Raw genomic sequence first — 72,089 nt, 5'->3', positions numbered from 1 at the left:
TAGATCCTTACCTGTACCTCACCTGTCATATATAGATCCTTACCTGTACCTCACCTATCATATATAGATCCTTACCTGTACCTCACCTGTCATATATAGTTCCTTACCTGTACCTCACCTGTCATATATAGATCCTTACCTGTACCTGTCACCTACCTGTCTCATATATATAGATCCTTACCTGTACCTCACCTATCATATATAGATCCTTACCTGTACCTCACCTGTCATATATAGATCCTTACCTGTACCTCACCTGTCATATATAGATCCTTACCTGTACCTCACCTGTCATATATAGATCCTTACTGTACTCACCTGTCATATATAGATCCTTACCTGTACCTCACCTGTCATATATAGATCCTTACCTGTACCTCACCTATCATATATAGATCCTTACCTGTACCTCACCTGTCATATATAGTTCCTTACCTGTACCTCACCTGTCATATATAGATCCTTACCTGTACCTCACCTGTCATATATAGTTCCTTACCTGTACCTCACCTGTCATATATAGATCCTTACCTGTACCTCACCTGTCATATATAGATCCTTACCTGTACCTCACCTGTCATATATAGATCCTTACCTGTACCTCACCTGTCATATATAGATCCTTACCTGTACCTCACCTGTCATATATAGATCCTTACCTGTACCTCACCTGTCATATATAGATCCTTACCTGTACCTCACCTATCATATATAGATCCTTACCTGTACCTCACCTGTCATATATAGATCCTTACCTGTACCTCACCTATCATATATAGATCCTTACCTGTACCTCACCTGTCATATATAGATCCTTACCTGTACCTCACCTGTCATATATAGATCCTTACCTGTACCTCACCTGTCATATATAGATCCTTACCTGTACCTCACCTATCATATATAGATCCTTACCTGTACCTCACCTATCATATATAGATCCTTACCTGTACCTCACCTGTCATATATAGATCCTTACCTGTACCTCACCTATCATATATAGATCCTTACCTGTACCTCACCTATCATATATAGATCCTTACCTGTACCTCACCTATCATATATAGATCCTTACCTGTACCTCACCTATCATATATAGATCCTTACCTGTACCTCACCTGTCATATATAGATCCTTACCTGTACCTCACCTGTCATATATAGATCCTTACCTGTACCTCACCTATCATATATAGTTCCTTACCTGTACCTCACCTGTCATATATAGATCCTTACCTGTACCTCACCTGTCATATATAGATCCTTACCTGTACCTCACCTGTCATATATAGATCCTTACCTGTACCTCACCTATCATATATAGATCCTTACCTGTACCTCACCTGTTCATATATAGATCCTTACCTGTACCTCACCTATCATATATAAGATCCTTACCTGTACCTCACCTGTCATATATAGATCCTTACCTGTACCTCACCTGTCATATATAGATCCTTACCTGTACCTCACCTGTCATATATAGTTCCTTACCTGTACCTCACCTGTCATATATAGATCCTTACCTGTACCTCACCTATCATATATAGATCCTTACCTGTACCTCACCTGTCATATATAGATCCTTACCTGTACCTCACCTGTCATATATAGATCCTTACCTGTACCTCACCTGTCATATATAGATCCTTACCTGTACCTCACCTATCATATATAGATCCTTACCTGTACCTCACCTGTCATATATAGATCCTTACCTGTACCTCACCTGTCATATATAGATCCTTACCTGTACCTCACCTGTCATATATAGTCCTCCTGTACCTCACCTATCATATATAGATCCTTACCTGTACCTCACCTATCATATATAGATCCTTACCTGTACCTCACCTGTCATATATAGTTCCTTACCTGTACCTCACCTATCATATATAGATCCTTACCTGTACCTCACCTGTCATATATAGATCCTTACCTGTACCTCACCTACCTCATATATAGATCCTTACCTGTACCTCACCTGTCATATATAGATCCTTACCTGTACCTCACCTATCATATATAGATCCTTACCTGTACCTCACCTATCATATATATAGATCCTTACCTGTACCTCACCTGTCATATATAGATCCTTACCTGTACCTCACCTGTCATATATAGATCCTTACCTGTACCTCACCTGTCATATATAGATCCTTACCTGTACCTCACCTATCATATATAGATCCTTACCTGTACCTCACCTATCATATATAGATCCTTACCTGTACCTCACCTATCATATATAGATCCTTACCTGTACCTCACCTTCACCTTACTACTCATATATATAGATCCTTACCTGTACCTCACCTATCATATATAGATCCTTACCTGTACCTCACCTGTCATATATAGATCCTTACCTGTACCTCACCTGTCATATATAGATCCTTACCTGTACCTCACCTGTCATATATAGATCCTTACCTGTACCTCACCTGTCATATATAGATCCTTACCTGTACCTCACCTGTCATATATAGTTCCTTACCTGTACCTCACCTGTCATATATAGATCCTTACCTGTACCTCACCTGTCATATATAGATCCTTACCTGTACCTCACCTGTCATATATAGATCCTTACCTGTACCTCACCTATCATATATAGATCCTTACCTGTACCTCACCTGTCATATATATAGATCCTTACCTGTACCTCACCTGTCATATATAGATCCTTACCTGTACCTCACCTGTCATATATAGATCCTTACCTGTACCTCACCTGTCATATATAGATCCTTACCTGTACCTCACCTGTCATATATAGATCCTTACCTGTACCTCACATAATAGTCATATACCCTATAATGATCCTTACCTGTACCTCACCTGTCATATATAGATCCTTACCTGTACCTCACCTATCATATATAGATCCTTACCTGTACCTCACCTGTCATATATAGATCCTTACCTGTACCTCACCTGTCATATATAGATCCTTACCTGTACCTCACCTGTCATATATAGATCCTTACCTGTACCTCACCTGTCATATATAGATCCTTACCTGTACCTCACCTGTCATATATAGATCCTTACCTGTACCTCACCTGTCATATATATAGTCCTTACCTGTACCTCACCTATCATATATAGATTCCTTACCTGTACCTCACCTGTCATATATAGATCCTTACCTGTACTTCACGTATCATATATAGATCCTTACCTGTACCTCACCTATCATATATATATCCTTACTGTACCTCACCTGTCATATATAGATCCTTACCTGTACCTCACCTGTCATATATAGATCCTTACCTGTACCTCACCTATCATATATAGATCCTTACCTGTACCTCACCTGTCATATATAGATCCTTACCTGTACCTCACCTATCATATATAGATCCTTACCTGTACCTCACCTGTCATATATAAAGTTCCTTACCTGTACCTCACCTGTCATATATAGATCCTTACCTGTACCTCACCTGTCATATATAGATCCTTACCTGTACCTCACCTGTCATATATAGATCCTTACCTGTACCTCACCTATCATATATATAGATCCTTACCTGTACGTCACCTGTCATATATGGATCCTTACCTGTACCTCACCTGTCATATATAGATCCTTACCTGTACCTCACCTGTCATATATAGTTCCTTACCTGTACCTCACCTGTCATATATAGATCCTTACCTGTACCTCACCTGTCATATATAGATCCTTACCTGTACCTCACCTGTCATATATAGTTCCTTACCTGTACCTCACCTGTCATATATAGTTCCTTACCTGTACCTCACCTGTCATATATAGTCCTTACCTGTACCTCACCTATCATATATAGATTCCTTACCTGTACCTCACCTGTCATATATAGTTCCTTACCTGTACCTCACCTGTCATATATAGATCCTTACCTGTACCTCACCTGTCATATATAGTTCCTTACCTGTACCTCACCTGTCATATATAGATCCTTACCTGTACCTCACCTGTCATATATAGATCCTTACCTGTACCTCACCTACATATATAGATCCTTACCTGTACCTCACCTGTCATATATAGTTCCTTACCTGTACCTTCACCTGTCATATATAGATCCTTAAATGTACCTCACCTGTCATATATAGATCCTTACATGTACCTCACCTGTCATATATAGATCCTTACCTGTACCTCACCTGTCATATATAGATCCTTACCTGTACCTCACCTGTCATATATAGATCCTTACCTGTACCTCACCTGTCATATATAGATCCTTACCTGTACCTCACCTGTCATATATAGATCCTTACCTGTACCTCACCTATCATATATAGATCCTTACCTGTACCTCACCTGTCATATATAGATCCTTACCTGTACCTCACCTATCATATATAGATCCTTACCTGTACCTCACCTGTCATATATAGTTCCTTACCTGTACCTCACCTGTCATATATAGATCCTCCTTACCTGTACCTCACCATATATAGATCCTTACCTGTACCTCACCTATCATATATAAATCCTTACCTGTACCTCACCTGTCATCATATATAGATCCTTACCTGTACCTCACCTGTCATATATAGTTCCTTACCTGTACCTCACCTGTCATATATAGATCCTTACCTGTACCTCACCTGTCATATATAGATCCTTACCTGTACCTCACCTGTCATATATAGATCCTTACCTGTACCTCACCTATCATATATAGATCCTTACCTGTACCTCACCTATATAATCTCATATATATAGATCCTTACCTGTACACTCACCTATCATATATAGTCCTTACCTGTACCTCACCTATCATATATAGATCCTTACCTGTACCTCACCTATCATATATAGATCCTTACCTGTACCTCACCTATCATATATAGATCCTTACCTGTACCTCACCTGTCATATATTAGATCCTTACCTGTACCTCACCCTATCATATATAGATCCTTACCTGTACCTCACCTGTCATATATAGATCCTTACCTGTACCTCACCTATCATATATAGATCCTTACCTGTACCTCACCTATCATATATATAGTTCCTTACCTGTACCTCACCTGTCATATATAGATCCTTACCTGTACCTCATCCTTACCTATTACCTCATATCCTCACTGTTATATTATCCTTACCTGTACCTCACCTGTCATATATAGATCCTTACCTGTACCTCACCTATCAATATCTACCTAGTTATATTCCTTACCTGTACCTCACCTGTCATATATAGATCCTTACCTGTACCTCACCTATTATATATAGATCCTTACCTGTACCTCACCTGTCATATATAGATCCTTACCTGTACCTCACCTGTATATAGATAGATCCTTACCTGTACCTCACCTATCATATATAGATCCTTACCTGTACCTCACCTGTCATATATAGATCCTTACCTGTACCTCACCTATCATATATAGATCCTTACCTGTACCTCACCTATCATATATAGATCCTTACCTGTACCTTCACCTATCATATATAGATCCTTACCTGTACCTCACTGTCATATATAGATTCCTTTACCTGTACCTCACCTATCATATATAGATCCTTACCTGTACCTCACCTGTCATATATAGATCCTTACCTGTACCTCACCGTATCATATATAGCTTCCTTACCTGTACCTCACCTGTCATATATAGATCCTTACCTGTACCTCACCTGTCATATATAGATCCTTACCTGTACCTCACCTGTCATATATAGATCCTTACCTGTACCTCACCTGTCATATATAGATCCTTACCTGTACCTCACCTGTCATATATAGTTCCTTACCTGTACCTCACCTGTCATATATAGATCCTTACCTGTACCTCACCTATTCATATATAGATCCTTACCTGTACCTCACCTCATATATAGATCCTTACCTGTACCTCACCTATCAATATAGATCCTTACCTGTACCTCACCTTTCATATTTAGATCCTTACCTGTACTCACCTATCATATATAGATCCTTACCTGTACCTCACCTGTCATATATAGATATCTCAATCCTTACCTGTACCTCACCTATCATATATAGATCCTTACCTGTACCTCACCTGTCATATTATAGATCCTTACCTGTACCTCACCTGTCATATATAGATCCTTAAATGTACCTCACCATGTCATATATAGATCCTTACCTGTAACCTCACCTGTCATATATAGATCCTTTACCTGTACCTCACCTGTCATATATAGTTCCTTACCTGTACCTCACCTTGTCATATATAGATCCTTACCTGTACCTCACCTGTCATATATAGATTCCTTACCTGTACCTCACCTGTCATATATAGATCCTTACCTGTACCTCACCTGTCATATATAGATTCCTTACCTGTACCTCACCTGTCATATATAGATCCTTACCTGTACCTCACCTGTCATATATAGTTCCTTACCTGTACCTCACCTGTCATATATAGATCCTTACCTGTACCTCACCTGTCATATATAATCCTTACCTGTACCTCACCTGTCATATATTAGGATCCTTACCTGTACCTCACCTGTCATATATAGATCCTTACCTGTACCTCCTACCATTTTAGATCCTTACCTGTACCTCCCGGAATATATAGATCCTTACCTGTACCTCACCTGTCATATATAGATCCTTATCTGTACACTCACCTATCATATATAGATCCTTACCTGTACCTCACCTTGTCATATATAGATCCTTACCTGTACCTCACCTATCATATATAGATCCTTACCTGTACCTCACCTGTCATATATAGATCCTTACCTGTACCTCACCTATCATATATATAGATCCTTACCTGTTACCTCATCATTACTGTACTCATATATATTGATCCTTACCTGTACCTCACCTGTCATATATAGATCCTTACCTGTACCTCACCTATATCATATATAGCTTCCTTACCTGTACCTCACCTGTCATATATAGATCCTTACCTGTACCTCACCTGGTCATATATAGATTCCTTACCTGTACCTCACCTGTCATATATAGTTCCTTACCTGTACCTCACCTGTCATATATAGATCCTTACCTGTACCTCACCTGGCTCATATATATAGATACTGTCCTGTATACCTGTTCATATTTAGATCCTTACCTGTACTCACCTATCATATATAGTTCCTTACCTGTACCTCACCTGTCATATATAGATCCTTACCTGTACCTCCGCCTGTCATATAGATCCTTACCTGTACCTCACCTGTCATATATAGATCCTTACCTATGTACCTCACCTGTCATATATAGATTCCTTACCTGTACCTCACCTGTCATATATAGATCCTTAACCTGTACCTCACCTGTCATATAATAGATCTCCTAACCTGTACCTCACCAATCATATATAGATCCTTACATGTACCTCACCCGGGTTGTCATATATAGATCCTTACCTGTACCTCACCTTTCCTGTACCTCACCTGTCATATATAGTTCCTTACCTGTACCTCACCTGTCCATATATAGATCCTTAAAATGTACTCATCCTATCATATTTTATAAGATCCTTACCTGTACCTCACCTGTATATATAGATCCTTAATGGTACCTCACTCTGTCTTATATAGATCCTTACCTGTACCTCACCTGTCATATATAGTTCCTTACCTGTACACTCACCTGTCATATATAGATCCTTAACCTGTACCTTACCTGCGCCTATATATAGTTCCTTACCTGTACCTCATCCTGTCATATATAGATCCTTACCTGTACTCACACCTGTCATATATAGATCCTTACCTTTACCTCACCTGTCCATATAAAGATCCTTACCTGTACCTCACCTGTTCATATATAAATCCTTACCTGTACCTCGCCTATCATTTATAGTTCCTTACCTGTACCTCGCCTGGTCATATATAGATCCTTACCTGTACCTCACCCTGTCATATATAGATCCTTACCGTGTAACCTCACCTGTCATATATAGATCCTTACCTGTTACCTCACCTGTCATATATAGTATCCTTACCTGTACCTCACCTATCATATATAGATCCTTACCTGTAGCCTACCTGTATATATTGATCCTTATCTGTACCTCACTTAATCATATATAGATCCTTACCTGTACCTCACCTATCATATATATAGATCCTTTACTGTACCTCTACATTGACACATATATGGAATGCTTCCTTACCTGTACCCTACACCTGTCATTATATAGATTCCACCTTGTACTGTCACTCTATCAATATTATAGACTCCTTACCATGTTACTCACCTGTTTATATATAGATCTTTACCTGTTACCTAACCTGTTATATATAGAATCCTTACCCTGTACTCACCTATCATTATATAGTTCCTTACCCTGTACTTCACCTGTCATATTAGATTCACCTTAACCTGTACTCACCTGTCATATAATAGTTCTTAACTGTACCTCACCTGTCATATATAGATCCTTACCTGTACCTCACCTATCATATATAGATCATTACCTGTACCTCACCTATCATATATAGATCCTTACCTTGTACATCATATATAATAGTCCCTTACCTTACCTGCATGATTTTATACAGTTTTTTCCTGCTGTATATGTTTCCTTATGTTATTAATTTTTTTAAGAATCTCTATTTTTTTTGTTTCAGGAAAGGTAGTGGGGCCTTTAAAGTAAAATAAGACAAATAAATTCAAACTGACTTATACAGTGGACCTACAATAATCCAGACACCAATAGTCCCGAAATCTCACAATCCGGATAAAAATATCATGGGATTTAAGTTTTGATTACTGACTTGGTAAATCGTAAACAGACAATTCACAATCCAGATGGTTTGGACTGAGGAAGCAAGTGTTCAGATTATCGAGGTTCGACTATAGAGTTTAATTACCTCGGTTCGTAGGACCCTATAGGAATGGCAGCTAGGGAGAAGGGTCCGTACTTTTCTGGCCGATCTGTTTTAAATCCTTTTACAGTATCCAGTGTCTCCAGCGAAGAAAAAACTATGATTAGGTCCTTTTACAACCCAACTACCCCATAAAGACTGAAAGATAATCTTGATAGGACATAGGTACTACAATCATGTATATTTCTTCAATGGTAGTGTATATAGTGATATCCCAGCTATTAAGTGGCGTTACTTACCAGTAATTTTTATTTTGATTGCTTGCACTTATTAATGTCTTTTACTACACTTTTTATGTTTTATCGCTGATCCACCAGAGTTACTTCCCTTTGTTCCCCACAGTAAAACATAATATGATTCTGGTGTGTAACACTGATAAAGTAGAATGGTGATGCCCTATCTACATTATTGTATTTGACTTCATTATGTAAATCCTAGTTATTGTGTACCAGCTATGTGACTATACTAAATATGCTCCCCACTACATGTACATGTATTTGCTTGCAAAAGAAAGGACAATTACCGTAATTCGACCCAATAAGCGCCCAGGGCGTTTAAAAAAAAATTTAAAAAGTACTAAATAAGACTAAATTATTTGCAAATCTATACAGTTTTTTGTCTTTATTTATGCCTGGGGTCGATTGGAAATGAAGGCCTCAAAAAAATTGGGAGGGAGGCGGCTTATAGGGACATGGGCGCTTATTGGGTCAAATACGGTAAGCCAAAACAACATTAATCTTAAGAACACAGTTTATGGAGAATATAAACAATTTTCTGACCTACCTGGTAAACATTACTTACTGTTATTTTCATCATTCAATGACCTTCTCGACCAGTGTTGGGTTGGAGTAAAAGCCTAGAGTGATCTCCCCTCTGCCCCTGCTACCGACAACTTTCTCTTCTTCCCACCAACGATAAGTCCGTGACATTTTTTACATCCAACATTTATCATCCATTGCCTTCATTCCCCTGACGGTACACGAACCAATGAAAGACTTTGGACAAATACTTGTGGATTAACTGTTTCATCGACCGACCCAAGTCCAATGGTCGAATGGTTATGACTTATAAGCACAACATCTATATGAGGCAGTTCCTGAATTGTACAAGGGGGAGCCCGGTACCTTTTTGGACCCATATGTTGTGAAAATGAGCAGCGGTCACTAAAAATGGGGTCACATAAGACTGTAAGACCGTCTAGTTGTACCAGCACAGTGGCATGACCAATCCACACCAACTGACACAGGAGTGTCAGGTGTTTCTGTAGTTTGTCCTGGTCAATTTTATCAGAGGTAGAGTCACGTCCAGTTCCTTAAAAACGATTATAATTAATTTATGGTTTAAAGATTTTTAGGTCAATTTTCAGAGATCTGTGCCTGTGATACAGTGGAATATGACATATTTGTTGTGAGTAGACTGTTGCTATGCAACCATTAAGGATGTATTCTTCTGAGGTTTCAGTCCCGTTGAAGTCTCGTTTCAACATAGATCAAAGAAAGTTATGAGATTTTTCAAATATAATTTATCATGTATATGTAGCAAGTTGCCAGATGGAAATTTTGTCAAAAAATTACATTTCTATTTTTAATATATTTTTTTATATACGGGGATTATAAGAAAATGGCCCATTTGGCGGCCATTTTGAAATTGTGTCTTTTTTCCTCTCGCTTCAAGTAGAGCCACAGTTTTAACCTTTTTTTCCTGAAATGTGTTTTTACTTAAATCACTCACTACTGCGCCATCATTTTAAGCTGTATTTAGCTAATTTTTTGCTGCAAATCGTTACTTAGATGTTCGTAGTAATTAAAATATTTAGCATTAATATGTGAAAACGATACACTTTTGTGACTTTATTTTTACATTAAATGATAATTTTGGCACTTTTATTTTTTTCTCTAAAATACTGAAAAATAAACAAAAAATTCAAATGGGGCAAAAAAGTAAGCACACGGACCCCCTATTTTTCTTCCTGATTTTAGAAAGAACAAACCGTTTCCCTATTGATATGCAAAATAATAACAAAAGTTTAATACCAGAACTTTTTTCTGTAAAGGGTTGAATTTGGCAAAAATGGCTTCAAATAGTGCATTTTGTAGCTCAAAATTAAGGAGTAGGGGTAGCATATGTTGTTATTCTGAGAAAAAATATTAGTCTATTTTGATCAAAACTGGTATATTTTTAAAGAAGACTAATAGAAAATGAATTCTACAAACATTCATACATATCAAACACCTCATTAGGAAATTATGGCTTTAATCTCTATCTTATATGGTCAAAACGCAAATATTCCCCATAAAATCCAATATTTTGTCAACTAGGTGTCTTTAAGGGACAAAAGCCTCAAAAAACGAGCACACGGACATATGTTTTTTCTTCCATTTTCTTTCATGGTATGAACTCCTTTTTCTAAAAATCTATATGAGAAAAAAAGTTTAATACAAGAAAATTTGACTTCTCAGAGGTTGTACATCCTTAACATAAACACAATATCTATTCTAAACATCATTGAAAGCACCATGTTACTGCATAATGCATTAAAACTGTATTATGCACCATTCGTAAATTCTGGGTAACATGCATAAATTACATCTATTTCTACTCAAAAATAATAATAAGGCTTCGAAACTTAAAGTAATCATTAAATGTCCTCCTGTACTAGCACAGTACCTGTATCAGTAACTAGTGCAAATAAATGTTTTTCAGACATGTACAAATAACTGAAGAACGATCTCTACAGTTTTCACATTAAAAAAAAACATAAAAAAAAATGCAATCAAAATATACAGTACCTGAGACCACTTGCTGTATATTTGCTGCTGGTCAACATCTCGGATCTTGAACTTTAAACAAGTTCCACAACGAAGGTTTATGCCATGGCTTTGCCCAGGGATTTTCCAAACTTTCTCCATTTTTGTAGATAGGTTTAGTTTAGATTTCCATCAGTTAATCATAGTAGTTTGGAATAATTGACTTTGATAAATGTCACAAATTATTCTTTGATGATCCATTGTTACAATAATAGCACCATTGTATGTAGTTACTTATTTATATTAATTAACCTTTATCAACTGTTTACCTGATGGCAAGGGCAGGAACCAATTACCATTAATCAGTTGATCTTAAATATTATTGGTTGTTTACGCAAGCTATACACTTGCCAGAGCATAGGTGACACTGTACTTGGGTCTTGATTGGATCTCACTCGAATCCAGTCATTCCACTACATGCACATTTTCCAGCTTCCTACATAAACAAAAAGCAGTATGATTTGGTGGTATCTATGTCATCACAGGTTGTTAAAGTTGAATCTGAAATAAAAAATACATGTCTAAGATAATCTATGTAATCAATATTATAAAAAAAATGTCATAGTACTGTGTGACAAAAAAAGAAGTAATTTCAGTGCTTGAATCCAGACAAAAATTATAACAGATCAAGATATACAAAAAGTGAATATTTAAAACTGTGTGTCCTTTCATTAGTACTACCAGCATACCAGGTATACATTGGTAATAATTTTTATATCAACTACACGAGTACACACCCCTTACCGTACATTTTACGCACCAAGTGCGTAATTCCGTAATATTTCCACATTTTTTCCGCATTCGAAAAATACGCAGTTTTTACGTAAATGTGGAGTATTCAGAATAGTTTATTTACGCAAAATGCGTAAAAAGCATGGAAACCACAATTCTGACTATGCTTATTCTTTTTACGCAAATGTGTAAATATTGTGGAAAGATTTTCTGCAAGTGCGTAATATGCTTCTACGCAAGTGCGTTAAAATGTTCCACAAATTTTACGCATTACCATCAAAACTTACGCAATATCTACGGACAGAAAGATAAAAAAGAAAATACAAAAGATCATCTTTCATTTTCTGGTTTTATTCATTTAATGCATATGGCTTCTGGGTTTACTCATGCAGGATGGTTTCAGTATGTCGGCCAGTTTTCGATTGATGAGCGGCACTCCTATGTTATACTCTTCTTGAATAATATCTGAAAAATACATATATAACAAAAATGCAATGAGTAATCAATTTTAACAAAGTTTGAGACAAAATCTGGTTAATACCATAATTTATGACTTTTAATTCAATTAATTCCTTCCACATAGTACCATATTCAATCACATAATTTTCAAATTTCTTCCAGAATGGGTGCACAACTGTAGACCAAGGAAATTCTAGATTATATGAAATTTGATAAAGATTCCTTCAGTACTCTGTCTCTTGTCTGACAGTAAAACAAAGAAATTTTGAGTACGTCGTGAAGTATTTACTTACCACACAACACTTCTTTCCTTAATTTATCAATTCCAGGTTTGCTACCAAAACCCGGTCGCAGACTTGCCCTCGATCTCATCTGGGCGGAAACATGAATCGAACCAACAGTTTGGTAGCCTTCCCAAAGTTTGCGATACCCCTTATCTTGCATTTCAGTTGCTCCTGAAAATAAGTATTGCATTCAAAATTTTAAAAAGTTTAAAGATTTTAATTAGTTAGTATATATATAACCAATCAATGTTTCAAGTTACATATTATAACTTATATTATAACAACAGCTCCTACAAGGCATCCTCCATACTCCAGGGGTTCCGATCACTTACGAAAACTACACCCCTGGACTATCTCATAGTAAAACTGCAGGCAGCTCAGAGGAAAAATTTTGAACCAATCACAGGCCAGCAAAAATTTCCTTTGAAGACTACAGAGAGAGCTTAGCTCAACTTCAAAGTCGCAGTCAACCACAGTGTACCGTTATACAGCTCTTTTAATGTGCATTAAAGGACTAAATTATCTGTTCTGTTGCCTCCAGTTTCACTATGAAACTGAAGTCCAGGGGTGTAGAGATTGTATGTGATCTGAGAACCCCTGGAGTATCGAGGATGCTACAAGGAGACAAACTAATTGGGTGGTAACTGTACAGTCAAATACACTGTAAATACACCTTAACTGGTCAAAGGAAAATATAAAAAAAAGCAACAGATTTAACTTAACAGTATATCTTTATCTATATATACTGGTATAATGTACTTGTATTATTGATTTTAAATAGTTTATGATCAACTTACTTTGCTGTATCCATTATACAGGTCACAGCTCTCCATTTCAGTATTGGCACGTGTATTGCTTGGATCACTTTGAGTCTGAAGAGAGATAAAAAAAAAAGTACTTATTTAGTTGTGTCAACATTTACCTTTATTTTAATTGGCTTGCATTTGTTCTCTGGGATAGTAAAGGTAATAAACTCAAAGCCATCTGTTTGATAGATGAATTTAAAACAAATTTATGCCCATTGAGATAAAGAGAAACATTTAATTAATTGATAGTTATATGTAAATATAAATAAAAATATGGTTTTCACTACATCTGAGTGGTACTGTCACTATTTATTAGAAGGCAAATACAGTACATATAACATTGAATAGTATTTCTCAACTCAGGATTTAAAAATACTTCTAATTTATTAACACATGGAAATCAATCAATCTCAGTCTCATTTATGTAAATGATCCTTTATAATCCTAGGCAAAGTAAAACTGTTGTACCTGTTTCAGCATTTCCACATCATGTGTGAGTTGTGTAATTGTTGTCTTCATTTCTTGTATTGTGTTGTGAAGTTGTATGCAGTGTTGGCAGCAGTTGTTGAAAGGCCGGTGTGGTTTGCATGCACTGCCAGCTGGCATGTTGAATTCAGAGTCATATAATAAAGATAGGCTGGTTCCTACCACTGATGATGGTTGTTTCTGTGGTGTTAACTCATCATAATATGGAAATGGATTGTTAGCAGAGGGTGAAAAAAGAGATTGTGGATGTAGAGAACGGTTAAAATTGTTAGGTGAAAGGGAAGAATAGGGATCTTGGTAAGTGTAGTTAGACACAGAACGTGTAACAAAGGGTTCACAAACACTGGGGTTAGGAGGACAGAGGGAGGACTCAAACACACTAGGGTTAGGACGTACGTAGGGCTCACACACACTAGGGTTAGGACGCACAGAGGGCTCACAAACACTAGGGTTAGGACGGACAGAGGGCTCACAAACAATAGGGCTAGGACGGACAGAGGGCTCACAAACACTAGGGTTAGGACGGACAGAGGGCTCACAAACACTAGGGTTTGGACGGACAGAGGGCTCACACACACTAGGGTTAGGACCGACAGAGGGCTCACACACACTAGGGTTAGGACCAACAGAGGGCTCACAAACACTAGGGTTAGGATGGACAGAGGGCTCACACACACTAGGGTTAGGACGGACAGAGGACTCAAAAACACTAGGGTTTGGACGGACAGAGGACTCACAAACACTAGGGTTTGGACGGACAGAGGACTCACAAACACTAGGGTTTGGACGGACAGAGGGCTCACACACACTAGGGTTAGGACGGACAGAGGGCTCACAAACACTAGGGTTTGGACGGACAGAGGACTCACAAACACTAGGATTAGGACGGACGGAGGACTCACAAACACTAGGGTTAGGACGGACAGAGGGCTCACAAACACTAGGGTTAGGACGGACAGAGGACTCACAAACACTAGGGTTAGGACGGACAGAGGGCTCACAAACACTAGGGTTAGGACGGACAGAGGGCTCACAAACACTAGGGTTAGGACCGACAGAGGACTCACAAACACTAGAGTTAGGACGGACAGAGGACTCACAAACACTAGGGTTAGGACGGACAGAGGGCTCACAAACACTAGGGTTAGGACGGACAGAGGGCTCACAAACACTAGGGTTAGGACGGACAGAGGGCTCACAAACACTAGGGTTAGGGCGGACAGTGGGCTCACAAACACTAGGGTTAGGATGGACAGAGGACTGAACACAAACACTTTGGTAGAGAGTCAATTCCTTTTCCAATCTGGATGCCTCTAGATTTCTTGCTAATTGCTCCAACTGTGTAAAATACAAGTCATGTAAAATAAAAGTCAGCTTCGAATTCGGTCACAGATCTTTCTTGTATTATTTGTCACCAAGTTCAAAATGTGAAAAGTTAACACACGGCGGACGACATAGAACGAAATATGATTACTATAGGTCATCCTGGCCCTTTTCGGGTCAGATGACCTATAAATTTACTATTTTGTACGCGAGACACATTTGTAATGAAGTTAATTCTACAAATTTGAGTATACAGAATAGGATCTGGACCATTTAGAGAATTGAAGTCTCTTAATTTTTTTTAGCAAGATAGACACAAAGAGTATACATGGTTAGTATTTCACAATGCAAGCAATGTTTATTTTTATATTCAAGGTCACAGGGGCCAAAAAAAACACTAAAATATCCTCTTCGGGACTTAGTTCTGGAAGGCCTAATGACCTAAAATTAGGCTTGTAGCTTTGCAGACATAGAATGCCTACAATGTTTGTTAATATATAAGACTTGACCTTCATTCAGGATCACATAAATCCGAAAATCTTTAAACTATGTCTTGTCCAGGTTCTGAAAGGCCAAGAGACTTGTGATTTGACCTGTAGCATGTTGCGATAAAGGGCTACCAAGTTTGTTCATATGAATGACCTTGACTGTGATTGACCTTGTTGGTGAAAAGCCCAATGATTAATTTTTAGTTGTTCCTGATCCAACACTCCAATAGAAAGACAATATCAATAAGGACGGTAAACAATCTTTAAAAGCTTAAAGTTGTATTTTCTTTGTAATTTTTCGCCATCACAAACTCTCATAAAACATACAATGTGTGAATAGTGGATGCTTACATATGATGGTTCAGATCCATGAAAGCATCAAAATACTATTGACATAGCGGTAAATGTTGCATGAAATATCCCACGTTTTGAAAAGAACCGCCACAGTCAACGCCATGTTATCGGAAAACCGAGTTGCATCACGTGACCGACATCGACGATACCCGTATAGATTGGAACCTCCAGAGCCATATTTCGTGTTCAATATCGGCAATACCCGTACAGATATGAATAGATCGGAACAGTTCGGATATTTCCGAGGTATTTTAAACAAGTACACTTTAAAAAATAAATATTTCAATTTAAATTGTTTAGCACTTTGCGAATGCGAACTTTACAAAAGTTGGTAAATATCGAAAATTTCAAACTTAGAGAGGCGAAAAAAATATGTAGAACACTTTTTTCTAATGCCAAAAATACAACAAATATAGATCACAGACCATTCATCTTTAATAAGTATTTAGGAAGCTGTCAAAACCATCATTAATGTTCTTTGAAAGAATTTTAACCTCCTCATAGGAATAAGAGTCTCTGTCCAGATAGCAATCTCTCTGACATCCCTACACTGGATGTAGCGGTGTTCCTCCTTCTCCGTTTGGAATGGGGATGGCGGGAGGTGTGCGTAATTTGTCAACTGCACCACAATACGAATGTTGTGAAACTTTCAGGATCAATTAGAAATCAAAACTATTAATAGATTACCTTTTTTTTTCTTTCCACCAGCAGGGCTAGGAAGGCTTAGTCTGTTTATTCTGTAGAATAAGAAAGAATGTGATATCTGTACATGAAGAATTACTTTTAAAAACTTGTGTAAATAGCGAATGCCTTTGCAACAGCATTTCTTTTTTTTTATTACTATGGGTATAAAATCCAGTGCTCCAGTTTAGATGCGGATAATTGAGTAAAAATACCTATAGAAAAACCTGTCATATTACCTTAAAAAGTATATGAAAAATATTACTTCAGTGCTTGATAATACTTTCCCGGTAACAAATTCATTTGTTTCTGTTGTTCATAATAATTTAGTTGAAATACCTCTTTTGTGATCATATTGCAGTCCCCTTTTTTGTGTGTATCTGAAGCAATTTTCCTCTTCTCTCCTGCAGACTTTTTCTGAAAGTGTTGATAGATATCTTTAAAGATCAATATATAAATAAATATCATAATTAAGCATTCTGACTCAGCCAAACATTAACAATGCTACATTACCGTTTACGGGTATTTAAATTGACCATATATTCTCACATTGTAAAGTGTATTTCAGGTCAACATGACAAACCTAGTAGTAATTTAGAGAATGATATTAAAATTTAAAATGTTTTCAATTATAAATATTAAATTTACATCAACACATTTTCTGATCTGGAGGACTATTGTAAGTTCACTTACTGAAGTGGGTACCTTTTCTGAGTTTTCATGATCATCACAATAATGTTTGGGCCGACACTGTGTTGATGATGTCTAAAAATAAAATGATATTTATACATATACAGTACAATTCACAGAAATAATATGAAATTTAAAACTGTTTCCTTTATAGTTCAATAGGGCCTATGGACATTTAATGATAATATTCAGACCTGTCAATTCGACTGAACAAGCCTTCAGATTATGGGCCAGAGTTCAGACTTATATTATTAGGCCTTTGGACATAAATAGTATACAGGCCTTAGGATATTATAATTATAGGTGGCCTCCGACAAAATTAAATACAGTTTACAGTCTGCAAAAAAATATTGTTACCTGTTCCTTTTGAAGCTCTTTCAGAGCATGTTTAAGGCGCCCATCAGCTCCTCTTGATGTGGAAGCTGCATATGCCTCTAGTCTGCCATGGACTAGCATCTCCTCTAATGTCATTTTAGCCATATCCTTGCGAACGTTGTCACATTTTTTTTTCCCTTATGAATAAAAAAAAATCTGCCTCATAATTCAAATGAAATAAGATTCATTATCCAAACATTTAATTTAACTGTCCTACTGCAACTAATTAGTAATTAATATTAGACTAGATTACCATGTAGATCTACAATTCTTAAATTAATTTAATTTTTGTGAATTTATTTAGAGAAATTTATTTAGACCTCATCTAATATACAATAGCGTGTTTTTTTCAGTTTATCAGTTTTTTACACTCGCCGGGAATCGTTAATTTTTATTTCATTATTATGAATATTATAACAGAATCACTGAATGTATCTATGATATTGAACTCTTCTTGGGTTTGGTTTAAATATGTCTAACGTTAACACGGAAATTGTAAACTGTTATTGACGTTCTATATTATTGACAGAACGTCAAACTGACCTGTGGTTGTAGAAACGTTAAATGTTTGTCATAATATTGTGACATGTATATCCAATAAAACAGACCTGACACATTATCAATAAATTACATTAGGTCAAATTGGCGAAAATGAAAACCAATAACACATACCGTCAAAGATGAAAACAACAAATCCTCCATATTCACGGCTGCTTTTTATGAGAAATCCTTCCTCCGACATATCTTGGACTTCAAAACTTTTAAAAATTTTTGAACCAATACCTACATCGCCGGTACCGACATCTCCCAATTTCAGATCTTTCGCTCTCTCGACGAGGAGCGATCTGTCTTCCGTGTAGAATACCACGCAATGACTCATCACTAGGCTAATGTTTACAAACAAATCACTAGAGCGGAAGGAGTAACCTTGAAAGAGTTGAAAGTCGCGGGTATTCTGTTAATGTACATGTGCGCATGAGCAGCTTTTGGAATGCCTCTGGCGCGGCTCTTATTGCGAATGTAGCGTTAGATAGGTTCCGATAGTAAACTTCCGGTATTGGTTACCTACCGTAGTCTCGTTCAACCAGATTCTTGTTGGCTTGAATGCGTCATGCGTGGTATTAAGCGTCTGATTGAGCGAGATTACCGGAAAGGTGGTAAAATGAAAACGAACAGAGAACTTCATGGCGCTTCGATTAATAAGTATCTGGCAATCTGTACTCCATGTTTCGTGACACATTGCCGAACTTGCAGATAATGCCATTTACTGATCACCATGGCCTATCAACAGGTAAGTGTTGACGTTGCGGAGTTCAAATTTGATGCCTGTACGTGTACAGCTGTGTACAATGAGTACGTTAAGGTTCATGTAATGGCTTTAAACAGTGATATTTTGCAAGCCTAAAACGCATTACTGTGCTGCAATTGAACATAACTAATTTCATTAATTGTTGGTATATACCCTGGCTAACTGTCAGTCTTACTGTTGATATGTAATTTGTGGAGCTGCGTGTTAAATACAGTAAAATCACAGGGGGCCAACTCAATGAAAATGAATGTTGTCATTCATTTTTTGTATTTGGTGGATGGACTGATGAGTATATAATGACAGTCATGTGATTTTTTTTTTCCAAAAATACCAGATTTGAAAAATTATTAAAAAATCGGGATATTTACTATAAAACAGAGAAAGGGACGACAGTCGCCATATTGGATTTTTTACCCCCACCACGATTAAAGTTAATTTTTTCATAATAGTATACCTTTTTTCCTAGAGTCACAGTCACGCATCAGTCCTCCGATAATCCATAATCACACACATACCATGCAAAAGCATATAAACGATGTCTATATAGTCAAACGCAATATTTTAATCCAAAATTACCGGCGCTTTTTCTGACTTTGTGACATCGAAAGCAACGTCCCTAGTAAAGAGCGACTAGAGTGACTTCCCCTGCAGTGTAATTACAACGGGTTTAATCAGAGATATTCCGATACGTTTGTTTTCGCGGAAAATTTTGAACATTAAAATGTAATCGGAATACCTCTGACTAAACCCATTGAATGACATTGCAGGGGAAGTCACTCTAATCGCTCTTCACTAGAACGTTGCTTTCGATGTCACAATCCAGAAAGCGCCGGTAATTTTGGATTAAAATATTGCGTTTGACTATATAGACATCGTTTATATGCTTTTGCATGGTATGTGTGTAATTATGGATTATCGGAGGACTGATGCGTGACTATGACTCTAGGAAAAAAGGTATACTATTGTGAAAAAATTAACTTTAATCGAGGTGGGGGTGAAAAATCCAATATTGGCGACTGTCGTCCCTTTCTCTTTTTTATAGTAAATATCCAGATTTTTTAAACAATTTTTCAAATCTGGTATTTTTGGAAAAAAAATCACATGACTGTCAAAATCATGAGCCCCTCCACCAAATACATAAAAATGTATATTTCTGGAGAAGACATAGAACTCGTGTGAATTGCATTGATAGAACAAAATAATCATTTCCATGCCATCGTGTTCAGTTGCTTGCGAATATGCCAGGTACTCCAACAGTTTGTTTGGCAAAATCGGACCAGCAAATAGCGCAGGAAGGAAAGAGCCTAGTGTTGTAAGTAAATGCAAATGGCTGCTATAAATGGCGGGATCGAAAATATCGCATATAAGAAGCCATCTCAATTGATACAAATGTTTTTATAGACACCAAAAAAGGTACTCTGAACATAACAAGAAGACTCTTCACGAACAAAATAGTTCAAACAATCTGTTTGGGTGCGAAAAATGCAAAAAATTTCCGGAAAGAGCCTCAAAGTCCACATTTTAACTTATTTTTTTTTTTCGTATAATATTCTTCTTGTCATGTTCAGAGTATCCATCTATAGTGGTATATATAAGAGCACTTGTATCAATTAAAATGTCTATTTTATATGCTAATATTTTGTGATCCGCCATTTAACAGCCCAGCCATTCTGCAATTTACATACAATTAGGCTCCATGCGCTATTCGCTGGTCCGATTTTGCCAAACAAAATGTTGGATGTACCTGGCAATAGTCAATACTGAACACGATAGCTTGTTTATGTGGTTGCCTTCCATGCAATTCACACGAAGTTCTAGGTCTTCTCCAGAAATATACCATTTTTCTCTTATTTTACTCGAAATTTACAAGCTGCCTTCACAAAATATCTTATCAAAAGTAAGGACTGACAGTTTAGCCCAGGGTATATTACAAACAATTAATGAAATTAGTTCTGTTCAATTGCAGCACAGTAATGCGTTTTAGGCTTGCAAAATATCACTGGTTAAAGCCATTACATGAACCTTAATTGTTTGACAGGCGAACTAAACTTAATCAACAAACGGCTATTATCGTAGTAATGTCAACATCCTACTGATACTATATTTTTTTAGAATGGCTGTTTTATGCAGTTAATATCGTTGTACTGACTGTCTGATATGTAGAACGTTTAGAATTTCCTGTATAATAAATAGTTGAAACATACGTCGTATTTACATCGTACAATGCTCAGTATTTTTTTTTATCCAAATTAAGTTTAAAAGTTTGCAGAATTGTATGTTTAAACAACTCTTAGAAGATGAAAATGACAGTTTTAAAAATGTTTATTTTAGGTTTGTTATCAATTGATAGATTATTTTATCACGGGAGATTTTAATAATCCGTGAATCGTGGATTATAATTTATGTTTCTTTCAGAAGCAAGTTTAAAATTTCTTAGGTCAGAAGAATTTACTGGCTGTATAACAAGTATTTTTTTAACCTTGGCCTACTCTCTGCCTCAACTAGACAGAATTGAGGGTGCATTAAGTAATTGTTTTAAATTGTAATTAAAATGTCTACTTCGCTTAGAGTCAAGGGTACAAATGTATTAGTCTGATCCTCTCCCTGCATTACCCTTGCCAGAGAGGATCAAACTAATACCCTTGGCTAGCGAAGTCGTTATAATGTATGACAATACAGAATAATACCAATTTTAAGCTTTACATTGCTAGTGTAAAATTTCTGGTTCAATCTTTTCAGCCTACCATCTTGAACAGATTTATGATTTCTAACAAAATTGTATATCTACCAGGTAGATGATGTGTTGACAGAAGAAGAAATACAGGCTTGCAGAGTGAATGAATCAACATGGAAATGTCCCTCATGCCAAAAGACATTGTCAAGAAAACAGACTCTTAAGACACATTTGAGTGTCAAACATCAAATTAGAGGTAATGTATTACTTTTATTTTAGGTCTGTAAGTAAGGGCCCAAAAAAAGCACTTGTTCTCTTAAACTGTCATGCAGATTTTTACCTTGCTTGGACCTTTAAGTTCAACTACGATCTGTTACGAAAAGCAGAGAAAAGATGCTCTTTACATTGTCAGACGTAGATCATTCTTCGGTGGGTGCCAAGATCCCTCTGGGATCTCCTGTTTTTATAGGCCTCTAGGCCAGAGGTTATCTTGTTGCTATATTATACATTGTATGTATACATATGAAACTATATTCTGTTGTTGTTTTGAATTTGTATCTGTCATTATTACTGAAATCCCTTACCTAGGATATCATATGCATATACTAAGTAACTCTGTCTTTAATTTGATGTAAATTAAAATTCATTGTATGTATTTCATAATATTATATTTAATTTTTGGTATTTAATACTTGTAGGCGGTGTACTTCCAAAGCGCTACAAACAGTATGAGACTGATGAAAGTGTGCCTGTGCCAATATCTACTCGTTATATGTGGTATGTATGTGATCAACTTTTACCCTTTCCATTTCAAAATGTGTGGCATTATAATTTTGTAATAGCATTCCAAAACTAAGTACTGTGAGCTGTTATTTTGGCATTGTGTTGATGATTAATGGTCAGTATAGGAACTGGTGCAAAATTCAAAGGGTTTTTTGAACTTATTATTTCCCTTGCTAACAGTGTTTTAAATGCATAAGATAACAGATTTAGGTACATATGCATGCTTTGTCATTTGATTCTAGATTCATATTTTTTGGATTTTTTTAGTATGGTATTAGTAATAGTACAATGCAGCTAAAAGTCGCCAAAAGCGTGCATTTTGTAGATCATTTCCCATTAAACATTTTGTATTTAGTATGATGCATCAGCACAGAAAAGCGTCTTTGTTCAAACTTCTAAATGTGTTCAAAATTTGTAAATACATTTTTCAAAAATGTGTGAATCTTCGACCTTTCAGGCAGCTGAAAGAAAACCATCAAAATACTACTAAAGGAAGATACAACAGTGTCCCTACATATCAGCATGTCGCAAGCAATGTCGCAGAAACAGACCACTCTGATCTGAGTGAGGAAGAAACCTCTTCTATCCCAGGATGTTCACATAATTACATAAATAATGAAGCTGCAGACCCAGGATATGAAGAATATTCTGAAAGAATTGATGACAACCTGCTTCATGCACCAGTGGATATAGACATGGAGAGTAGTTCAAATATATCAACAATATATTCAGATAACAGTAGCGACCTTGAGGAACAAACGTCGGATGAAACTGATGAAGATGGAGAAGAAATTGTCCAGAGTATTGCAAGTCCTCCACTTTATATAACACCACCGTCAGAAACTGTGACAAATGCACCTTTAACATACTTGGAACACTTGCTGACAGTTTCTGGTTATGCAACTGCCTTCAATTTATCTGGTGTCGCATTTCAAAAACTTTTAGATCTCATCAGACTCCATGTGCCTGAGAAAAATTTGTGTGCTTTAAATCCAAATGAACTGAAAAAAAAGTTGGGATTTGGAGATGCTCAAGATCTTACCTACTTTGAATGTTGTTCTAAGTGTGGTTTGAATTTCAATGACACAGACCTGTGCCAAACACCTAACTGCAATACAAGACGTTACACAGGAAATGATGAGATAAAAAAAACATGTTTTGTTACTTGTGATTTAAAAAAGCAACTCTGTGACATCTTGGAAAGACCAGGAATTTCTCAAAAAATCCATATACAACTTGAAAAGCCAGCAGATCATCAGGATATATCAGACATCACCACAGGATCAGAGTACTTCAAGTTGAGAAGTGAGGGTAATTTTTTGGATCCTAAATTCTCAAATAATATAACAATGAGCTGGAATACAGATGGAATTCCACTATTTAAATCATCTAGTGTGTCCCTTTGGCCGGTGTACTTGACCATTAACGAGCTACCCCCAAAAGAAAGGCTATTGAAGAAAAACATAATCATATGGGGGGTTTGGCAGGGAGTATCCAAACCAAAGTCAATGAATGGCTTTCTATCTCCTTTCGTGAAAGACATAGCTTCATTATATCATGAAGGTGTTGAGGTAAAGGGAGAAGTTTGGAGGTCATTACTTGTCACAGGAACCATGGACCTTCAGGCTAGGGCTTATGTTCTAAATATGACACAACACAATGGCAAATCTGGGTGTCTTTACTGTTTGGAAGAAGGCATATCTGTTGTATCAGGAAAGGGACACTGTAGGAGTTATCCATTCAGAAATGAGCCCCCTAAACTCAGAAGTTCACAAGACATTCGTCAGGCTGTAGAGGATGCTGTTGCCACAGGAAAACCATGCCATGGCCTTTTTGGTAAATGTGTTCTGAGTTGTTTGCCAATGTATTCTGCAGAGAAGCATGTAGTAATAGATTACATGCATGGTGTTCTTCTTGGAATTGTTAAAAAACTACTTAGCCTTTGGTTTGATGGAAACAACTACAGAGAGGATTTTTTCATAGGCCACAAACTTGATGAGGTAGACAAGCTACTGAAGAAAATAAAACCACCTTATGTGATATCTCGTCTTCCCAGAAAGCTGAAAAACAACTTTCAGAAATGGAAAGCTTCAGAGCTCCGCTCTTGGCTTTTACATTACAGTCTTCCATGTTTATCAGGTATTTTACCAGCTGTGTTCTTGGAACATTTCTCATGCCTTGTAGAGGGTATATATATTCTACTTCAGGAAGTCATTTCAGTGCCGGAAACCAAAAGAGCAGAACAACTTCTTAATACCTTCTATGAACATGCTGCTGTTATCTATGGAGACCATTTCCTGGGGTTAAATGTTCACAATTTACGACATTACACCTCTTGTGTGAAGATGTGGGGACCTTTGTGGGCCTACTCCTGTTTTGGGTATGAATCATTGAATGGTGATATCTTGAAAAGTGTTCATGGAAAGGGCAACGTCTGTGCTCAAATATTTTGGGCCATGCAGTCTCAAAAGATGCTGGAGAAGCAAGCCAATATTTTACCCAAAGGAGAACTCCGTGCTTTTTTGCACAAGGTTACTGCAGGAGGTGCGAAACGTATGCCAGAAACAATCCACGGCTATATGTGTGACCTGGTTCCTCCAGTACAGGATTTAGACAACATTGAAAATTGTATTCTGCAACAACTAAATGCTCTGGACCAAACTGTCAATGTTAAAAATCTTGGCAAAGTGAAAAAAATTGTCAGGAGTGACAGGATTTTCTATTGCCAGCAAACGTCACGTGTAAAAAAGAGGAATTCCTTTATGGTGAGGCTAGACCAGCAAGTGGACAATTGTTCCAGTATTTTAAGTGTAGACTACTATATTGTTGACAAAGAAACATTCAAAGTTTTTGCTGTAGGATCACTATTCACTGAAGTAGGAACAGTCATCACTGGAAGGGCAACACATATACAAAAAGTTAGAAAACAAAGGTATGGTAATTAGGATTTGTTTAATGACGTTTACAGTACAGTACTTATATGTTCTTTCAGAACCAGAAATAATGAGCCAGATGTTCATATTTTACGTCAACATTATATATATGACTTTGTCTTTTGGTGTTAATTGTCAAATGTATTTAAACCAATGAGATCTAGAGCTGATAATGAACAAAATGCTTATTCTATGCAAGGAGGCAAAATATCATGAGATCAAATTAAACTTTCCATCTTTTATTAGAACTTTCGATATAGTATAGATATAGTCATAATATGTATCTGATCTTCAGTTAAACATAAATTTATCATACTATTTTAATTTTAACATTACAGAGACAATGTGGTTGTGCTGGCTCATTGGATAAAAGAACTTCTTGTGTTCATGAACTTGAAGGAAGATTCAAAATATGTCTCCAAATTTCCAAACCTTATTGAAAAAGACTGAATATGCTGATTTATGTTGATTTGTAAATGTGTGTACGTGTATATGTATAAGTGCAATGTATATCAACTACATTGTACATTATTTCCAAAATTTTCAAAAACGTTGGCTCTAATTGATCTATAATAGGTATGTGTATACTTTACATACTGCAACAATGTTAGAGGTGTAGCATGTCATCATGAAATACTTTTTAAACATTATATGGTGTAGACTGTCGGCTAAAATAACGTCCGATAAAAAAAAACGGCTGACCAGTCGACTCTCATGACTTGTTATGGGAGTAAAAGCAATGAAATTTAAAGTGATTGACACATTATTTATCTTGAATATACTGTATGTAGAGAGGAGTGTGATATATTTGTTAAAGAAAAAAAAAAAATTAAAAAAAAATCCCATTAACAGTTTTGTTTTGTTCAGATTAATTAGGATAAGAATTAAATGTAGCTACCGGGTACATGAAACAGAATTTTTTCTAAGTCTACATCTCCGCAAGATTTACGCACTGAAAATTTTCTAAGTCCACAGATGAAGATCAAGAAAATAAGAAAATAATCTAAGTCCATTTATTACACACTTTTTACGCATTTAAAAATGGCAAAGTCCAAACTACGCAAATTTTACGTACATTTTACACAATGATTTTTCCACATTTGCGTAAAAACTGCGTAAGTTTTTATTTTACGCAAGTTTTACATACATTTTACGCACTTTCGGATCAGATGCGTAAAATGTAGGTAAGGGATAAAAAAAAGAAAAATAAACAAAATGTGATCCAACAACTGTATCGGACACTCAAAGCCATTAATTATACTGGACACTCTGAGCACTCAACATTAACAAAGTGTGATCCAACAACTGTATCGGACACTCAAAGCCATTAATTATACTGGACACTCTGAGCACTCAACATTAACAAAGTGTGATCCAACAACTGTATCGGACACTCAAAGCCATTAATTATACTGGACACTCTGAGCACTCGACAGTAACAAAGTGTGATCCAACGACTGTATCGGTCACTCAAAGCCATTAATTGTGCTGGACACTCTGAGCACTCAACAGTAAAAAAAATGTGATCCAACAACTGTATCAGACACTCAAAACCATTTATTATACTGGACACGCTGAGCACTCAACAGAAACAAAATGTGATCCAACAACTGTATCGGACACTCAAAGCCATTAATTATACTGAACTCTCTGAGCACTCAACAGTAAAAAAATGTGATCCAACAACTGTATCAGACACTCAAAGCCATTTATTATACTGGACACGCTGAGCACTCAACAGAAACAAAATGTGATCCAACAACTGTATCGGACACTCAAAGCCATTAATTATACTGGACACTCTGAGCACTCAACATTAACAAAGTGTGATCCAACAACTGTATCGGACACTCAAAGCCATTAATTATACTGGACACTCTGAGCACTCAACATTAACAAAGTGTGATCCAACAACTGTATCGGACACTCAAAGCCATTAATTATACTGGACACTCTGAGCACTCGACAGTAACAAAGTGTGATCCAACGACTGTATCGGTCACTCAAAGCCATTAATTGTGCTGGACACTCTGAGCACTCAACAGTAAAAAAAATGTGATCCAACAACTGTATCAGACACTCAAAACCATTTATTATACTGGACACGCTGAGCACTCAACAGAAACAAAATGTGATCCAACAACTGTATCGGACACTCAAAGCCATTAATTATACTGGACACTCAACATTAACAAAGTGTGATCCAACAACTGTATCGGACACTCAAAGCCATTAATTGTGCTGGACACTCTGAGCACTCAACAGTAAAAAGAATGTGATCCAACAACTGTATCAGACACTCAAAGCCATATATTATACTGGACACGCTGAGCACTCAACAGAAACAAAATGTGATCCAACAACTGTATCAGACACTCAAAGCCATTAATTGTGCTGGACATTCTGAGCACTCAACAGTAACAAAGTGTGATCCAACAACTGTATCGGACACTCAAAGTCATTAATTATACTGGACACTCTGAGCACTCAACAGTAACAAAGTGTGATCCAACAACTGTATCGGACACTCAAAGCCATTAATTATACTGGACACTCTGAGCACTCAACATTAACAAAGTGTGATCCAACGACTGTAGCGGTCACTCAAAGCCATTAATTGTGCTGGACACTCTGAGCACTCAACAATAACAAAGTCTGTATCAAAAACCGGACCTGCTGGTATCAACTGTGGTTACTGATAATATCTTACACAGCATCCTCATGTCTTAAAAATGTTTATCATGTAATACACTGACTGATAGAAATTTTTGAAAAATACTGTTTTTGTGTAGTCCAATATTTATTTCTGTTTAAGTTTAAGTTATTTTTGTGTTACCAAATTTTAAGACAAAAAAAAAGACTTTATGACAAATTTGTCCTAAGGATTCACACAAACACATTATTTTTGCTCTATCAAATATAAATAGAGTACATGTATATGTTATCTTACCTAAATCACATTTTAGCCCAAAATGATCAAAGTATAATTACATCAGTACATTTACAATATTACAGCATATCTACTGAAATGTGTCAAAAAATTGTTTTTAATACTATAATGATCAATTAACCTATTGTATTTTATCCATATACTTTCTAATCCTTGATTCAGATACACATTTGAATTACATTTTTAGCTCACCTGGCCCAAAGGGCCGGTGAGCTTATGTCATGGCGCGGCGTCCGTCGTCCGTCGTCCGTCGTCCGTCGTCCGTCCGTCCGTCCGTCCGTCCGTCAACATTTCCTTTAAATCGCTACTTGTCCTAGAGTTCTGCATGGATTGTAACCAAATTTGGCCACAAACATCCTTGGGGGAAGGGGAACAGAACTTGTATAAATTTTGGCTCTGGCCCCCTGGGGGCAGGAGGGGCGGGGCCCAATAGGGGAAATAGAGGTAAATCCTTTAAATCGCTACTTGTCATAGAGTTCTGAATGAAATGTAACCAAATTTAACCACAAACATCCTTGGGGGAAGGGGAACAGAACTTGTATAAATTTTGGCTCTGATCCCCCAGGGGCAGGAGGGGCGGGGCCCAATAGGGGAAATAGAGGTAAATCCTTTAAATCGCTACTAGTCATAGAGTTCTGCATGGATAGGAACCAAATTTGGCCACAAACATCCTTGGGGGAAGGGGAACAGAACTTGTATAAATTTTGGCTCTGGCCCCCTGGGGGCAGGAGGGGCGGGGCCCAATAGGGGAAATAGAGGTAAATCCTTTAAATCGCTACTAGTCATAGAGGTCTGAACGAAATGTAACCAAATTTGGCCACAAACATCCTTGGGGGAAGGGGAACAGAACTTGTATAAATTTTGGCTCTGATCCCCCGGGGGCAGGAGGGGCGGGGCCCAATAGGGGAAATAGAGGTAAATCCTTTAAATCGCTACTAGTCATAGAGTTCTGCATGGATTGTAACCAAATTTGGCCACAAACATCCTTGGGGGAAGGGGAACAGAACTTGTATAAATTTTGGCTCTGATCCCCCAGGGGCAGGAGGGGCGGGGCCCAATAGGGGAAATAGAGGTAAATCCTTTAAATCGCTACTAGTCATAGAGTTCTACATGGATTGTAACCAAATTTGGCCACAAACATCCTTGGGGGAAGGGGAACAGAACTTGTATAAATTTTGGCTCTGGCCCCACGGGGGCAGGAGGGGCGGGGCCCAATAGGGGAAATAGAGGTAAATCCTTTAAATCGCTACTAGTCATAGAGGAGTTCTGAATGGAATGTAACCAAATTTGGCCACAAACATCCTTGGGGGAAGGGGAACAGAACTTGTATAAATTTTGGCTCTGATCCCCCGGGGGCAGGAGGGGCGGGGCCCAATAGGGGAAATAGAGGTAAATCCTTTAAATCGCTACTAGTCATAGAGTTCTGCATGGATTGTAACCAAATTTGGCCACAAACATCCTTGGGGGAAGGGGAACAGAACTTGTATAAATTTTGGCTCTGATCCCCCGGGGGCAGGAGGGGCGGGGCCCAATAGGGGAAATAGAGGTAAATCATTTAAATCGCTACTAGTCATAGAGTTCTGAATGGAATGTAACCAAATTTGGCCACAAACATCCTTGGGGGAAGGGGAACAGAACTTGTATAAATTTTGGCTCTGGCCCCCCGGGGGCAGGAGGGGCGGGGCCCAATAGGGGAAATAGAGGTAAATCCTTTAAATCGCTACTAGTCATAGAGTTCTGAATGAAATGTAACCAAATTTGGCCACAAACATCCTTGGGGGAAGGGGAACAGAACTTGTATAAATTTTGGCTCTGACCCCCCGGGGGCAGGAGGGGCGGGGCCCAATAGGGGAAATAGAGGTAAATCCTTTAAATCGCTACTAGTCATAGAGTTCTGCATGGATTGGAACCAAATTTGGCCACAAACATCCTTGGGGGAAGGGGAACAGAACTTGTATAAATTTTGGCTCTGGCCCCCCCGGGGCAGGAGGGGCGGGGCCCAATAGTGGAAATAGAGGTAAATCCTTTAAATCGCTACTTGTCATAGAGTTCTGAATGAAATGTAACCAAATTTAACCACAAACATCCTTGGGGGAAGGGGAACAGAACTTGTATAAATTTTGGCTCTGATCCCCCAGGGGCAGGAGGGGCCGGGCCCAATAGGGGAAATAGAGGTAAATCCTTTAAATCGCTACTAGTCATAGAGTTCTGCATGGATTGGAACCAAATTTGGCCACAAACATCCTTGGGGGAAGGGGAACAGAACTTGTATAAATTTTGGCTCTGGCCCCCTGGGGGCAGGAGGGGCGGGGCCCAATAGGGGAAATAGAGGTAAATCCTTTAAATCGCTACTAGTCATAGAGTTCTGAATGAAATGTAACCAAATTTGGCCACAAACATCCTTGGGGGAAGGGGAACAGAACTTGTATAAATTTTGGCTCTGACCCCCAGGGGCAGGAGGGGCGGGGCCCAATAGGGGAAATAGAGGTAAATCCTTTAAATCGCTACTTGTCCTAGAGTTTGGCATGGATTGTAACCAAAATAAGCCACAAACATCCTTGGGGGAAGGGGAACAGAACTTGTATAAATTTTGGCTCTGATCCCCCAGGGGCAGGAGGGGCGGGGCCCAATAGGGGAAATAGAGGTAAATCCTTTAAATCGCTACTAGTCATAGAGTTCTGCATGGATTGGAACCAAATTTGGCCACAAACATCCTTGGGGGAAGGGGAACAGAACTTGTATAAATTTTGGCTCTGGCCCCCTGGGGGCAGGAGGGGCGGGGCCCAATAGGGGAAATAGAGGTAAATCCTTTAAATCGCTACTTGTCATAGAGTTCTGAATGAAATGTAACCAAATTTAACCACAAACATCCTTGGGGGAAGGGGAACAGAACTTGTATAAATTTTGGCTCTGATCCCCCGGGGGCAGGAGGGGCGGGGCCCAATAGGGGAAATAGAGGTAAATCCTTTAAATCGCTACTAGTCATAGAGTTCTGCATGGATTGTAACCAAATTTGGCCACAAACATCCTTGGGGGAAGGGGAACAGAACTTGTATAAATTTTGGCTCTGATCCCCCGGGGGCAGGAGGGGCGGGGCCCAATAGGGGAAATAGAGGTAAATCCTTTAAATCGCTACTAGTCATAGAGTTGTGAATGGAATGTACCCAAATTTGGCCACAAACATCCTTGGGGGAAGGGGAACAGAACTTGTATAAATTTTGGCTCTGGCCCCCCCGGGGGCAGGAGGGGCGGGGCCCAATAGGGGAAATAGAGGTAAATCCTTTAAATCGCTACTAGTCATAGAGTTGTGAATGAAATGTAACCAAATTTGGCCACAAACATCCTTGGGGGAAGGGGAACAGAACTTGTATAAATTTTGGCTCTGACCCCCCCGGGGGCAGGAGGGGCGGGGCCCAATAGGGGAAATAGAGGTAAATCCTTTAAATCGCTACTAGTCATAGAGTTCTGCATGGATTGTAACCAAATTTGGCCACAAACATCCTTGGGGGAAGGGGAACAGAACTTGTATAAATTTTGGCTCTGGCCCCCCGGGGGCAGGAGGGGCGGGGCCCAATAGGGGAAATAGAGGTAAATCCTTTAAATCGCTACTTGTCATAGAGTTCTGAATGAAATGTAACCAAATTTAACCACAAACATCCTTGGGGGAAGGGGAACAGAACTTGTATAAATTTTGGCTCTGATCCCCCAGGGGCAGGAGGGGCGGGGCCCAATAGGGGAAATAGAGGTAAATCCTTTAAATCGCTACTAGTCATAGAGTTCTGCATGGATTGGAACCAAATTTGGCCACAAACATCCTTGGGGGAAGGGGAACAGAACTTGTATAAATTTTGGCTCTGGCCCCCTGGGGGCAGGAGGGGCGGGGCCCAATAGGGGAAATAGAGGTAAATCCTTTAAATCGCTACTAGTCATAGAGTTCTGAATGGAATGTAATCAAATTTGGCCACAAACATCCTTGGGGGAAGGGGAACAGAACTTGTATAAATTTTGGCTCTGGCCCCCCCAGGGGCAGGAGGGGCGGGGCCCAATAGGGGAAATAGAGGTAAATCCTTTAAATCGCTACTAGTCATAGAGTTCTGAATGGAATGTAACCAAATTTGGCCACAAACATCCTTGGGGGAAGGGGAACAGAACTTGTATAAATTTTGGCTCTGATCCCCCGGGGGCAGGAGGGGCGGGGCCCAATAGGGGAAATAGAGGTAAATCCTTTAAATCGCTACTAGTCATAGAGTTCTGCATGGATTGTAACCAAATTTGGCCACAAACATCCTTGGGGGAAGGGGAACAGAACTTGTATAAATTTTGGCTCTGGCCCCCCGGGGGCAGGAGGGGCGGGGCCCAATAGGGGAAATAGAGGTAAATCCTTTAAATCGCTACTAGTCATAGAGTTCTGAATGGAATGTACCCAAATTTGGCCACAAACATCCTTGGGGGAAGGGGAACAGAACTTGTATAAATTTTGGCTCTGGCCCCCCGGGGGCAGGAGGGGCGGGGCCCAATAGGGGAAATAGAGGTAAATCCTTTAAATCGCTACTAGTCATAGAGGTCTGAATGGAATGTAACCAAATTTGGCCACAAACATCCTTGGGGGAAGGGGAACAGAACTTGTATAAATTTTGGCTCTGACCCCCCGGGGGCAGGAGGGGCGGGGCCCAATAGGGGAAATAGAGGTAAATCCTTTAAATCGCTACTAGTCATAGAGTTCTGCATGGATTGTAACCAAATTTGGCCACAAACATCCTTGGGGGAAGGGGAACAGAACTTGTATAAATTTTGGCTCTGGCCCCCTGGGGGCAGGAGGGGCGGGGCCCAATAGGGGAAATAGAGGTAAATCCTTTAAATCGCTACTTGTCATAGAGTTCTGAATGAAATGTAACCAAATTTAACCACAAACATCCTTGGGGGAAGGGGAACAGAACTTGTATAAATTTTGGCTCTGATCCCCCGGGGGCAGGAGGGGCGGGGCCCAATAGGGGAAATAGAGGTAAATCCTTTAAATCGCTACTAGTCATAGAGTTCTGCATGGATAGGAACCAAATTTGGCCACAAACATCCTTGGGGGAAGGGGAACAGAACTTGTATAAATTTTGGCTCTGGCCCCCTGGGGGCAGGAGGGGCGGGGCCCAATAGGGGAAATAGAGGTAAATCCTTTAAATCGCTACTAGTCATAGAGTTGTGAATGAAATGTAATCAAATTTGGCCACAAACATCCTTGGGGGAAGGGGAACAGAACTTGTATAAATTTTGGCTCTGGCCCCCCAGGGGCAGGAGGGGCGGGGCCCAATAGGGGAAATAGAGGTAAATCCTTTAAATCGCTACTTGTCCTAGAGTTTGGCATGGATTGTAACCAAATTTGGCCACAAACATCCTTGGGGGAAGGGGAACAGAACTTGTATAAATTTTGGCTCTGATCCCCCAGGGGCAGGAGGGGCGGGGCCCAATAGGGGAAATAGAGGTAAATCCTTTAAATCGCTACTAGTCATAGAGTTCTGCATGGATTGTAACCAAATTTGGCCACAAACATCCTTGGGGGAAGGGGAACAGAACTTGTATAAATTTTGGCTCTGGCCCCCTGGGGGCAGGAGGGGCGGGGCCCAATAGGGGAAATAGAGGTAAATCCTTTAAATCGCTACTTGTCATAGAGTTCTGAATGAAATGTAACCAAATTTGGCCACAAACATCCTTGGGGGAAGGGGAACAGAACTTGTATAAATTTTGGCTCTGATCCCCCGGGGGCAGGAGGGGCGGGGCCCAATAGGGGAAATAGAGGTAAATCCTTTAAATCGCTACTAGTCATAGAGTTCTGCATGGATTGGAACCAAATTTGGCCACAAACATCCTTGGGGGAAGGGGAACAGAACTTGTATAAATTTTGGCTCTGATCCCCCGGGGGCAGGAGGGGCGGGGCCGAATAGGGGAAATAGAGGTAAATCCTTTAAATCGCTACTAGTCATAGAGTTCTGAATGGAATGTAACCAAATTTGGCCACAAACATCCTTGGGGGAAGGGGAACAGAACTTGTATAAATTTTGGCTCTGGTCCCCCGGGGGCAGGAGGGGCGGGGCCCAATAGGGGAAATAGAGGTAAATCCTTTAAATCGCTACTAGTCATAGAGGTCTGAACGAAATGTAACCAAATTTGGCCACAAACATCCATGGGGGAAGGGGAACAGACCTTGTATAAATTTTGGCTCTGACCCCCCGGGGGCAGGAGGGGCGGGGCCCAATAGGGGAAATAGAGGTAAATCCTTTAAATTGCTACTAGTCATAGAGTTCTGCAGGGATTGGAACCAAATTTGGCCACAAACATCCTTGGGGGAAGGGGAACAGAACTTGTATAAATTTTGGCTCTGGCCCCCCCGGGGCTGGAGGGGCGGAGCCTAATAGGGGAAATAGAGGTAAATCCTTTAAATCGCTACTAGTCACAGAGTTCCGCATGGAATGTAACCAAATTTAACCAGAAATATCCTTGGGAGAATAAGAACTGAGTTTGTATAAATTTTGGCTCTGGTCCCGGGGGGCAGGAGGGGCGGGGCCCAATAGGGGAAATAGAGGTAAATTCTTTAAATCGCTACTAGTCATAGAGTTCTGTATGGATTGTAACCAAATTTGGCCACAAACATCCTTGGGGGAAGGGGAACAGAACTTGTATAAGTTTTGGCTCTGGCCCCCCAGGGGCAGGACGGGTGGGGCCCAATAGGGGAAATAGAGGTAAATCCTATAAATTGCTACTTGTCCTAGAGTTTTGCTTGGATTGTGACCAAATTTGGCCGCAAACATCCTTGGGGGAAGGGGAACAGAACTTGTATAAATTTTGGCTCTGACCCCCTGGGGGCAGGAGGGGTGGGGCCTAATAGGGGATTTAGAGGTTAATATCAAAATTCCTTCAGAAAAGAAACAATTGAACCTGTATTCAGAACATTACTTGGCATTACAAACCAGGTGAGCGATACAGGCCCTCTGGGCCTCTTTGTTTGTAATTTTTAAAGATAATTCATACTAATGTATATGTCTCATCACTATGTTTGATATTCTAAGAAATTGGGGCTTGTCTTCTAAAGATTCCAATTGATCACTTGTGTATCTTCTCTTTAATTCTTTGATTGATTTTGAAATGCACATTATAAACAAATATAACTGAAAAAGTAAATGTGGCATTATTTATATAAATTTAATTGTATCTATATTTGAGTGGCTGTTGGAATTGTTTACTTCAAGCAATTTGTATCCTACAGACATATATGTTTGTAAAAATCTATCTGGAATACAACCGTTGATATTACTTTTTTGACCCAATTAGTGGCAGTATATGAACAAACTATAATAGCAGATTGACTTAAAGAAAGTTTAGATTAAGAAACTTGGTTATAAGTTATTCTAATGGTAAGTATTAAAGAAAATGAAGTCCCTGGCACGGTATGAAAATACTTGTAAACTTCATTTCTTCAAATAAATCAAAACTTGCCAAGTCCCTTTTTATCACTGAACCTTATACCTACATGAAAATCTAGCTAAAAAAGGCTATGTGTCAATCACTGCTATTTATACATCTTTCTATGTAATTCATGTATCTGCTTGTATGTTGTTTTCAGCCATAAATATAAAATATTCCCTTAAGAATATATGTCTTTCGTTGGATAACAAAATTAACCTGCCAACAATTCCTATGTTTTAATGCTAACATTTTTTTTTGTGACAAATTGCGACCGCGAAATCAGTTATATTCTGTTATATACGCTAAATGATGCCTAAATCGATGCAGATAATTTGCTAGTTGTATTACTAATTTATATATCTTGTTTTGACCTTTATAAAATAAATATTATTTCTGACATGAAATGCTTTGCAAATGTTTTTTTGGATTTCAATTATTTTATTGTAGTTGACATATTATCCATATACAAGATATATTAAATATATATACATACATTTATAAATGGCTAAGTAAAGTATGCATACCAGACAACAAGTTGTTTAAAACAAATTTCAGCTTACAGGTCATTATGTATCTACTGTAATATTAGGGTTTTATGTTTACTATTTCAACCATCCATAAACATGTCTAAATGTTCTTTCCTAAAAGTGTGATGTTCCTTTCAAAATCTGTACATGTATAATGATGACCAGTTTGGATTTGTTAAGTTAAGTCCCTGTAATACCAAGTTTTGTTATTAACATTATTTGTGTAATGGTATGCTTATTTAAACAATTTGCCATTTATTTACCTATAGTGAGGATTATACAATCAAACTTCACAAATGAATTTCAAACATTTTTTATTGATAAAAAAACCCAACATTTTGACAACAGGATCACACATCAAGCATGTGTCATGAGTTTTCTGAGAATTTAACTTGAATACAAAGTGAACAGTTAAGTTGGGCCAACACAATACTTTTTAGTAAACTTCAGTTTTAATTCAACAGCATTATAAATATTCTAATTGAATGCCTGAATTTTCTATGCACTAAAGTACTGATGTATGCTGAGACAATTCAATAAGACCTCGGAAACCAAGTTACTAATAACACAATTCAGAACCTGCTTTTATTCATCCAGTAGTGTTGCCCACAAGAAAACTATATTTACCAGTACATCAGTGCTGAAATTACCAGGTGAGCGATACAGGCCCTCTGGGCCTCTCAACGAGTAATTTTTCTTTTTTCTTCAAGCAAATTTTGCAGAGAGAGCTATCCAAAACATCAAGAACAGGATGTATAGGATGTTCACGCATGCGCAGAGTTACGAGTATCTAGACCGATTACAGTCCCTCACAAAAGACATCAACGACACTCCATCCAGATCCCTAGGGAATATACCCCCTTCAGACGTCAACAAAGAAAACGAGGACGAAATAAGACTCAACGCCTATCTCGTTAGGACGAAAACCACTCTAAGACCGAAAGAAAAGACGGTTAAATATGACAAGAAAAAGAAGAAGAGGAGGAGAAGTCTCTACAAGTACAAGATAGACGACAGAGTTAGAATTACACACCTTAAACGTACTTTCCAGAGGGAATATGATCAAAAATGGACTGGTGAGTTGTTCATCATTACGGACCGCACGACTAGAGATGGCATTCCGATCTACAGACTAAAGGATTTCGACGGCGAGAGCATCAAGGGAACGTTTTACGAACAGGAATTACAGAAGGTGAACGTGGCGGAAAACACCTTATGGAAGGTAGACAAAATTTTGAAAGAAAGGAAAAGAAAGGGCGAAACAGAAGTACTAGTATCTTGGCTGCATTGGCCATCGAAGTTTAATTCTTGGATAAAAAAGAGTGACCTCCAAGAAGTATAAAAGGAGACTGTCCATCATTGACTCTTCATTAAACATCAAATATGGCATTCAGAATGGTACTCAGATCCACGGACAGCTCAGACACTCACAGAGACAATAAAGTATATGACTTCAGGGTGCATCTATCGAAACCACTTACATTGGTGGGGTACTGGACTTACAGAATTTTCCATAAAGCTTCAAAAAGGGTTGACACCATCGAGTAGACCTGAACTGTTAGTATGTTCCGATCTGTGTGACGATACCATCGTGGGAGAGAGTGAGCTACCCTTACTGAGGATGGTGTCCGCCAAGAAAACTTCCAATATCACCTTTGCAACACCATATATACCAATGAGGATAGGACATTGCTCTGATGTCCACATCTATATAAGAGACAGAGACAACCAACCTGCTTCATTTCTCAACGGAGACGTCACGGTGACATTACTCTTCAAACGACTACCCTTTCACTGAAGAAGATGGGATCCACGTATGTGTCGGATCCAAGAGTATGGAAATCGTTTTACAAAAATATGTTGGATGGAACATTTGACCCCAGAAGATACAGAGGCCGACAGACTGGAGGAGGCGTCGCAGGCATGTACGTAAAGAAACCTTACGTGATTCCCGTCAATCCACACGTCACGATCGAACCGGAAGAAAAGATTGTCGTGGGTAAACAGATTACGCCCATGTCAGCCGTAGAAGACAGGGCAAAGTCAGAAATGAAGGAAACCACAAAGGAAAACCTCCCTCACGTTCCTATAAAAGGGTTCAAAAACCCCAAACCCAACAGATCGAAGAAAGATTCCAAGAGGGAAAGATCTACGAAGACCCACCGTAAAGGAAAAAAAAAACCGTCTAAGAGAAAGAGGAAAAGTACTTTCGTCATAGAAGACTTTGACAGTGTATTTGGTAAGAAGAAGGGAAAATATGGCATTTCTCAGTGACAAGGTAAGGGACATTGGTGTTCCTTCGGAACTTTCAATATTCACTGTACCGCCAAATCAAGTAGCCATCGAAAAGATATACTTCACGGAATGTAGGCCAGTCTCGGCGTTCAATACTGAGGACAGTCCTATAGAAATTAGCGTTCCGGGACAAGGCAGTGAATATATGGACCTGCGCAGAAGCAGGCTTTACGTCAAATGTAAGATAACGAAGTCAGACGATACAGATTTAACTGCAGGCGAAAAGACGGGGATCATCAACATGCCCCTACAGAGCATGTGGTCGCAGATCGACACTTACATGAACGTTAAATTAGTGTCTCTAAACACGAGTAATTAGCCATGGAAATCATATCTCAAAGTATTGCTATCAAGTGACCAAAACGTAACGGAGTCCCAGTTGCAAAGTCAACTTTTTTTTGCCGATGATTTTGACTTAAATGATGCAAATCCTGTCACCGGAGGAGTAGATGGAAAATGGGCTCATTAAACAGTCCAGCCAGTGCACATGCAGTGCATGTACAGTCCAGGCTAATGTTAAAGTAAGGGAAGACGGTGCATGTACAGTCTAGTGTATGTATAGTCCAGGCTAGGAAGACGGTCCATATACAGTCTAGTGTATGTATAGTCCAGGCTTATAGTAAGGAGAGACAGTCCATGGACAGACTAGTGCATCAGGCTTATAGTAAGGAGAGACAGTCCATGGAGCACATGCAGTGCATGTACAGTCCAGGCTTAAAGTAAGGGAAGACGGTGCATGTACAGTCTAGTGTATGTATAGTCCAGGCTTATAGTAAGGGAAGGCGGTCCATATACAGTCTAGTGTATGTATAGTCCAGGCTTATAGTAAGGAGAGACAGTCCATGGACAGGCTAGTGCATCAGGCTTATAGTAAGGAGAGACAGTGCATGGACAGGCAAGTGCATATACAGTGCATGTACAGTCCAGGCTTAAAGTGGCTTATAGTAAGGAGAGACAGCGCATGGACAGGCAAGTGCATATACAGTGCATGTACAGTCCAGGCTTAAAGTGGCTTATAAGGAAGACGGCCCATGTATAGTCCAGGCTTATATTAAAGGAGAGACAGTGCATGTGTAGTCCAGGCTTATATTAAAGGAGAGACAGTGCATGTGTAGGCAAGTGCATCATGCTTATAGTAAGGAGAGACAGTGCATGGACAGGCAAGTGTATAATGCAGCAGTCCAGGGTAATTAACCCTATATCATTTCAGTCAAGCATGCGATCTATTAAAAAGAGAGCAGGCGTATCATAAGATGAGAATCAGTTGTATATACAAGTTGATTCGCTAGAGCGCACATGGTATTGCTACACCAAGCCGTGCTTGAACAATTTTGATTTAAGATCAAAGTATTTGATAAGCAGCACACATAATACAGACTTTAATGCTTCTCAAAATATCAGTGCTTAGCAAGAATTTGACTCACAGACGGAGACACTGACAGACGGACTCTAACCCGGCCTGACATTATATGTCAGACAGTCCAAAGCCTGTAATAAACGGGGATGGGAGTCAAAAGACATTTTCAATTATACAATATTCATGCAGAGCGGTTCAAGAAGGAATCCAACAAGCTACATTTCTAATCAAAACATTTATTTTGGCATAGTAATTAGACGCACTTATTCCTTCAATTTAAGGTAAGCATTGGTATGTATAAAATCAGAATCTCTAAAAAAATGAAACATTGGTATCAAATCAGAATCCCTAAACAAAAATTTGAAACATTAGTTTACACCAGTAATTTATGTCAGCAAATCGAATGCCTAATTGTTATATATAAATAGGGAAAAAAAGCTAATTTTGCTGACACACCTCTTTAATGGATGGTGTTTTACTATATGTTGATAATTTACAAAGATATAAGTTGAGTAATAAAGAAACTTTTGATGAAGCAATTCAAATTTCTATATATGAGAAATGTTAAAATACTTGTTAAAAGATAAAATGGGAAAAAGCTAATTTTACTGGCACACCTGACTCTGTGATGGATGGCACATTACTTACACAAGAATATTTAATAAAGAAACTTAAAAAGGTTTGAACTTTTTTGTAAGCAATTCAATTTTGCTGACACACTTCTTTAATGGATGGTGTTTTATTATATGTTGATAATGTACAAAGATATAAGTTGAGTAATAAAGAAACTTTTGATGAAGCAATTCAAATTTCTATATATGAGAAATGTTAAAATACTTAAAAGTTAAAAGATAAAATGGGAAAAAGCTAATTTTACTGGCACACCTGACTCTGTGATGGATGGCACATTACTTACACAAGAATATTTAATAAAGAAACTTAAAAAGGTTTGAACTTTTACATTCAAAAGCCTAATATTCATATATGACAAAAAAAAACTTTCACACATTTGAGGCTGTGACTTTTCGAAAACGTACTACTTAATAATGAAAGTGGTTTTGAGATGAAATGGGGAAAAAAGCTATTATGTTGAAATTAGTGTACCTGGTTCTGTGATCAGTATAGTATCACACATAATGAAATAGAATTGGGAACAAGATGTCGAGCAACACAGTCGATGTTCCCCCTGATGTGATATCTTTTTATAATTGTGTGCATAAACATACAGAACAGTTCCATATTCAATTGGAGGTCAGTTATGTGAAGGGGCCAGAAAACTTTTCTATAAAAATAACTACATATGAAAAGGTCATTGATTTGACTGACGATAACGGAGAAGATGATGTAATCGACTTAACTAAAGACGATGTAATTGATCTAAGTAAAGATGATGATGAAATGGAAATCGTGGAATATAGACAAATAATGAGACTGGAGAAGGATTACAATTTATAAAGTAAGTAGAATATAAGTATCATCTATCGTTAACACAAGTCTACTTATAGGATGTTTACCGATTACTCGTGTACCAATTTGATCTAAGGGAAATAAATCTTAAACATGTCTGCTAATGGTTTACTAATGCCGTCAAACGCTAAATTAATGATGAATTCGGTAATTAGAGCGCTGTTGAAATTGAAAGGATTCAAAGGAGTGTTTTAAATTATACAAGCCAAAAATACAGTTTACACAGCAAGAATCACAGAAATAAATCTTAGGATTTTAATTAGATATTAAATTACATACATTAAAGCACCTCGATAAAATAGTTTACATCAAAAATTGAATGACAAGTTATCATAATAAAATGGGAAAGCTAAAATTGTCAACACACCTGGTTCTGTGATGGATGCTGCATTATATAAATTAGAATATTTAATAAAGAAACTTAAAAAGGTTTGAACTTTTTTGTAAGTAATTCAATTTTGCTGACACACTTCTTTAATGGATGGTGTTTTATTATATGTTGATAATGTACAGAGATATAAGTTGAGTAATAAAGAAACTTTTGATGAAGCAATTCAAATTTCTATATATGAGAAATGTTAAAAAACTTGTCAAGATAAAATGGAAAAAAAGCTAATTTTACTGGCACACCTGACTCTGTGATGGATGGCACATTACTTACACAAGGATATTTAATAAAGAAACTTAAAAAGGTTTGAACTTTTACATTCAAAAGCCTAATTTTCATATATGACAAAAACTTTCACACACTGGGCAGCATGACTTTTCGAAAATGTAGTACTTAAATAATGAAAAGAAAAAGCTATTAGGTTAAAATTGACACACCTGACTCTGTGATGGTGTCAAAACCAAATTAAGAATTTTTGAATAATTTACGAAGAAATTGAGTTTAATGATATGCCTAAGCAATACTACAACCATAACGAATAAGATGTCTCTTCAAGCGCAAAAATATATATATAAACAAAGGTAATTAAAAATGACAAAGGGACAGAAGTAGTATCTGTACAAGTTGGTATTAGTGGAAAGGTCATCAAGCTCAGATAAAAAATACATATATCCCTGAGTTGTAATACCTGTTTCATATGTATATTGCAGAGTTACAAATCAAAGCAAACAACTCTTTAAAAAATGAGATGTTTAGTATAAAAAAATGCATGTATCGACAAAATGTATACCTGAGTTATAATACCCGAGTTGTAATACCTATCTATATTATTGAGCCAACTTCAATCAAAGGGAAATAACTCTTTAGAAAAATTTAACATGTCTGGTGATGGAGTTCTAAATGTAGCATTTGCTGTACAGTTGAGATTGATTTTACTTTAGAATAAAATAAGTTTTGTTTAGGATCTGACAGAATTTGTGAGTATTTTAAATTATACAATCCAAAAATTACAGTTTATATAACAAATTGCAGAAATACCGTAAAGGATCTCTATTATCACAACATAACCTCTACCTGATTTTAATTGTAACCAGTAACTAGATATTTAATTACATCAAACATACATAAAAGCACCTGCACAAAGTGACACGATTGAGTATTCTAAACCAGAGAATATTGATTATTATAAACACACCATAAGAATTGTCATAAACAACATGTAATAAAATTATAATGTATTAAAGCACCTTTTGAATATCACAATGGAAAAATCACAATAAATTCGCAACATGTAAATTGTAATAAAAATACCTCTATCTGAGGATTTTGATTATTGCAAATGTAAAAATCACAGCATGTAAATTACAATAATTTACCACTACCTGAGGGTTTCGATTATCACAGTTTTTTCCAATAAATCACTGCATGTAAATTACAATAAAAATAAACATAAAAAAAATCACCTCTATCTGAGGCTTTTGATTATTGCAAATGTAAAAAATCACAGCATGTAAATTACAATAAATTATAAAAAAATTACCTCTACCTGGGGATTTTGAGTATCACAGTTTTTTCCAATAAAAATAAACATAAAAAATCACCGACTTCTAGTCATTATTGGTGACCTTTTGAAAGGTGGAGTTTCATCGAGATCTAGGTCTGCGGATGCAGAACCTGAGGTACAGGAGAGAGGCTGGAGGGTCCATGTGTATGCATCGGCGGGAATAGGTTCGATCGACTTTGGTACGGTCTCCTGCCGGTACACTTCATCTATAAAAGAAATAAATCAAACTTGAGATCATTAGCAAATATAAACATTCAACTTCACTTGGTAGTTAGAGTTCTTAAGAAATAGAATATTAAATATTGATATTTTGCTCATTCTAGAACTTACCTTCATCCTCATCATCATCATCATCATCATCATCTCTTCATATGCTCTATTTTGGACTGCGAAAATAAAGTACAACACTTTATAATATAATGAAGATCTTTGAGTTTTCTCGAAACACCATATATAATATAATAGATCATAATTACATTTGAAAAGTAGGAAAAACTTTCTTTACTATACATGTTATTATAAAATATCAAGTCATACACTTACAAAGGGTTGAGTCTGACCACAGATGTCTTTTGGTGCAGTAGTCACATACCACGCACACGATGATGAAGCATAAGAAAACTCCAACCGATCCTGTAAGATAAACAGTTTAAAATTAAGATTAATGATACTAATGTATGAAATTTATTGAAATAGTTACCATTTAACCGTTGTCAGAATTAATTGATACTAGTATATAGAACTATTTACCGACTAAGGCTATCCAGCCGTTCCAAGTTGTCGTCTCCTCTGTAGTTTCAACCTCTGTTGTCGTCCCGAACTCCGTAGTCCCAACCTCCATGGTCTCGACCTCCGCAGTCCCAACCTCCATAGTTCCAACCTCTGTAGTCCCAACCTCCATAGTTCCAACCTCCGTAGTCCGGACCTCTGTGGTTCCAACCTCCATAGTCTCGACCTCCGTAGTCCCAACCTCCGTAGTTCCAACCTCTGTAGTCTCAACCTCCATAGTTCCAACCTCCGTAGTCCGGACATCTGTGGTTCCAACCTCCGTAGTCCGGACATCTGTGGTTCCAACCTCTGTAGTCCCGACCTCTGTGGTTCCAACCTCTGTAGTCCCGACCTCTGTGGTTCCAACCTCCGTAGTTCCAACCTCCGTAGTCCCAACCTCCGTAGTCTCTACCTCCGTAGTCCGGACCTCCATAGTTCCAACCTCTGCAGTCCCGACCTCCGTAGTCCCAACCATCGTATTCCCAACCTCCGTATACGTAATCCCAACCTCCGTTGTCTCGACCTCTGTAGTCCCAACCTCCGTAGTCCTGACCTCCGTAACCGTAACGGTCTCCTCTGTAGTTGCAGCGTTGATAACATCAATCTATTTTTGAGACCAAAAGTTGTACAGGAAATATCAATAACGAGAATGAACTGTATAGAGTTTATAAACCGAAAAACATGGACAGTCTTATCTAAAACATATATAAACCATACCAGTCTACTGTACAAAAATAACACTCGTTTAAATAATGTTTAAATAGCGTTAGTACATGTTAGAGATAATATTGCTTCTGTCACTTCAATCTAAGGTACATGTAGAAAAAACTCCACATTCCAACGAGTCTTATATTTACACATAAATACTCGACACCAGACTTGTTGAACCTTAATTCTAATCGATGTTCACACAAAACTTACACATGCCGTCACAGTAGATGGCAAGTTATCGCAATTGATACTGTCGACGGGGTAGATTACGATCTCCTTATCGTCGCATGCTGTTAAATGAAACCGAGACCTCCAGCCTTTAATGATGATCACAGACTGGTCGATCTGTAACCCCTCACAGAGGGTGAATCTCCCTTCTGTAGACGACACATCCTTCATTCTACAGTAGTATGCATATGAAGTGGTGTCATCGGATAACTGTAAACAATTCCACGTAAGTGGCATCCACAGCGCCAGTGGGACTGCACCGAGCGCCGCCATTTTAGATCTTCTAAATTTGAAAACGACTAAAGTCCGGAATACGGACTCGAACAGACATGTTATATTAAACATTATTCTCGAATAAACAGTTCATTAAGGTAAAAAAAAATAAAAGATAAAGTGTATAGGGCTAACATAGTAAGTGATTAATTGAGGTGTTAGATTTACGATAAGAAACTCTTCTCTCAACTAAGCTTATTGTCTAGCATCTGTTATGATCTAACACAAGATAAATATGTAACGATAACTGTATTATACACGAACGTGCCAAAAAAAAATAGTACGTGTTAAATACCAAATATCTTTCTTTTCCTAAAAATGAAAAAAAAGTGTTTAAAATAAATTAGAGATTTCGGAGAGGGTAATACCGGGCTGGGGTGATGGATTTTGATGTAAAATATATTCTCTAAGAATGCACCGTTTTGCATGGATTTATTTTTATTAAAATGAAAAACACGGTATATTTTAAAGATGCTCGTTTAATGTGTATTGAAATATATTTTTCTACCTATGCAGCATCTGTGCTCTCTCAACCCGATCGGGTGTAGGGTCCACATTGTCGTTCTGCGCTGTGAACACACCCACAAATGGTACTTATTTACCTAGTCAGCATCGATGTTCACTCGACCTGTTCTGGTTACCACACCCATTTCTTCCTCATTGGTTGCGACCTCAAATCCACCCGTTTTCTTTCGCGGTATAAATTGGCGGTAAAAACCGTTGGCTTTCACACTGGATTTTCAGCGGGAAAAATATACACTCTTAGCGCCAAAAAAAAAAAAAAAAAAAAAAAAAAAAACATGGAAGGGGAAGCTTCTTCAGTTGGAGATATCAGAATCATAGAATTTACGAAGGACGGACAGAAAAAAAATAAGATTGAATCAAGAATCAATAGCAGTTTCACCATTGGTGTCAACAAATGGAATGACGATATATACGTCCACATTAATAGAAAGGAGAGATATCTCCCACTCAAGTGGGAGGAGTGGGAGATTATCTCCAAAATAATGAAAAGTGTGGAAAAGAGTCTGCATATTTTTAAGGTAAGTATAAATATAGAAATTAAACCCCCTTTATTTCTTTATGTAATTAGCACTCGTCTGTAAGAGTATTTTTTAACAACAGGATCAACGAGAACAAAGGCAGGGGCAACAGGCTCAACTAGAACAAATGCTAGGACAACAGGGTCAACGAGAACAACATCATTACCAACAACAACAGCAGAATCCACAACAGCAACAGCAGAATCCACAGCAGCAACAGCAATTGCTGCTTGCAACAGCAGAAATATTCAACGATTCACAAATGTTCTAAACTACATGTATTGACATTAGAGTTATCTCCCTGTACTCACTGAATTAGACAGTTCTTTGTTGAACAATTTAAGTAAAATATCGATATTTACGGTAATATCGATGCCTCTTCACATTTAATCATGTATCACAAACGTCTCGTTAAATCTGTTATTGATGTGAATGGAGACGTACTATCAAAAGATAAATCGTACTATGCTTCTAATCTGTGCTTCCTCAGCATTCTATTTGGTTGTCACGAAGTCGACATCTGCAGATCTGTCATTTATCGTTATCTTTTCAAAGGTATCAGGAAAAAATATCCGGAATATAGAGACGAAACCCGGTTTTTCATTGATAGTGTAGTAGAAGTAAAATATGGGAGAGTTCGTTCTCATATGAAAAGACTGAAGAGACATCGTTATTATTGTAAGGTAGAAGTTGTGTTCAGCATGTACAAAGAAGAGTCGTCATTAGATTGTATGTCAGAATGTAGGGATAATTAAAGAAAACAACCTTTTCAATAAAATGTTTTATTAAATACATAATTCATGAAACATACATGATTACAATATTTTCGTTTGGAATATGAATATGCCGTCTCTCATACTTCAACTTTTAAATCAGCATGTATTCTATGAAGCATTATCAAAGTATAACAATGAGATGTCTCTCATGTTTGTAACCTCTTACTACTTATGCGTAACCTTTAAATGATACCTCTCATACTTATACCTAACCTTTAAATGATACCTCTCATTGTTACTTTCTAAATCTTTTTGGTTTCTTCGACTTTATAATTATTTTAAAACATTTTGTTTCTTAAGCATTTTGTTTCTTCGACTTGATAATTATTCTGTTTGTAATTCTTTTTGTTTCTTAGACTTTATAATTTATTTCTTTAGCTACCTGTTTTTCTTTCAATTCGTTCCAAGTAACGGCGAATTTTTCAATTTCGACCCTATTTCTCACGACATACGAATACATCTTAGCGCGAAGACCTGGAATATGAATATGCCGTCTTTCATACTTCAACTTTTAAATCAGCATGTATTCTATGAAGCATTTTTTAACTTAACACAATTTCAACTTATCAAAGTATAACAATGAGATGTCTCTCATGTTTGTAACCTCTTACTACTTATGCGTAACCTTTAAATGATACCTCTCATTGTTACTTTCTAAATCTTTTTGGTTTCTTCGACTTTATAATTATTTTAAAACATTTTGTTTCTTAAGCATTTTGTTTTTTCGACTTTTTAATAATTATTCTGTTTGTAATTCTTTTTGTTTTTCTTACACTTTATAATTGATTTAAGTTTCTTAAACTTTTCTTTCTTAAACTTGATAATTGATTTAATTTTCTTAAACTTTGAAATTTTTTTTATTTCTTAAACTTTACAATTAAGTTTATTAAACTTTATAATTATTTTTCAACTTTATAATTCTTTGTTATAAATATGTGTAATGATTACAATTTCTGTAAATGTATTTAAAGGGATATTTTTTCATGAAGACTTCCGTCTGACATTTAATTAAATACCCATCAAACTTTATTTCTGTTGTATCTAATCTGTTTCATTTATTCGATAATGACCGAATGAGAGAGTATCGTATCCATTCGGTAAAACCCAGCGCTTGTCATCGAAGGCGCACAGACCCGACTTGTTGATGGTATACGTGTATAACTGGTGTCTATCGCTTCTGATCGAATTCATTTTACACATTTTCGTTCTGTTTTCGAATAAACAGTCTCTGTACATTTCGTGTCTGAGATCACGTCTGATGGTTGACTTTGCGATGCCTTTAGCTACCTGTTTTTCTTTCAATTCGTTCCAAGTAACGGTGAATTTTTCAATTTCGGCCCTATTTCTCACGACATAGACGTACGAATACATCTTAGCGCGAAGACCTACGAATTCTGCAATGGGTTGGCTCGCCGTTTCGTCCTTGAAATATCCCGGTATCTTTTTGTTTTTTGAATCGTGACAACGATGTTCGATCGGATAATTGGACAGATCGAACAGATGTCTATCTCGGTACATGTCGTCATACACATCCGAACATTGAACGTGGTACAATAGATTGTCCGTATCCGTCATGAGTAATTTTATACCATTACCATATTTGGGTTTCAGGTACTTGTAATAAAACTCGTACATGATACATTTGGACACATCTAGAATGGTCTGTCCCACATACACGGGTTTGTTCAACAATAAGTTGACTTTGTCGTTCTGAACGGCTACTAGATCTTCGTTAAAGATCGTAAACCTCTTAAATGACGGTCTGGCAACGTATTTTTTGAATTTTTTCCTCGTGTGCCAGTTTGATGTCGACTCTAGATCGTACGTTCTCCGTCGTCTTACCGAATACGGCGTTGTTCATGAGTTTGAAAAAATCTTTCTCAAACTCGTTCTTGCATGCCGCTCTTTTGGATGTATTGAAATCTATATATGGTCGTAGCCAAGGTTTTTGTTTATATTCTAAGATTCTGTGGATTTTGGTGACTTTCAATCCCAATTCTACATACAACTGTAAATTTCTATAATTACAGATGTAGTTGGTCTTGTTTTCTAAAGTAGGCACAAGTTTTTCTGTCGGCACGCGACCGCATAAATTGTCTCCAGTGTGTTTAGGGTTAGGATGTAAACTTTTCCATAGTTGTTTACTAGTGGGGGATAGCTCTGTATCAGTGACCGATTTGCGATCTGAAGCCAGAGGCAGGTCGGAATGGTTGTTATGGAGTTCCTTCGGGTATTTTAGATCTACTTCAAACACATACCCCGAGTTTCCGTTTTTAGAGACTTTGGTTAGATCAAATGTTTGTGGATTTTCCACCCATTGAAACCCTCCCACAGGTAACGGTTCCGACATGGCCTTCCCGTATAAATTGTTACAGTCCGTGTACATGATGTACGAATGCGGTTGGGACAGATCGTAATTTTCCGGAATGTAAGGGTTGTTAGCTCGAGCGTATTTGTTTGATATCATGCTAACGTCACCTCTCACTCCATTTTCGAAAAAGAGATACATGTCTGGATCTCGGATGAGTTCCAATCTAACGTTCGTCATTTTCAGAGCTGCACTCCAAGCCAGACCCGGGCTGGTATAGAAGTGAAGCGAATCTAAACCGTAATAATCGAGACACATGTTTCAGAAGTTCTCAAAGACATCGGCCAATAACAGTACGTCTGTCTTGAGATAGAGATCGTGATACCGACCGAGGTCTCGAATGTTGAGCGTCTCCCACACGGCTTGTGCATGTTCGTAATCTGCATCTGACACGTGTGAGCGGCTCAGCGAACTATAGAATTTCTCTTTCGGCGGTAACCTTGGTTCTAAGAATCGGTTTGCAGTATCCACGTACTCGTAGGGATACACACCTTTTCTCAGGAGCAATTTGGCATCCGATTCGGAAAATGCTCGGGAAAAGTTTCTAAATTTCGTTCAACCTTCTTAAGCAAGATTTTCAGTCAGGGTCTCTAGACTCTGAGACATGAATTGAAACGAATCTACGAACCTGATGTCACCCCGACTGAACGAAATGTACCGTTCACAATTGTTTGGAATACAATTGATGTTACGTTCTTTAGATTTGCCTAGACTTTCTGCTAGAATGTGAGCATCGAACCCCTTTAAGTTGTGAAAAACACACGGTATGAAGTTTGGGTATTTATACTTCAAGTTGCATTCGTTATGAGCGGCACCGCGAAATTTACCGCTCAAATGACAATGGTCTCGTACCACGGTGCTCTGTTCAGTGAAATGTTTACCGCAGATGTGGCACCGAGTACTCTCCATAAAAATTTGCTCGTCCTGAAGAGACATGACGAGCGGTTCTGAATGACCTAAGATATCTTTGATTTGTTTTTCTTCTTCCATGATGCATTCTAAAAATGTTTTGCTAACGTCATCTCCCCTATAAATGACCGGTGGTTTGGTATGTCTATCTTCCATACATACGACTTGATATCCAAACCCGCAGGGTTCGAATTTCGTATTTTTAGTAGTGCTCGAAAGGTCTGGATTGGGCTCGCACGTGTCCATTTGTTCCACAAATGTTTCGAAATCGGCATAAATGACGAATGGTACTTTCATTTGTTTCTGAAAGTCTCCAAACGACAAAAGAGCATCGTCTTCACTGGGGAATTCTACTCTCTGTGTCTCGTGATTTGCGCACAGTTCCACGTGTTTGCTTAATAGCATGCTACTTATGAAACCATGAAGACAATGTTGACAAAAATGGGTCAGATGATGAGTTTTTTTCGTTCTGCTCAAAAACGCGTTTAAATTGGTAATCAAACAGTAATGTGTTTTTACACCTTCTTGTAAAAAGAGCAGATTGACGTGATGACGTGACTGTTTCGTCTTCGTCACGTACATTGGAAAAATGGTTTTGTCCTCGAATCCGAACACGTTTACCGACACACCGTTCTGTCTTTCGAATTTGTTTATTTGCGAGATGGAAACGGGATACTTGATACCCGTCATATCTAATTCACTTTCGTACCTTTCGTAATGCGAGACGCGTTCGGATAGGGTATCGGCGGGATGGAGAGATGCTAAAATGGACCATAAGAAACACTTCTCGTCACGATTAAAGATATTTACTATATCATGACGTTTGAAAGTTGATGGAGTCGGTATGTAAGAAGAACCACTGAGAGGTGAGTAATTGGCAACGTGTATTTCTAACTTGATGATTTTCTTGAGTACCCATGCAGACCCTTTTCGAACGAATTCCTCAAAGGAGGCAAACATTTTCTCATAAGCTACATTGATATCGTGTTCTAGATTAGATTCGTCTGGCATCAAAATGCATGTTTTACTAAGAAAATGTGGGGTGGTCTGTACTACATTACCTTCTCTAGCTTCCTTTTCCAGTAACATACGAATGTTCAAATACCACTTAATTCCATTCAACCTTTCACACAAATTTGTTATATGTTCTATGACTTCCGTTTTGGTATTAGCAAAAAATGTGAGTATGTCACTACCGTCCTCTACATTTGGATATATGTTTCTAACGTTAGCTTCTCACTCATCGTCAGAATATGTATGTTCTACAGGTGGTTGAATACCGGAAGGTCCCGCCTGTGGCGACTGAATCCCGGAAGGTCCCGGCTGCTGCGGCGACTGAATACCCGGAAGGTCCCGGCTGCGGCGACTGAATACCGGAAGGTCCCGGCTGCGGTGATGCCATGTTGGTAGGTGATTTACTAGTAGAATGCTCGGTCGATCGAATATTGAAAGGATTGGTATCGAGAGATCACCTCCAGTCTGCCCATGACTTTTGTTCACATGATTTTTCATGTTATATTTCCTCGTGAAGGACTTTCCACACACATGACATTTGAATGAATTCTCATTATTGTGTGATTCCACGTGTCTCATTAAGTTGCTTAGATCGTTAAATGTTTTCCCGCACACATTACATGCCGATTGTCGAAAATGTCTCTTCGTGTGTACTTTCAATTTCCTTTCGGTAAGGCATTGTTTACCACACACATCGCAATTTGTCACATTTTGTCTATCTTTTAGTACAATATTTTCGTTTCTAGGTTTCTTAGTGGGAGATAAATCAACAGAGTTTAACATCCGTTTCAATTTCTTCACTGTTTGTATGGCATTTTCGTCTCCACTAGATACCGAATGGAGCAAATCGTCAAAGTATCGAATTGCCATAGTTTCGCTTTGGTGTATGTCTTATTCCGTCGGGTTTTATATCTTGAATGAAAGCCACTTACGTTTGATTCGATTAAGATTGTTCTCGAATCGAGAAGGCGTGGACTTTAAAACAAGTTTTCCACCTCGCTGACTTTTCGCTTTTTTACGCATGCTCCGTCTTAGTGATGTGGGCTCATTGGTTGATTCTACACTGGACTTTTCTGTGGACTCCTCCCTGGACTTATCGACATTCTTTTCATCAGATGGCGTGATGTCATCCTCCAACTCGTTCTTTTCCGTTAAATTCTTAATGTGAATGACGTAATCCTTCGACTGATAAGAGTTCTTACCTTCGTGTTTAGTGTTCATATCTTCTGACTTGTTAATTTTCGATGTGGTGGTTGTAGAATCGTCGATTTTCTTTACGATGTCCTCGTATTTTGCCTTCGGTATCAGTATCATTGCTCTAGCCATTTCAAGTAATTTTTAAAGAATACGGCTAATATTTTACGTATTTTTAGTAGTCTCCGCCTTCTCTGTCTTCTGCTGATTCCTCTTGCTAGCACTGAGTGTATACTCGCTTTGTGTTTGGTTATATATCTTTTATCCTCCTCGGAAATGGAGATGTTATCTGTCGCAATGTTATGAATGATTTCTATAACAAACTTGAGTTGCTGATCTCTTAATGTTAACAAGATACCTTCCTTCTGTTTGTCAGATGCTATCAACCAGAATTCGACTAAACTTTTCATTGTTTTTTAGGAAAATACAACACCGTGTCCTCTCCCGGTAAGATATTGGTGCGAAGTGGGGGAACTTCTGAGTGCAGGTCTATGATATTTACGTCTGGAGTTGAAGGTGAGACATCGATTAACAAATAACCGTATCTTTTCGATGTTGCTAGTTGATACGCTTCTCTGAAATAAGCGTTCTGTCTGGGAAATATCTGTCTCCCCAAAGCTTCTATTTGCGATTGATCTCTATAATTTTTAAACAGTAAGAAATATTGTGTATTTAGACTTAGTGTGCGCATGACCTTCCCCTTCTGGAATACGTTTTGTACTAAAACATCACGGTGAAGTTCTTGTGGTGCGATTTCACACAAAACATTTTCATGAGAGGTACACTATCTACTCCCTCCACTATACAGTCGTCAATCTTTCCGAATCATACCAAGCCATGGTCGATCGTAAAATAAAGACAATAACACGAAACTTTGCTATTTACATTTTATTTCAGAAAATGCAATTTCTCTACAAAATTTTATTTACAATTCAGCACTAACAGTTTGAATGGTTTGTGTTTTTACAAAAACACTTAGGAACGTGTTTCTGAATATATTGGGTAAAACTTTCAATCCTGTCAATTGGCTTCTAAATTATTACCAAAATGATCTGACAATGTTTAGTGATATAGCACTATAAAAAGGGCAATATGTTCCACTATACAAGAATAACACATTCCACAAACATACCATGGCAGTCTCCCAGTACACTCACCTCGCACAGCTAACAAACACGCAATACACCGCATGCATGGGAGGCCGTCCTTAATGGAACCATAGCTGTTAAAATTTACGTTACCAAATCAAACAAACAAAAAGAAACAAAGCTTATTGTTCATCGTCATGCCTCTGGCACCGATTCAGTAGATTACAACAAACAAACAATATTGACCGCACACTTATCGGATGTGACTACTCTGCTCTGAGCAATCGGTTTAATCGTTATAAGTGTTATGCGCTGTCTAAAAACGAGAAAATAATACTCGGCAAGTGGCCATGAACCCTTGTCAAAGAATCTTATCAAGTCTCGACCTTAGATTGACAGATAAAAAGGCTAACCAGTGTCCTTCCCCCCCCCCCCGTGGGTCAGTCTGCTGTCTCCGTAATTGACGATGAACCTCGACTGGAAATCGTTTATGTATGACGCTCCGGCATCTCGTCCCGCGCATGAAACCCCCATAGACTGTTTTTTTTTTTCACCCATTACGGGATCGCGCAATCTAATGACGCAACGTCAATTGTGTAGTGTTCATGGTAGCACTAATATCTCTAGCAGCGTTGATATTCAAAGTAACCCGGATATTCACCAGTAAATGACACGAAACACCCGCTTCCGTCAGTGCCGTCCCAAATATGGCTTCCAATCTGACTGTTCCCAATTGTTTGAATAAGGTGAGGTATTGATTGGTTTCTCACAAAAGTGGTTCCAATTCAAAGGTGTAAAATGGCATATCCTTTTGACAATGTCGTCCCTTTTCTATGTCAGAACCGGCATCGTTGAGGCCCATTTCCCCGTCGATTGTAACATGTTATGTAGAACGGAAATAGAAGTCTGACCACCTTTTGTCGAATATTTTAGCTTTAAAGCGTTACCTTCCCACCGGTATTCCATCCACGAAGAGTCCTATAGATGTGACGTCATATACGGTTGGAAAAACCAAGGATTCTGTTCGTAATCACCGGTAGTTCCAGTAGCATTTACGTATCCGACCACTACCAGGTTTATGGTTCTCACGCCTTGAAATATGTTGGTCATAGGTAAAGTTTGTGGTTCCAATGAGGGGAATGGGTCCATCCTGCTTGTACCATAGTTCTGTGTAAGAGGGATATTTGTTCGCTTAGTCTAACTCTAAAACGCTTTGACCTTTGTGCATAGATGGACGGCATGGGTTATGTATCATCGACTTTGCTCACTCTCAATCGAATAGTCCTCGAATGCTACCTTGTAATCAGGCGCATGCTGTTGCCGGACAACAGAAAAAAACACAAACTCGGTTTAGATCTGATAACAGTCGGCTTGATGTTGAACGATTGATCAAGGTATTCAATATATACTCTATCCATTTTAAATCAAATCGTGATAGAGCGGTCCGACTAGAATCTACTACCACTTTCCACCTTCGAAACATTTGAGCTCCTTCTTCTTAGCAATCCACGCGTTTGAAAACCGGGGTTCTTGGACTATTGATCATCCAATGGTCCCCCTCATCGTCCTCGAACCACAGCTGGGTACTCAATTGGGTCGATTTCGCTTCTTTACCGTATTTCAGAAGACTTTGTATGTAGGCCTTGTAAGGATAATGGCTCGTCGTAGATACGATGGTCTTACCTTGTAGAGTAACGTCCACTTGTGAAAAAAGAGAAGGCAATAACAAATTGATGGGTCCTACGTCATCAGTAAGGGATATGGCGCTTCCGTCTGCATTGGTTATTTTTACTTTAGCATAAATTAGACTGTTCCGAAAATCAATCAATTCTAATCCGTTCTGACCACTTACGACGAATTCAACCACAGAATCGCTCGTAATCTGAGATATCGGTAACACGTCTTGATAGTATATGTTTTCTACGGCAGTCTGTGTTGGTGGTAGATCGAATATGGCCAATTCTGACGGTTGTGCCTCCCTAAAAAAGTCTTTGTTTAACGTAGCCATTGTGATATGAGATTTCTTTTTTTCTTGTTTGTTGATTTTCTTTTTACTTGTTTTTTTTACTTTCCTTTTCAGTATGCTTGCCTTCCGCTTTGCTTTATCCGTTTTTGGTTTCTTCAGCTGAGCTCGTGAGGTGCGTACACCTCGACGTTTCCTGGCAGACTGACGACGACGTGAGACTCGTTTCCTTTTTATCTCGGACTTGGCTTGTTCTACTACTTGTTGGGACGGAGAGACCATGTTGACGTTCACCTCACGGGTAGGTAACGATTTTTCTCCTTCCTTGCCGCTTTTGTCGATAGGAATCATGAATTCATTCGAATTCTGAGATAATCCTCCACCGAATTGTTTTACGTTTCGTTCAGTGTTGTCTATATAAGAATTTTCTTTCCCACGTGCCACCTCTTGATAATACTTCATCCATTTGCCCACATTGGGGACGTACATCTTGGAAACATTCATGATAGAAATGGATATTGTTTAAAGTGAAGTGTAATCGTCGCCCGATCTTTCAAGAATGAAGCGAAATCGTTCTTTCGGTTCTTTATATAAAATTCTATATCTCTCACTTCCGACTTTTTTACAGGTAAATAGTATGGAACGGTGAACGATTGCGACCAGTTGGCCACTTTTAGTGCTCTGATGGGTCGGAGTAGAGTCTGCTTTTCACCATCGATCAAACTTTCATCACACACGTCACTGTGTAAGTATAAGTTCTCCTTCGTTTTTGTTCCGCTCGTACTTAATGTGATGTCCAATAATGCTACTTTCCATGCCCCGGGCAGATTTAACGGTGTTTGAAGATGTACACCGAAGTGGTAGGGCTTGTTTTGTGAAAAGTACTTCTCACTGCCATCGCTGTGAATGACTACGTAATGCGACATCTTAGGCTTTGTTTACATCACTGATGTCTTTCTCGGCTATCCACTGGTTATATTTAGACGGCCAACCCTCAAATTTAACGAACCACTCGATTTGTCCGTTCCTTTTTCGTTTTTTAAGTTTTTCCTCTATATACCATAATGCGTTTTCGTCTTTGTCTACTCTTTGTAGTTCCGATTGATAAAAGTTTCCAGTGATCGGTTCATTCAGAAAGTCTTTCAGTTGATATTGCGGTATTCCTTGACGTAAGAAACGTTTGTTAACCCGAAATATTTCTGAACTCCATTGCTGTTGATAAGCTTTCGTAAAGGGTTGCTTTAGGTGCGATACTCTAACTAGACTTCCTACCTTAAATCGGAATTTTGATTTCTTAACCTTTGATTTCTTCTGGAGAGGTATTATATTTCTAAGATACATGTAGGCAAATAGATCGGCTTCGTTATGTTTATTTACGTCTTTAGGCGCCGTGCCAGCTAAAGATCTGTGAGGTGTGGCATTGTAGCTCCTAACGAAATCTTGCAATTTACCTGCATACGCATAAGTTCTATATTTGGTGAAATATCTATACATCATGGTCTTTAAAGTCCTTATGACGCGTTCTACTACGGATGCCTTTGTATCATTTTTACTTGTAAAGTATTTGATGTCATTGTCTTTACAGTACTGTCTCATCAGGTTCCCAGTAAATTCTTTGCCTGCATCGGTATACAGACGTTTCGGCTTTTCTCCCCTATCTATTATTTTTCTGAAGGCATCTAATACGTCTTTCGTCGTTTTCGTCGTTGTAGGTTCAACCCATAGGAAGCGAGAGAAAACGTCTATGACTACGAGAAGGAACCGAATGCTATTGTTTTGTTTGGAGAGGTTCGATACATCTGCAAGATCGGCTTGAAATTCCTCACGAGGACCAGAGACTTCCACTCGTGCTCTCTTGAAAGATCGCCTGACTGGTTTTTGTAAGCTATAATCGTCTAGACTTTGAATATATCTTCTAATCTTATAAAGACCCGGTGATGTGAATCCGCGGGATTTCAATACTTGATGAACTTTAGTCGGGCTCAGAAATGCACCTCCATTATTCAAATTGTAATAGACTCCATCTACGAGACGCTTCTCTTTAACGGTCAACATATTCAATGAGACAAAATATTTAAGTACAGTCTTTTATTACATGAAAGTTTATACATTTGATTATACATTATATTTTACAATAAAACCAGTCTTCTACGCGATTCATGGACTTGACCATTTTAAAAACACAAGCTTTCCATTTCTCTGTTTTGAGCTCGTTCTTTCTCCATTCGACATTGCACAATCGTGATATGAAAGAGTTTCTTACACTTCGTTGAACATCAAAGCGAATTGTTTCGCGAATGAAATCACGAATGACTACGACATCATCCAAATGAATAAAAGCATCAGTCAAATCAGATTGTCTTTCATTCATTATTTCTCGGATATGATTGGCATAAGTCAGCTTTAACAGACAATCCATACTGATTTCTTCCGATGATTCCATATCTAACTTGGTGGGTACGGTCAAACACGATGTTCATCAATACATTCCAGAGAAAAGTTGTTATGTTTCCAATATTTCAATGTTCTACCGCACCTGTAGCAGGTCACGTAATCTTCTTCGCCCAGGTAAAAGAATCCGCCTATGGCTAGCTGATATAGAGTTTGACAAAGTTTACAGTTCCAATTATAAAAGGTCATTAGTCGTTCAACACAGCTTGTCATATGGTTATGGACTGGACGAGTTTCCATCTATAAGTAGAAAAAAAATCAGGTGGAAAGATTGGATTCAGCTTCTTCAATTTTCTTCACATATTTCTTTATTTTTTCGCAGTAACGATGCTTCACGTAGTTTTCGTTTCTAAAACGTTCGCGTTGCATTAACTGATGCAGCAGCTTTAAAGGAATGCATGACTGTATGGTAAGCTCTCCCCATGTCTTTTCCACATCCGAGTGACTAACTAGTATCAACGATCTATCAAAGTATAAATCCAATCTTTCCTCACTCGACAGCATGACACAATCATGAGCAAGTTGGTTCGATTGTCCTTCATCACAACCCAAACACACAAACAGTTCCGTTATTTTCGATCTTACCTTAAACGCATAAGATAGACACAACAGATTTTTCAATAATTTCCGAAAGGATTTTTCTTCTACATATTCTATCAAATATTTTTGCACTCCATTTCGCATCGCTTCCATTAAGAACGTGTTTTAGCACCTATATGTTCATTGAATTCGAATAACAAAGTAATATAGCTGTCATAAAAGTAGTTTTCTTCCCACAGTTTTACAAATATCTTCAATAGGTCTCCAATATGTTCTTCTTTAATATCCTCTCCCCAATCGTACGACCATCCTGCCTTTATTGGCGAGTCGACATCACACGCAGACACTTTGAATTTTCGCCAACAGGAGGAACTATCATCATCATCATCATTATCGTAATAAAAATCTATACCACCCATTTCTATATTACGAATAACATGTGTTGATAAAGACAATGTTTTGACCACCTCGAGTGTCCCGTTTTGATATCGTCGAAATAGTTCCAATGCTTTAGAGTTACACCACACATGAAACAAGTAACACGGTCTTCTATTCCCGTGTAAAAGAATCCGTTTTCAGCAAGTTGTTGAGGAGTCTGATAACGAGACTGAGGCCAGAGTACGTAGGTGTTCAAGCGATCACAACATTTTACAAACGATGGGTGCTGTGGGTGTATGGTGGATAAAGAATTGTTTATTGTGCAGCTATCTGTAACAGTGTCCATAACCTCTCTATGAAAGAACAAATGCACCACAAACTCTGCGATACAGTCAAAAGTTTCTTCAGAAATTCTCCAGATAGTCTCGTTTTCTTTCCCTGTTCTATCAAACAAATCATAAGCTCACCTTTAAACTTTCTGATAACGACTTCCTGTGTTAGACTGAGACGACAAACAACTCTGTTGGATGAAACCTCCGTTACGCATATATCTTCTTTCTTGATGTGATTTATTTGAGCTTGGGACATTCCAATGAAATCTACTAAAACAGACTCTCTCTTTATAGTACTCGGGCCTACGCATGTGTACTGTCTCTTCTTTAACATACATGTACTACATTCATAAGGCTGGACCATACATGGACCGTCGCCACTTTAACACTAGCCTGGACTGCACATGCACCGTCTCTCCTTACTATAAGCCTGGACTTTACATGCACTAGACTGTACATGGACCGTCTTCCTTACTTTAAGCCTGGACTGTACATGCACTGTATATGCACTTGCCTGTCCATGCGCTGTCTCTCCTTACTATAAGCCACTTTAAGCCTGGACTGTACATGCACTGTATATGCACTTGCCTGTCCATGCACTGTCTCTCCTTACTATAAGCCTGATGCACTAGTCTGTCCATGGACTGTCTCTCCTTACTATAAGCCTGGACTATACATACACTAGACTGTATATGGACCGTCTTCCTAGCCTGGACTATACATACACTAGACTGTACATGCACCGTCTTCCCTTACTTTAACATTAGCCTGGACTGTACATGCACTGCATGTGCACTGGCTGGACTGTTTAATGAGCCCATTTTACATCTACTACTGTGTAATATGCAAAACAATATATGTACCAAAGTAGTAGCATTTGAAAATATTTTCTATTCAACACGAAAACGTTTTAACTTCCTTTGTAAACTTTTAAGCTCTATATGCCGTATTCATATCGGTGAATCACCTTTTAATATAATTCATCACCAAAAATTTCTAGTCAAATTAGAGCTCAAATTGAATTTGGCAGTACTGTCAAAATCATGACACTTAGGTCTACAGAGCTATGACATGAGTACAATTGTCCTACAGTTTCATTGTACATTTTGCGCAGTGTTAGAAGGAACGGTGAAATGATTATCTACTTTTTTTCATTTAAACATTTAGGAAGCACAAAACAAGAACTATTACAGTGACTAAGTTCTCTCTTGTGACTAGAATGGTTTTTTATAAATAATAATTTATATTTGTCCTTGCCTTTAAATGATTTTCAACATTTAGATGATCACAGCTGGATGGTTTTTGATACATTATTGACGAAAAGTAACATATCAAAATATTCATCACGCTACGCCACTTTTAACCATAAATGACCAAAGAACATTTTAATAATTTAAGCAATATGCAATGCACAACGAAATCAAATTTCATATAGTTATTGAGTTTTTCTGCGTTAACGGTAGTATGAACGTTATAAAAATAATTAAAAAATATAAACTTTATTTATTTTACATCGATTACGAAACAAGTTATACAACTTATGTAAATCACTCTCGATGACCCGGATGTAAGCGCTCGATGGATCTTAGTGTGGGAGGAAACCGGAGTGCCCTGAGAAAAAACACGTGATCGGGCAGGTGACCCCTAACCTTTTCACGTCCGTGCCGGGGATCGAACTCCGGCCGGCTAAGTGAAAGGCGAGTGGCTTTTTTTTTTTTTTTTTTTCAAGGATAAAAATAATTTTATTTTTCCCGTCAATAGGGCCCCGGGGGTTGGGTCCCCCGAGGTTCCTCACAAAACAAACAAATAAAAATAATCATAAAAACATCTGCACTAATACTGTAAATACAGGCAATACATAATCATAGGACTCACAACTTCGTAAATAGTTTTAAAAAATAATTTGAATATCACAGTCGTCTAGTACGATAATATCATTTGAAGAGATGAAATACTTTATGAAAAAAGCTCTTTTATGCGTACTTATAAAATAATGAAAAATATATCGAACAAAACGTTTGAACGTGAATTTGAAAAAATTGATAATATCCACATTTCCTTCATTGCACATGACAATATTCCTTCTTTTAAAAACACAAAATCTGGCAACACTTAAGGTAAAGTTAACTACATGATGATTTACATTCTTCCACTTCTCATAAAATCCAAGCAATATCAAACGATGCCAGTCTATACCATTTCTGTTTTCATCACTAGTACCAGAAAAAAACTTTTTGACAAAATCATTAAAAAACACATAAAATTCATTTAATTTGGGACAATCTAAAAACAAGTGCCATAACGTTTCCGATGCCTGTTTACAGACAGGACATACATCCGTATCCGAAATTCCACATCTAAATAATTTGTCGCGCGTGAATATAGAATTATGAGCAACCTTAAAATGCACTTCCGCTACTTCGACTGGATAATTTGGGGCATGGATTATACCAAATACGCGCTCGACCTGATCATCCGGAAACCTACTTCCCCAAAACTGTAGGGCAACAGGTGCAACGAATGTCCCACTCAACAGTACCGCATAAATATCACGTGTGGATCGTGGTGACACGCGCGCGCCGTCAGGCCTTTGTAGCGTAACAACGGGATCTACGGCACATGTTTTTTCATAACAGTAATTGAGAATACTTGTGAGGACTTTATCAGGAAAACTATGGATTACCTTCACATACTCGGTGATTATATTCTTTCTTGGGATATCTGGATTATATTCATGGACTAATTCAACAATGGATTCTATTGGAAGTAAACTTGGAAGTACCTCGTAAGTAAAATCTTTCACATAGACAAGACCCGCTTGAATAAACACACTACTGTTCAGTTCTTTTCCACAAAATTGAAACAGCGGGTTAAAAAATACAGGCTGGCTATACATATAATCACTTTTCTCCTCAAATTTAAGAAAATTAAATATATGCACCCAAGCAAGCAACATTTCTTGATAAAAAATCGGTATATTATTTAACTGCGAACGCTTGAAATTGCAGTTAAAACAAGATAAACCTAATTTCATTTTCCCAACTAAAGATAGGAAATATTTTCCGGTATTTTTCCATAATATATCGTCATTGTTCAAAAATCTAAATGCAAATTTAATTCTGAAAGATTTCAATTTCAAATCAATGTCGGGAAACTGCAAACCACCTTTACCTTTCAGGCCTATGATAGTTTTATACGAAACAAAATGTTTACCATTGTTCCAGAGAAATTTCAAGCACATTTCTTTTATCTGAACTTTGTGTAATTCAGATATAGTAGCAGCAGACAATACATGCCAACATTTTGAAAGTAACAAGGAGGAAATAACTGTAGCCCGGCCCTGGATTGTTAAATATCTCTGAGACCACGACGTCAAAATCGTACGCATAGAATTAATTTTACATTCCCAGTTCAGTGATTCACAAACTTTATAATCTGGACCCAGATATACACCAAGTATGAGTATTGTTTTATTCAGGATTTTGACTTGGAAACTCTTTGCCTCTTCTGCTGATAAAAAGCCACACCCAATACACATCACCTCTGACTTTTCAATATTAACTTTGGCCCCGGAAACTTTACCATATTTTTCTAATACATCAAATACCCCATTAATAGAAGATTTATTTGATAGAGTTAACGTTGTGTCATCCGCATGCTGAAAAACCTTAGCTTCTCTGCCAGACATAGGTATTTTAATCCCTTCAATATCATCCCTTTTCAAAATCATTTGGCCTAAAGGTTCAGCTGTCAAAACGTACAGCATCGCAGAGGTTTGGGCATCCCTGCCTTACTGAATTCAGAATAGGGAAGTATTTAGTTAAAAAACCATTACATTTCACGCTACTGTGAATCCCCTTGTAAAAAAATTTACCCACTTGATAAAGCGCTCTCCAAATCCAAACTTTAATAAAACTTTTTCAAGATAGTAATGGCTTACCCTATCAAAAGCTTTTTCCTGATCAATTTTTAGTATATAACCCTCCAATTTATCACATTCAGCAAGATCGATCACATCACGTATACATGAAATGTTATCGGCTATATCCCGCCCAACAATACAACAGCTTTGGTAAGGGGAGATAATGCTTGGTAAAATACTTTTCAACCTATTCGACATAATTCGTGCTAAAATTTTGTAGTCAACATTGAGAAGACTTATAGGTCTCCAATTTTTAAGCTTATTTCGATTCCCTTTATTTTTAAAAACTAGACTAATGACACCTAGTTTCATAGTCTTCGAAAGTTCCCCGCTACGTTCAATTTCAGAAAAAATACGAAGAAAAACACAAATACATAAAATTTACAATAAAATTCCACCGTCAAACCATCTTGTCCCGGACTTTTATTGCTAGACATTCCTTTCAAAGCAGCTTGAACTTCCTCATCGGTTATCAAAGAATCCAAACATTTTTTATCAAAACCAGATAGTTTCTTATCTATACATTGTAAAAAATCATCTATCACGCTATCATCAATATTAACACATGAATAGAGATTTTTATAAAAATTGTAAACTTCATCCATAATTAAATCTGTGTCAGATATGATCTGTCCGTTATCTTTTTCAAGCTCTTTAATTACTTTTAAACTTTGTCTGTGTTTCTCTAGTCTCAAAAAATGTGCAGTATTACGGTCACTCTCAATCGCCCATTTAGCCTTAGAACGTAACACCGCGCCTTTACATTTTTCCTCCTCTAGGCGCTCCAATTCCATTTTCAATTCTTGATATTTCCTCATAAGGCACTTATCATTAGAACCAACAATTTTACTTGAAATATCTGCCAAACGTTTCTGAAGTCGAAAAAATTCAGCACCCTTTAATTTTTGTCTCTCCTTTCCAAATAACTGAGATGTTTTCTTTATTTTATATTTAAGGTTATCCCACCAGACAAGTGTTTCTGTCGTGTATAAATCATCACTTTTTGCTTTTAAAATGATATCTTGTATTTTAACAACATAGTCATTTTCAAATAGAAGTTGATTGTTCAAAACCCAGACACCCGGGCCTCGCTCCACACAACTTAAATCTAATTGCATATTCACAATACCGTGATCACTAAAAGAGGTATCATTATAATAAACATTACGTACATTTTCCGATAATTGTTTATCAATAAGAAAATAATCAATTCGACTTTGAGAGAAACTCTCATTCCTCATTTGCTTACGAGAAAAAACAGAACTATCACGATTTCTATTTCTCCATATATCACATAAGTTAAAATCATTCATAACACTCTTAAGTTTTAAAACGCAAAAATCATCACAGTGTTTGGTTAAACCAGATCTGTCTAATCGATTTAATGTTGTATTATTTAAAATCACCAGCCACAATAATGTTTTCATAACCTTTCTGTAACTCATTTAAAACCGCATCAAAAAATATTAATCTATCGCTGTTTTTATTTGGAGCATACACATTAAATAAATTAAAAACACGCTCATCTAGTTTCACCGTTACTCTTAGTAACCTACCATCTATAATTGAATCACTACTTACTACACAATCTTTAATTTCATTCTTAATCAATATAGCCACTCCTTGATTGCATGTATCACTATTAGAATAAATAATTTTGCCATTCCATTTATCTTTGATTTGGCTGATATACGTATCAGACCAAAAGGTCTCCTGTAGCATAACTAAGTCTGCACCTTTTTCTTCAAACATAGAAAAAACTTTTAATACTTTATCTACATCTCTAAGTCCGTTGCAGTTAAATGAATATAAACTAAACATTAGGAGAAGTAAACAAAAATATATAAACAAATCCATTTTTAACATTTATGTTTGTTTGTCTCAATTTTCCCTCTCTTATGCGTACACGGAGAAGATACTGCAGCTGTTTTACATTTACGCTTTTTCTTAGCTAGAACAACCGCCCAGTTCTCCGTCGTACTCATACATGTATCATTATCATGTGGGGGAGAGGGGTTCTCCATACTTTGAGATCCCTCCTCCCCATCATTCATCATACTATCAAGAACATTGGTCCGCGAATCACATGCTATTGGAGAAAGTTCCATGACCTCATCAGTCTGTGTATCGGGTACCTCGGATACGTCATCCATTGTCGCGATAACATTCCCCGACATGCATATGTCGTTCGTAGGGCTAATGTCGCCACCGTTATTGTCATCACCGACATTATTAACATCAACATCATCATTTTCATCATCATCGCCATCGCCATCGCCATCATCTTCGTCATCCTCGTCGTCACCGTCATCATCAGCCTCGCTAGACCTAGATTCACATGTGCAAATAAAATTGCCGCATGTGTCACATAAGTAGTCCATCTCACCCTCATCTTCACTACCCCCATCTGTACACGTGCAATGAGAGTCACGCTCACCACATCTCTCGCATAAAGACAATACCTCGTCACATCGACAGTCCGCACGAACCGTTCCACATCGAGTACACGGAGGGGTTATACAATTCCGTGCATAGTGACCCTGGCCATTGCATTTAAAGCAGGAAAATTGAGGACAGTCCCTGAAAACATGTTCTAATGAATGGCACAGATTACACATCTTCCTCTGATTATCATGAACCACTCGGTAATAGGAATTGTCCAACTTTACTGTATATGGAATAGATTGCAACTCGGGGGGTAAACGGACTTTGACGAAACGAGTTCCGTCGGCTACTGTTGTGCCTGGATAAAACCTGCGTTTTACAGGCGACAAAATCTCAACACCTAAACGTTCAAGCTCTTCAGTTATTTCATCATCATCAATATATGCTGGTATATGTAAAAATGACACCATCAGAAAAGATTTCACGATCTCGGACACTTGACACGCACGGGTGCCCACATCAATGCCGTCCGATATCAATAACCCCGACTCTCTACCGTCGAGCGTCACCTCGAAACAATCATTCCCTTTCGGGACACACGCATATAATGTTCCAACACCACATATACCTTCAACAGAATCAATCACATCCTTGGCTGTTATAAGTTTGTTATCGCCAACATTAACTAAATATGAACAGTCTTTCCTATAGCTCCGGGAGCAGCCATTTTGGTCACCTTTGGTACCCATCTCGCCAGCTCGGAATGAGCCAGATAGATATATACACAATAGGAGTGATTTTCACATGATGAAATGTCTCAATCTTTCACAAAACAGTTCAATATGAATAAATTCAAATAATAAATAGGACCGAAGTCCTTATTACCACTGATTTCCAGCAATTGTTTCCCTCGGTGCGAATGCTGTATCCACCATGGATTTCAAACCGGAAGTTTAACCACTACAATGAATACTATAAACATCGATATGTTCGTGTGAAATGTTGCTTTCGTTAAGAAAAAATCCAACTGTGTGCTACCTTCGCGTTGTTCATCTTAAGTCTATTTAAGTTCGATTTATGAGAGAATCGCAAGATAGTTTTCAACTATTCAATAACTTGATGTTATAGGGTGTAGGTTTGGAACTTTTATTTTTGAAAACAGTAATTCGGTACATTTTGTTTGGTATGTCATGTGAGATTTAATGGAAAAAGGGCAAAAAGAAACCAACAAGAAAACGCCTCAAAAACCGGAACTTTCCACACCATGAAAAAATCATGTTTACAGCATAAACAACACAATATGGAGAAGTCACGTGACCAATAGTACCGTAAACGTCAATTTCAAACCGGCTTCAGGTTGGAAAATGTGCTGTATCCAAAGTTTTATTGAAAACCAATTGTTTTCAGGATTAGCGCACAGTACCACCAATATCATCTTACAATTCTCATGATATTTTTAAAGATAGTTGTTTTTGGTCAACTTCGTTATTCTGGATGAAAGATAACATATTCCCTAGTGCATCCTCGATACTACACGGGTTCCGATCACTTACGATCTACACCCCTGGACTATGTCATAGTGAAATTGAAGACAACTTAGCGGAAAACATTTGAACAGTCACAATCATTTGAAGACTACATATCAAAGTGCACTGTTATACGGCTCTTTTGATATACATCAAAGGAATCAATTACATGTTCTGTTCTGTTGCCTCCAGTTTTACTATGAGATAGTCCAGGGGTGTAGAGATCGTAAGTGATCGGAACCCCTGGAGTATCGAGGATGATCATAGAGAGGATTGACAGTTTTGACTGTGTATGGTACTCTGCGAGTGTACTCACGGTATCACGGTATCGAGATTGGCAGAAGAAAAAACAACACTACTTGAAAAGACGTCATTGTTTTGGAATAAACATAATGCTATTGCGGATACGGAGAACCAAACTGCAAAAGAATCGGTACAGTAAAACCTTAATTACAGTACATTTTCTTACCAAACGCGGCCCCAAAATGTGCCGTATACGGTACCTTTTTATTATGTAACCTCCCCACCGTGCAACAACAAGAAAAGAAATGCATGAGATTAACCAGTTTATTGTTTGTTATCACCGTGTCCTAGTCTGTAGTTATAGCAGCTACGCCGTATATCAGATCGTCATATAAGTCACAAAAAAGCAGTCATATATAAGTTTATATCGTCATACTAACTATTATATGAACGTAGTTCATTTGTCTTCACAAAAGTCATATTATTTTTCAAAAATATTTTGTAAAAGTTCACTTTCAATAAGGATGAGAGGTCATGTGTCTCAATAGGCAGTTTATCCATAGAGAACATACGTGACGTCACGTTATGTCTATGCGTCAATCCCTTTGAATTCGGCGTCATCGGGGTCGCAGCCATGGGGAAAGCATTTCTCAATGTCTTTACCATTTCGTTTAATAGTAAAGCAGCTGCAGCCATTGATTCCATTCATCCTATATTTATCTTCATATTCCTCTTTGACTTTGGCCCATTTTTCTTCTTGTGAGCTCTGATGTGATGAAAAAAACCACACGGATACACATATCGAACATTAAATATAGTTTTAATAATAGGGTTATTTTGAACATCATGACCAAACAGCATTAGATTCCGCCTTTGGATATTTAATACATGTATAATGATGATTTTCGTGGGGGTTATTTTTGATGGTTTTCTTGAAATATTTTTTCAACGAAATATGATCGATTTGAAAGGACATAATGAACATATACATGTAATACGAAACTACATGTTATCATTTACAAATGTACGTACTACATGTACAAACTTGTACGGCCACAGTACAGCTACTGTTAATAAAGGATTAAACATTTGAATTCGTGGTTTCGCCATTTGGCAGATCTTTCTATCTCATTATATAGTTCATGCATATAGTCAAGATATAAAGAATGAAAATATTCCCACTTTCCAGTTATCTATATTCAAATTAAAGTCAATTATGCAAAATCATTGATGACAGACAGGGAAGTCAACGATGAAGATTATTGATGCAGATGTACACTGGAAAGATTACTGTTAAATTGCATTGCGACAATTTTCTACGTATATATTGTAATCCGGTGTAAAGAAACAAAGTTATTTGATCAGATATCACATCAAGCAACTCTGCAATTTAACAGTTACAAAACAAATAATTAATTCATACAATGTATAAGTGGTGATAAGCTAATTCATTCCAACGTAATATATAAGAAAGCATATTGTAAACATCAAAAAACTTTGAAATACGTACAGTACGGTGAAAATGTACGTGTCGACATTGTACGGGGCACAGGTAAGTTGGGTTAAATGTTAAGAGTTAATCTCCCTCCCAAGAAGGTGTTAGATTACAGGTGAACTCCGCCCGTGGCCAGCGACCAGCAGGGTCGACACAAGGTTAAACACCTGTCGTGACCTTTATACCTATACAGGTAAAAATACCCGTGCGCGTCACGCTGGCGAATTGAAGAGATTCAAGGGTACAAATATAGCAACGAACACGTGTGAGAAGTTAATTGTCCAGGTTTTTTTTATTGATATGAACAAAAAACGTATATCCGTGTCTGATTTTGACATCGCGTACAGTAACGTGTGAAGGCTTATATTATAACGTACCCTGCATCAGTTCGAATTCTGAACACGTGTTCTACATGTAGATGTAGGTATACTCGTACATTTACGGACAGTTATTGTATCTGAAGAAATGCAAACGTTTACATCTTTTTATGCCCTTTTCCATTTTTCATATAAATACAAGTACTAATATAAAAAATAATGTGCGTTTAAAAAATATTTACATGTAGATGCCAAATCTCACCTCTTTCCGTGTTCAAAACTTCGTCATGTTAATGATTTTTTAAAAACTTCACGAATTTATTTACAAATCTCCCGTGTTTGCGTTCTTCGTACGGTTGTGAAATTTTCAACATAACGAGAACAATTATTACCCAAGCGTGATCTGTAATATCGGTTTTATATTTTTAGTTTATCTGTTTTAGCTATTTTCGTGAGTAATCAATTCAATTGTCGTGGATTTTTTCTAAAAAATTGCTTTGGACATTAATGTTCTGTAAGGACAGTTTCATTAATATGTTGAATTGGCTTTCAGCAGAAAATAATAATAAACAGAAAAACATATATACAGTATTATGATATATGCCTTATGATAATAATAATAAAAAAGTTGAAAATCTCATTAAGTTTTGTTAGTTGTTGATAATTAAATTCATTTATGATTAAATCTGTTCGGGAGGGAGGAAGGGGTGTTAGGAAGCGTGTAATTAACACATCCCTTTGTGATCGATGTTGTACAGGTAAATGACGAGCTATATCCTATTTTTATTATGGAAGAATAGAGAAACAATAGGGGTCTAATTACATGGTAAGAATTATAGTATCTTTTTAGAAGAACGTTTTAAACAGTGTAACACCCCCTTATGCGATTAAATGTCACAGCAAGAACATTAAGTACTCTTCTGACTTTTTTATTACATTTTCTTTTCAAAATCACATTATCAACATGCATATCATATTATACCAAAAATATACGTAACTTTAATTTCCCACATCTTATATCATGAAAATCTTACAATCCTGAATTATTATATATCCATTTTGCCTGAAATATTTATAATAAATATTTAGAGATATTTACGGCATATGCAATCGCTAACTATATGAAGCATTAGCGGCTAAATACTTCAATTTTACATCTATAACACACATTTATCTGAAAGCTTCATATCTCATTATCCTCGTGGTTTACTTATAAAATTCAAGATCATTCAGATAAGCCCACATTGGAAATTAAACCATCGCCTAAGTAAAAAAAAACTTTAATGTAAACAATGCGGTAGTTATTTTATCAAACGCTGTATTCGAATTAGGACAGCTATGGCAGTACGGTAACATACAAATGTAGAAAGTCGATTATTCACCTTAAATACTCTAAACATGTATGTATTTCATGAGACAAGCAAAATACTTGTACGATTGTCTTTTATATACGTATATGAATACGTTTTTATGACTCTTGAATACATTGATTAATAAAAATAGAGATTTTGAAAAACATAATATTCATGTTACAGCAACGCTTTTTCTATCGACAGAGGATTTGCTTTGGTCAGCCAATCATAAAAAAAAAATGTTTTCCACTGAGTGTCACACCGACTCAGGTGTGGGACATAAAAACAGATTTATTTAATTTTCTAGGGGTTAGGGTTAGGTTTTAGGTTTAACCACTTAAAGGTGTAATAAACCTACAGAGGGACTTGGAAAATGAGATAATACGGAAACATTTGTATGTCCTATATAAAACATTTACCAGTTTGTATATTTGCTTTATTATTTTTGTCTAGCTAAATAGTAAAATTTAATGAAAGCGTATCTTCACATCTTTCGACGACAGATCTTTTTTTTTTTTCTAGGACTTTACCTCCCTTGAGTTCCGATGAGTTGTGACGTCCCATCTGAGACAATCAACTACCCGGAAGCCGGTGTGCCGATTGCTGGAACTGTCAACATGCATGTGTATTTTAAGCCACATGTCTTAGTACTTACGGATAATACACACGGAGAAAAATATGTTCATATTCTACTTATTGGGTAGCTGTGATTTATCCCCTACATAATGACACATTATTGACGTCATAACTTTATTTTTTGTAATCTATAAAAATGACGTCACTAT

General features: G+C 37.8%; 3 protein-coding genes and 2 pseudogenes across 4 annotated transcripts; 2 read left to right on the top strand and 3 right to left on the bottom strand.

The window, feature by feature from the left end:
- Positions 1–8,825: 8,825 nt before the first annotated feature.
- On the bottom strand, positions 8,826–11,784 carry LOC138309587 (N-acyl-phosphatidylethanolamine-hydrolyzing phospholipase D-like; annotated as a pseudogene).
- A 3,880-nt stretch (positions 11,785–15,664) lies between these two features.
- LOC138308542 (uncharacterized) lies at positions 15,665–19,343 on the bottom strand. 2 transcript variants are annotated; one of them, XM_069249565.1, is made up of 6 exons: positions 19,002–19,343; positions 18,312–18,466; positions 17,958–18,029; positions 17,604–17,681; positions 17,274–17,320; positions 15,665–15,758 (listed from the first exon to the last, which is right to left on the bottom strand). In XM_069249565.1, exons 1-5 carry the CDS (start codon positions 19,207–19,209, stop codon positions 17,297–17,299), a joined length of 537 nt encoding a protein of 178 aa, XP_069105666.1. In that variant the 5' UTR covers positions 19,210–19,343; the 3' UTR covers positions 15,665–15,758; positions 17,274–17,296. The 2 variants fall into 2 exon arrangements, with proteins under 2 accessions (XP_069105666.1, XP_069105665.1); XM_069249564.1 differs by lacking the exon at positions 15,665–15,758 and having other exon boundaries at positions 17,001–17,320.
- Positions 19,344–19,428: 85 nt separating this feature from the next.
- LOC138308541 (uncharacterized) lies at positions 19,429–27,215 on the top strand. Its single transcript, XM_069249563.1, has 5 exons — positions 19,429–19,620; positions 22,430–22,568; positions 23,011–23,089; positions 23,553–26,027; positions 26,367–27,215. The coding sequence occupies exons 1-5, from the start codon at positions 19,606–19,608 to the stop codon at positions 26,476–26,478; spliced, it is 2,820 nt and encodes a 939-aa protein (XP_069105664.1). The 5' UTR covers positions 19,429–19,605; the 3' UTR covers positions 26,479–27,215.
- A 16,855-nt stretch (positions 27,216–44,070) lies between these two features.
- Positions 44,071–45,273, bottom strand: LOC138308540 (P-selectin glycoprotein ligand 1-like). Its single transcript, XM_069249562.1, has 3 exons — positions 44,779–45,273; positions 44,359–44,414; positions 44,071–44,234 (listed from the first exon to the last, which is right to left on the bottom strand). Exons 1-3 carry the CDS (start codon positions 45,269–45,271, stop codon positions 44,118–44,120), a joined length of 666 nt encoding a protein of 221 aa, XP_069105663.1. The 5' UTR covers positions 45,272–45,273; the 3' UTR covers positions 44,071–44,117.
- A 9,798-nt stretch (positions 45,274–55,071) lies between these two features.
- On the top strand, positions 55,072–58,247 carry LOC138309586 (uncharacterized; annotated as a pseudogene).
- Positions 58,248–72,089: the final 13,842 nt, after the last annotated feature.

The sequence above is a fragment of the Argopecten irradians genome, chromosome 15 (assembly GCF_041381155.1).
Source record: "Argopecten irradians isolate NY chromosome 15, Ai_NY, whole genome shotgun sequence".
Classification (NCBI taxonomy): Eukaryota; Metazoa; Mollusca; class Bivalvia; order Pectinida; family Pectinidae; genus Argopecten; species Argopecten irradians.
The sequence above is the reverse complement of the archived record's forward strand: the minus strand, read 5'-3'. Positions and strand labels throughout refer to the sequence as shown.

Coding starts and splice junctions, on each gene's coding strand:
- LOC138308542 (XM_069249565.1), bottom strand. CDS start 19,209: ATGAGTCATTGCGTGGTATTCTACACGGAAGACAGATCGCTCCTCGTC. Junction 18,030..18,311: donor AAGAGCTTCAAAAGGAACAG/GTAACAATATTT, acceptor TTTTATTTTTAG/ACATCATCAACACAGTGTCG. Junction 17,321..17,603: donor GCAATATGATCACAAAAGAG/GTATTTCAACTA, acceptor CTTATTCTACAG/AATAAACAGACTAAGCCTTC.
- LOC138308541 (XM_069249563.1), top strand. Junction 23,090..23,552: donor ATATCTACTCGTTATATGTG/GTATGTATGTGA, acceptor TCGACCTTTCAG/GCAGCTGAAAGAAAACCATC. Junction 26,028..26,366: donor CAAAAAGTTAGAAAACAAAG/GTATGGTAATTA, acceptor TTAACATTACAG/AGACAATGTGGTTGTGCTGG.
- LOC138308540 (XM_069249562.1), bottom strand. CDS start 45,271: ATGGTTGGGACTACGGAGGTCGGGACTGCAGAGGTTGGAACTATGGAG. Junction 44,415..44,778: donor CGGCTGGATAGCCTTAGTCG/GTAAATAGTTCT, acceptor TTATTTTCGCAG/TCCAAAATAGAGCATATGAA. Junction 44,235..44,358: donor TGATGATGATGAGGATGAAG/GTAAGTTCTAGA, acceptor TTTCTTTTATAG/ATGAAGTGTACCGGCAGGAG.